At 29.7% G+C, this 72,089-nt stretch overlaps 3 protein-coding genes across 4 annotated transcripts; all 3 read right to left on the bottom strand.

Moving 5' to 3' along the window:
• Positions 1-8,208: 8,208 nt before the first annotated feature.
• On the bottom strand, positions 8,209-11,915 carry LOC110614377 (protein TIC 22, chloroplastic). Of its 2 annotated transcripts, none has more exons than XM_021755896.2 (9): positions 11,463-11,915; positions 11,298-11,360; positions 10,663-10,737; positions 9,998-10,048; positions 9,620-9,679; positions 9,432-9,503; positions 8,920-8,955; positions 8,655-8,836; positions 8,209-8,547 (listed from the first exon to the last, which is right to left on the bottom strand). In XM_021755896.2, exons 1-8 carry the CDS (start codon positions 11,835-11,837, stop codon positions 8,744-8,746), a joined length of 825 nt encoding a protein of 274 aa, XP_021611588.1. In that variant the 5' UTR covers positions 11,838-11,915; the 3' UTR covers positions 8,209-8,547; positions 8,655-8,743. The 2 variants fall into 2 exon arrangements, with proteins under 2 accessions (XP_021611588.1, XP_043812296.1); XM_043956361.1 differs by lacking the exon at positions 8,209-8,547 and adding an exon at positions 9,051-9,234 and having other exon boundaries at positions 8,730-8,836.
• A 43,816-nt stretch (positions 11,916-55,731) lies between these two features.
• LOC110615429 (uncharacterized mitochondrial protein AtMg00810-like) lies at positions 55,732-56,143 on the bottom strand. Its single transcript, XM_021757269.1, has 2 exons — positions 55,991-56,143; positions 55,732-55,905 (listed from the first exon to the last, which is right to left on the bottom strand). The coding sequence occupies exons 1-2, from the start codon at positions 56,141-56,143 to the stop codon at positions 55,732-55,734; spliced, it is 327 nt and encodes a 108-aa protein (XP_021612961.1).
• Positions 56,144-64,664: 8,521 nt separating this feature from the next.
• On the bottom strand, positions 64,665-67,983 carry LOC110615897 (calmodulin-like protein 2). Its single transcript, XM_043956820.1, has 2 exons — positions 67,721-67,983; positions 64,665-64,914 (listed from the first exon to the last, which is right to left on the bottom strand). The coding sequence occupies exons 1-2, from the start codon at positions 67,981-67,983 to the stop codon at positions 64,665-64,667; spliced, it is 513 nt and encodes a 170-aa protein (XP_043812755.1).
• Between the last annotated feature and the right edge of the window lie 4,106 nt (positions 67,984-72,089).

Here is a 72,089-nt window from a genome sequence, read left to right as displayed (position 1 = left end):
TATTGCCTTGAGATCTATGTTTTCATTTGAGTGCATTTAATGTAAAGTCAATTTCCATGAGAATTTTAAATAATTTTAAATTTAAAAGTGAATATCAAATTCACGTTGAATGTAGTAAAAATTGATAATTTAGAATTTTGAGGTGGAATTAGTGCTAAAATGCTAAAAGGGTAGGAATGTAATTTACAAAAATTTATTGATGAGGCAAAGCTTAGGTGTGTAGAATAAGAATCTTAAAATTAGGAGCCAACGAGACCCTCCAACAACTATTTGGTTGCCCCATCAACTTCCTACATGCAATAAACTGTCGCTATTATCTGTTACGACTTTCATTTCTATAATTTATTATTTTATTACCATAATGTCCCAAAATCGCCATGAGTTTAGGTGATATATCAAAACGATTTCGGATCATGTTGTACACGACTGTAAAATTCCAGGATATGATATGGTAAACTATCACGATTTCGAGCTTAGTCAACCTCTTTTGATTATTAGACCGATGACGGTCCCACAAAAATAAGGCAGATTGGCTGTTGGTTTGATGCTTGTTATTGTTAGAATGAGCCAATATAGCAGTCGCACTAAAACTGTTTTAAATAATTTTTAAATTAATTTTTTTAATTAATAAATAAAAACCACATTTATTTAAATAATAAAATATAAATTATTAGTCAGTTTATATATAAATATTAATATTTATACAAAATTACACCAAATGCTTAATGTAAATAAACCACTATCAATTATCAGTACGATTAATTACCAATTTCATTCCACCATTAAACCAAATGTAACATAAACTTCCAGGCTTCCCACATGGATGAATATATTAAACCTAAAGACTTTGTCTTATTCTCCTTCATTTAGTTTATTTGTAATTTTTTTGTGGGGATAAGACATGAGTATGGCGTGTGGGATTGATTTGTCGGAGATGTGACTGCAAAATTAATTTAATTGGGAAACGGATTGTTTATTTTATTGGACGGGATCAACGAAGCCTGATTAAAAAATTAAAATTTTAAAATTTATAAAAATTAAATTAAATTAATTTTAGAAAATCGAATCGAATTAGTTTGATTCGATTCGATTAATTTTAATTTTTAATAAATTTTTTTATTTTTTATATTTTATTTTTAATATTTTAAAATTTAATTAAAATATTTTAATTTTAATATAATTTAATTTCTCTATATTATTAAAAATAATATATTATTATTACTAATCGATTCGGTTTAATCTTTTTATTTTTTTTATTAAAATCGAATCGAATTAAAATAATTAAAAATTTTAAAATTAAAAATTAAATCAAATCAAAATAAATAAAAAATTAAACTAAAATTTTAAATTAATTTAATTTAATTAACTTTTTTAATTTAAACATAATACTGATCACCCAGATACACGTTCCCAAATGCTAAATTTGTCATTCAATCAAAGCAAAAAAATAGCTTAGCTTTTACTTTTGTCTAAATTTATGTAAAAAAAAAATAAATATTTATTTATTAAAATTTGAAAATGTGCTAAATTTAGCCTATGATATTATTTAATTTATTTAATTTTTTTAACAATAATTCATAATAAATTTAAATTAAAAAATAAAATAATATTTTTAACTCACTATATAATTCATATAAATATTTAGCCTTTTAACAAATATTCATCTCAAAATACGTAAAAATAAAATAAGATAAAAACTGGACATGGAAGAGTGAAACCCAACCAACTTGAGATGATCGTTTAGACTTTGTTTTTTTTTTTTTAAATATATTTTAAAAAATATATCTTTCCCATTTTTTGATATTAGAAATATTCAGAAAAATTAATAAAAAATATTTTCTTAATTGAAAAAATTTTAAGTTATTATAAAAAAATACCTCTTTATTATTTGCACTTTGATAATTTTATTAATATTATAATCTTTCTTAAAAATTAAAATATTTTTTAAAAAATAACCTCTATATAAATTTGTGAATACATTTTTCTAAATTAAAATTAAATAATAAAAAATAAAGTATTTTATTAAAAAATATTTTTTCACAAAAGAAATCTTATATACGGTTTTGTGGAATGGCACGGTTTTGTGGAATGGCAATAAGACATTGCTTTTTTGACCCAAATTAAAAAGTCCCTTAAATATGATGATAAATCCAAAAAAATAAATTTAATAAAATATTCAATTTATTTATATTATATCAAGGCTTATCACATTTTTTATACAAATATAAATTATTTTTCAAAAATAAATAGTCTTAAATACTGTTTGTTTTAAAAAAATAACTTATATATAAAAAATATTTTTCAACAAAATAATTTATTTTTTATTATTTAATTTTAATTTTAAAGTAAAACATATTAATAAAATTATACATAAAAATCTTAATAAAATTCTAAAAATGTGAAGAAAAAAAATTACTCTTTGAAAAAATTATTTTCTTTAAAATAGTTTAATTCTTCCTTCAACTGAAAATATTTTTTCAACATTCTAAATACTAAAAAATATAAAAAATACTTTACATAAAATAAAAAAAGCAAGAAAAATAAAAAAATATCATCAGTTAATAAAGAGTAAAAATACTGGGAAATAATTTGATCTTAATAGTTTAAAAACCATGTTAACTCCTAAATTTAATCGCATCACACATTTATAATTTCTGCAAAAAAAAAATTTATTTTAACTGAAAATCAAATTAAATTAAATTAATTTTTATTTCGATTTAATTATTTAATTTAATTATTATTTTTAATTTTTAGTTCAATTAGATTTGTTAATCAAAATTAATGGCAAAAAATGAACCAAACAAATATATGAGAGAACTAAACCGGGCCACCCTCCCCATTTTACCTTTCGGCCTTCACCCTCAAATCTCACAATCATTCCTTACATTTTCCCGTGGAGTCGCCCCGCGTTTTTCACATAAAACACAGATGAATTAAAAAGAGTTCCCATATTAGTCATCAATTACAAACCTTGTTAAGGTGGATCACAGTCCTTTGTCTAATAAAAGAAATATATTAAATAGGCTCTATGAGAAAACAATCTTCTCAAAATTTGAAATAAAATCAAAATATTTACAGATCTAAATTACAGAAGAAAATAAAAAGAAGATAAATATAAACAGTATTTACAGTTTCATTCGAGTATTAGGAATAGAATGTAATATCTTTTGGCCTAAAAAATAACCCATCAAAATTTAAAAAAATTATGAATAATATTTTCAATACTTATTCAGTATTCACTATAGTTTATATTGATAATATCTTAATATTTTCTAAGAAAATATATTAAGCATTTAAATATGTTTATCAAAATTGTTAAAAACAATAGATTAATGGTTTCTACTCGAAAATTAAACTCTTCCAAACAAAAATCAAATTTTTAGGTGATAATATAGAGAATGAGACCGTTATTCCTTTAATAGAGGGATAGAATCCGGCCCGCTAATAAATTTCTTGATGAAATAAAAGAAAAATCTCGGTTGCAAAGATTTTTAAAAAGTCTACTCCTATAAAAATCTAATTCAGAATGCAAAACCTTGATTTCAAAAGTTAAAGAAAAATCCTCCAGAATAGTATGACTAACATATATTGACAGTAATAAAAATTAAAAATAGAGTAAAATCTCTTCCTTGTCTTGCTACCCTAAGCTTAAAATTGTTAAAACTGATGTATCAGAAAAAGGTTATGGATGAATGCTTAAGCAGAAAATCAATAATAAAGAATCATTAGTAAGATTTAATAGTGGTGTTTGGGTTGGGTTTAGGATCAAAAAGTCAAATTCATCTAAGACCGCTTCATCTCCTACTAATCTATCCCAATTTTTCAAAGACTTGTTACAATTTGTGTCAAATGAATAATTAAGGAAACAATTATTCAACGCACTAGGAAATATGAAAGAATCTACCAACTCAAAAATAAAGGTAGAATGCTGAAAATCACGTTTTGACAAAACAAACGATAATGACTCAAAAGATAAGGATAAAATGTCAAAATAATTATTCATGGACATCCAAGACCTTTATAAATTATAAAGTGTACTAAAAGATTTTCTGAGCACTCCACTAAGTGGTCAATAAAAAATTGACGAATAAAAGATTCCTTATATGTGCATAAATAGCTATATAATGTAAAAAGAGTGGCAAGTTTTTCCTTTAGAGTCTTTTTAGAGAGTGTTTTCCATATTTGTGAATTCTTGTAATGTTCTAAGTGTTTGTAGAATGTATGCTTGTACAATTTCTATTATCAATAAAAATTTCAAGTTTATGGCCTAAAAGCAACTCGAAAGAGTAGTATATAAAGTTTGTGCTCAAATAAATGAATTAGATGAGAAAATCTGACAACTCCAAATTGATCTTAAGTCGCAGTTAACTGAACAGGAAAACATTCCAGTTAAAGAATCTTCCAAAAAATTTGACTATTGGATATACTATTCCAAGCCATCACATGACTGTAAGACTTTTATGTGTATATGTCTAATTTTATTAGTGATATTGTGTAAAAATGACTTTTAATAGATTTTACTAGTAAGCGAGAAATATTAGTTTTTAGAAGAGAATTAATAAGTGAAGACTCTGAATTATTTAAAAATCATCTAGAAAATCATAATCAGCATTGTAATTGTAGATAACATCAGATAACTTTAGCTTTGTTTAATATTACTATTAGGTTCCTAGATAGCTGCGCTGGATTCCCCTAATCAGAGTGGTTGGAGAAAGTCTATCCACATAGTCTGGAGCAACCCAAGTAGCGTATCCATTGTTGTTGTAATTGTGAGATCGCTTGAAGGCTTGAAGAGTAAATCATCAAAATTGATCTAGATTAATGGATAGATTATTTGAAAACTTTTTTGGTCTCTAAAAGTAGTAGTTCAAGAGGAAGTACCAGTGAAAAGAATAGATCAAAAAATAAAGAAATATTATTGGTGTCTGATATAGATAATAATTCGAACAATTGGAATTACCATCTATTTCTGCTAATCTTATCTGCAAATTAAACTCCAACTTTGTTCTAAAATCGGATTATATCGAGAAAACGGTGGAACAAGCAACACCTATCCATAAAGAATTCTGGTCATTGAGCTTATTTTCTAAAAAGCTCATAGTAAAACATCAAGAGAAATATCTATTCTTTCATGTGGGAATGGCACAAGTTGCATTAAAACCTGCAATTAAGGTAGGTTTAAATACCTCAGCCATACTTTCTGTAAGGGATAAAAGGCATAATAAGTTTAATGACTCTTTATTTAGAGTCATAAAATCTTCCTTATGTGATGGATCTATTTATTTCTCTTGTTATCCAAACCTTCTGTCTTTGACGGATCCACACATAATGAAGACATACGATATGATATTTGGATCTGAAAACATAATCCTAATTTATAAGATCTATTATAAAACAACGAACATGGTTGTACCTAATTTAAGGAAAGAAATAACTAAGTTAATCACTCCCAAAAGAACTAGTGCCTTATTTGTGACAAATCTGTCTAAAGGAAATCTTATGGTTCCAAAATCCATACAGTGGATCAGGTTATCGCCTAGATCAAACAGTCTAAGATAACTCTCCTAATTTAGGAGAAGAAAATGAAGAATACATAAATCAAATAGAATATATGCTTATAGCATTAGATTCTAATCACATTAATAGGATAACGTATCCTAAACCATCGGCAACAATAGAAATTAAGCCTTATTATCCTAGGCCTTTACTTCACAATATGATGACACAAATTATAACTTCGTCCAAAATGATGGGTCTTCTATTGTTGAATGGAATATAGATGGACTATTTGATTATCAAATTAAAAATGTCCTCCAATACATTACTATGTATGCAACAGCTTCATGAGCAAAAGACAATAATGATCCAATTGTCGCAAAAGCCTTAATTGCAGGCTTTATAGGACAACTCAAAGGAAGGTAGAATTTCTCAATATCAAATGAAGGAAAAATGCAGAACTTTAATACAGTAAAACAAGAAGGTACTACTATAGTGCAAGACTGCATTAACACCCTATTATATACTATAGGGATGCATTTTGTTGGATCAGCTACTATATATATATATGAACCGATCACAAGAGCAATTAATGAATTTGAAATGCCCAGACTTGTCTTATTTTAAATGATTCAAGGATATCTTTTTCACCCTGACCAGAGAAGATGATCATTATGATTTTTAGAAGGAAAAGTTATTGGTTGGACTTCCATCTCTTTTTGCCGAGAGAGTTAGAGATCAAATAAGGGCAAAGCATGAAGGTATGATCCCCTACCTTTGGATCATTACGCATTTCGTCCTGAATTATTTTGATTCTGTGTTAAATCTTTGAATCTTTAATTTTCTCTTCTATAACCTTGAAAGAGACTTCCCGTTCTAAGAAGTTAGATAAACTTATTTTTGTTTTTAATGCGGCTTTTAAGCAATCTATTTCTTTTTACTCTAAGCCAAAATACAAAGTGAAAAAAAAATAACTTTTCTTCTTATCTCAGTACTTAGTACTTATTTCGTCTTCCGATACCTTTTTAATCGGATATAACATATGTTAGAAAGGATTTCTTAAGATAAAAGGATGTGATAATCCTTTTACCATTAGAAACGGAATTTCGAAACAAATACCTTTATTGCAAATGGCAGTATTGTTCAGCTTGTATTTCACTGCCATCTTGCTCTCGTCTGCAGTGTTTAGTTCTTCTTCTGCAACCATACAACTTGATGTTTTTGGGTCTTCTCACTAGCACATGCATCTTGTTTTTTCTCCATATCTGTGGCAATTACCTGTAATACTTATGGTAGTTGTATATTTGTGTAGAGAAATTTCTTTTGTATAGAGTTGATTTGTTATTTTAGATTTTATTTGTGTAATGTTTCTTGATCTGGATTCTTTTGAGCTTTAACTTATTTTACATTTTGATTCATTTTATGAGTAATTTACTGTTAATTGCATTGTTGGGTATATTGGGTTTGATGTTTAAAATTTTACTTGTGTAATATGTCTTGGTATGTATTCTTTGAGTTTTGATTATTTTGCATTTTGATTCATTTTGTGAGTACTTCATTAGTAATTGCCTTGTTGAGTATATTGGCTCTTTCAGATTTCTAGATATAGGAGTGGAATGGATGGGAGAGTTGGGCATATTGGGTTTGATTTTTTTAATGAAATCGATTCTTAATGAACCGAACCGAACTGACATTATTCAATTCAATTCAATTCGGTTATTTTTAACACTTTTGGTTTGGTTCAGTTGGAGCAAAAAGCTTCTTTGATTTTTCGGTTTTTCGATCCCGAACCAACTGAATTCACGCCCTTAGTCCCTCAGTCATTTACCTATCTTTTGATTAACCATTAAATTGGTAAAAATGAACAAACCAAATAGTTAATGACATTAAATGTAAAGGATTAAATTATACGTTTTTAAAATAGTATCTAGTAATTATCCATTAATGAGATAGTGTTCAATTACACTAATTGAACTCGTGACACAATTAGTTCATGTCTAAAGGGAAAAAAATCTTGACAAATTTATGTTATTTACATGTAACGATGTAAATAACATAATTCACAAATAAATAACATAGACTAATAAAAAATTACAAGAATTCCAGTAATTATAGTTTTTATTTTTGGGATAGGTAACAATTCTAGATTTATAGTTTAATAACATCATCAATGCGTATCATATAAATTCTTTACATATTCAACTAATATGGCATACATCCAGTTGGTTTAGACAACCATTAAATTAAAAAACTTTAACCTGAATAAAAACGGCTAATAATAAGTTCGTTGAACCAAATATATTAATGCCCGTGACTCCATGAGTACCCATTGTTTTCAGTTTCACATCAGCTATTCCATGTAGGATATCCTATAAATGACAAGCCAATCATAAATTGACATATGACTTGATATTGCAAGCCAATAGGGAAATGGCATGATATCACGGCTACATTCCATAACTTTACTGTTTTGGGTGTTTTTGGCCTCTTTATATCATGTTTAACATTGTTCAAATTCCCCAATTATTTGATAGACAGACAGAGGTCTTCCAAATAATAATGCCAGTTCCAACATTAACAACTGAATCTAACCTCGATTATAATTGGTGATGGAAAGAAAATTAAAGAATAATGATCAGAATTAATCCCAGTAAAGGCATAGAAGAATCCTACATATACTTCATTTTAGCAAAGTTGCCTATGCAAGGATGATTGACTAGATCAAATGATGCACTCCATTTATGCAAAATGTACAATATAATATAACATTATCTGTTAATAACCTCAGGCAAACTACAAGTATGAAAAGGGATAAACATTTAAAAAAATTGCCATTTCATTGACTGAACCATATGACAATCTCTTGATAATTTCAGAGCGTCAACACCTGATACCACAAAGACATTGCAGCAAGTTTGCATATGTCAAGCATCTAGGGTTAGTTTACTGATCTCTTTCACTGAATTGAATGTTAGTCAAATCTCATATTTCGCTCCTTTTCAAAGTGACAATTTATCTCTTTTTTATTCTCAATGCTACTCCAGACCACACCTGTGAAGGAATTTTCAACTTTGTTGAGACCTCATTTCTAAGTATAGGCCACAGAGAGAAAAAGAGAGGAGAAAAGGAGGCAATTAGCTTAAGTTATAATGGCCAACCTGCTTCATTACGAATCTGGGAAGATGTAACACATTTACTGCTTTTTAATCCTTTTCACATGGTCTGATGGAGTAACAAATCAAATGCATCATACATTAACCGCCTCTTGAATGTGTCGAGAATAGCTTTTACCAGGTGGAATGAAAATTAGATCTTCCCAGCCTGAGTTCTTCTCACTCATCTACATCAGACCAAAGAGCACAATTTCAATTCCCAATTTTCTTAAACGAAATGGACAAGTATTCTTACAATCTGATATGTTACCTCCATTTTCCTCAAAACATCCTCTAAACTTCCCACCTGTTTAAACAAATTGAATCAAGAACTATATATGCAAATTCAAACATGATTTATTAATAATTTGAAAAAAAAAATGAAATCAACTCAATCTTTACCATCACACTAGGAGATTTCAGCAGTTTCATCAAATCATTCTCATTTCAAAATGCAGGAAATAACCGTGCAAGTTGCTAGAGCCAATTTTCTATTAGGTACCCACATGGAGAAAATACAGGTTTATTTTCAGGGGAGTCCGTTCCATAATTTTATTGAAGTGGCAAACTTAATTTCCCATCACATCTGAAAATACTACAGCTTGTTAAAACTTCCATCTCTTTCTAAATATAGCTCGTGTATGATAAATGAAAAGAAAATGCATCTCATTGGCTGTTAGTGAGTGCTCATGGAAGTGTGTGTGCATGTATTTACTCGGCATTTTGAAATCAAACTTTTCTATACGACAAAGCAGAAAAAGAGAGTGGTTGCATATCTGATACCCTAATGTGTTGAGCAAGACCTGGCCCCCTTGATGCCTTTGAAACTTTTGACAGTTCTTTTTCTATATCTTCCTGTATATCAAGAAGAGATAGCCAGGAAACAATGCAGTCATACTTAAATATTAAAAATGATGTACACCAAGAAAATTTTTATAGCAACCATATGGAGCTCAGAGAGTCAAACACACCTTGTAGAAATATATTGGGCAGTAACGCTTGTTTTTCTTCTTCACAACTAGAAGGTCTGACTGCAGACAGATAGTTCATGAGACAACATTAATCTGGCACAACATTACATATTCACACCCACAAAGAGAAAATGTTTAAAAAGCCAAGGAAACCTAGATGGCCCCTGTACCTGAGACATATAGTGGTATTGGAAAATGATTACTGGAAACATATGTAGCTAAGTAAACCAGAATATGCACGTCCCTGACACAAATGAGCATGCAAATGTATGTATGCACATGCATTATGGATTTGGAGGCATTCAATCCTTGAATCAACTCTATGCATGCTTCCAGTTAAAGCGATGGACTATATATGCAACAGAGTTTATGGCATACCTGAAAAACAGGAACTCCATCAAAGCTGCTCCTGGTGTCAGAAGATTTCAGCTGATAAACACAAAAGACTATCACTACTCTAATGTAGTAAAGCTGGTAAAATAATGAGAATATGAATATTTCAGGTTTAACACAACATATACAAATTGCTATTTTACCATCACTTTTTAAATCCTAGCAGAATTGCAAGACATATTCTGGTTAAAATTGCTCTCCCACATAATCTAAATAAGAAGTAAACCCCTCAAGTATTATCCTGTACCTGTTCTCTATCTTCTACACATACTGATGGAAGGCATACAATGGATCCTAATATGGAGCTTCCTTAAACAGAGTTGCTCTCCTAGGGTCTATCAGACCTTATAAAAGAGGCCAAAGCATGACAATCTCAGAAAAAATTGCATAAACAAGAAACTCCAAAAAAAAAAAAAACCAAGAAACTAATAGCAAAGTTTGTACATGTATTCTATTCAGTTTCTAAAATCAAGTTACAATCTGACACAATTTAGTACTTCTAAACCAAATGGGAATGACTTGTGGTAGCAGTGTGTGGCTAGAGGCAATAGATAATGCTGCATTATATTTATGGTCTATTTAAATGGCCAAATTTGAGAAACTAATCTATATTAAAAGGCAATATTTGAGAAACACTCATGAGAACTCACCTCTAATGCATTCCTTATTTGAACTGGATCAGGCAAAAACCGAAATGCAATTCCCTCAACCTTCAACATGTACACCTATAACATTCAAGAACGAAAATAAAATGTATAGTTAAAATGCATGAAGAGGGCAAATAATTTATAACTGAAAGAATTAATAATTGCATAAATTTGGATAAGCAGAATATGACAACATGAGAATGAATAATTGCATAAATTTGGATAAGCAGACCATGACAACATGTACATAAGTCATAATTTATGATAAATTAACAATAGGATACAGACAGCACAGTATCTTAAATTCGTTTCCACCAAATACAGTCACCAATCATCAACCCAAGTCTAATGAAATTTGCACAGCCTGGAAGTAGTCTTCCTATAGTTTTTAATAACAACAGCTAATGAAGAGAATACTTTGAATATACCACAAGCCAATTTACAATCACTCTATGTGCAAAGGAACAAGTAAGAAACATATCAATAGACGTCATTTTACTCTTTCATTATATTTAGGACTCTAGCAAGCAAGTCTCATACTATATCACCATTTAAGCTCAAAATTGCAATGGAAACGTCTATAATCTACACAATGTATCCATGGAAGAGGAAAATTAGATTAAGCTGGAAGTAGTTACCTGATCAAGAGTGATAGGCACAACCTTAGCCTCACTTCGCAATTCTCTTCTTCGGAGCCGAACCTTAACAAATAAAAAGAAAATGACAACAGAGAAAAAATGTAGGAGAAAATCATAATACAATTTATATATATAGAAGTATGCGTACATTCTATAGGTACTGACCTGAGCGAGAAAGGCTTCAGCGTCTTCTTGGCGAAAGCAAAGCAGGCTAATTGACTTAGATCCATCAGGATCGGAGATGAGCACGAATTCATTGTTGGTATTGCTCACTGTGAATACAGAAGTTCCGGCAAGGGTTTTCGCCACGTGTTCTGGGCTCAGAGTGCCGGCAGCTGTAGAGTGCTTCGGCTGCGACACAGAGGCGAAAAGCGGCGCCGGACGAAGTTTCCTGTTATTTGGCCCCGGCGGAAGGTTGGAGGCTAGGGCTCGAGTGGTGTCGCCAAGCCGAGTGGCAAACTCGGCCCGCAGCCGGACGCAGTGCTGGTGGATGAATGTTGAGAGAGATAAAAGAGGGTTTGAGGGATTAGTGGGTTCCATTTTCGACAAGAAGGAAAGAGGAAACGCACCGGACGGAGAGTTCGATTTAAGTTTATGCTTGCGATTGTGGAAATCTTATTACCACAGTCAAATGGGAATACTGTAAGCACAGTCCAATAAATATGAACGTGTCTCGCAATTGAAACTAAAAGCGCGTGTTCATACCGTAGAAGGTAAACTAGAGGAATACCCGTATAAATTTTTTAATTTAATATTTTAATTATAATTATTTTTATATTTTAATTTCATCCCGTTTTAAATAGATTAAATTGTTTTATTAATGTAATAATTATTCAGAATTTTTCATTCATAGTTTATTTACTTGTATGATAGTAATTTAATAATTTTATATGTCAGCGATTAATTTATCTTTCATTTTCAAATATTTAATATTTTTTAAATTAATTATTTATCTCAAAACTTATATATGATTCACATGAGTTTGATACAAATATTCAATATAAAAGTCTTAAATGTATTTTTATATAAAATTAAATTCATAAATTTCTATATATAATAATAAACGCATTATATTTGTAAGGAATTAAAATAAAATAATTGTACTATATATTATACTAATATATATTTTTATTTAGATTTATTCTGAAATTATTGATTTTCTAAATAATAATAATAATAATAATAATTGAATATTGTTTATTTAAACTTTTTTTCTAATTTAATTAATTGGATTAAATTATAAAATTTTCTAATTCAATAAAATTATAAAGTTGAACTATTTTACATTTTAATTTATTAATTTAATAAATTATTTTAGAATTAATTAATAATATTTTTTATAATTACTATTTAAGTATTTTTTTATTTAAAAAAACTCTTTACTTTTTAAATTACGAAAAATTATTCTTTTACGAGATTTTTTTCAAAATTTTTTATATGTGAAAACAAATATTTTTTTTAAACCTAAAAATTTCTAATATATATTGATATATTATTTTTAAATATCAAACATAATCAATCAAAAATTTATGATAAATATAAAAAGTAATACTTTATAATAACAATTTACTAATAATTTTAAAATATTTAATATTATGAATAAATATTAGTAGTAATATTTTAGAAATTAAATTATTTTTTATTAAAATATTAGAAATTAGTCTGTAGGTTTTGTTAAATTTTATGGATTATATTATAAATTATCCTATATTTGAAATGTAAATATTTAATTTAGTAATATTAAATTCATGGTAATATCAACTAGGTTCTCGTTGCCACACCCTATTGATAAATAAGAAACAAGCCCAATCTGTGATTATTCAGAGGCATGATTAAAGGTATAACTTTTGCCATTTGGGCCTCTGTTTGAGATATATTGTTTTTGGCAACACCGCTAAATATAGCTTGGAGGGATTTTTTTTCGTAAAAAAAAAAAAAAATCGGAGGTTTATCCATCAAGAAAAGGATTAAGGTGTTAGTAATGTCATTAACGATGAGTTATTAAAAATTTAATTAAGTATATATAAATTAATTAAATATAATACCCATTACTAAGTAAATATTCAGTAAATAAATAAAAAATTAAAATTTTAAATTGATGATAATAGAACCAAATTAATTTTGTATAGAAATTAATTTGAATCAAATCAATCTGATTTAATTTAATTTAATTTAATTTAATCAGTTGAATTTTTTATTTTTATATTTTATTTTTAATATTTTAAAATTTAATTAAAATATTTTAATTAATTATGATCCCTCAATATTATAAAATTATTATATTATTATAACTATGGATTCAGTTTGATTTTTTAATTTTTTTTAATTAAAATCGATTTGAATTAAAATAATTAAAATTTTTAAAATTAAAATTAAAACAATTTAAAATAATAAAAAAATTAAATTAAAATTTTAAATTAATTTAATTTAATTAATTTTTTTAATTTAAATTAAATACTATTTCGCCCTAATTATTAATAATAAATACTATAAATTTATCCTCAGCGCTAACTTGTGAAACACAACTAAGACAAAAACGACAATAAAAAGCTGCCTTTGTACCTTAATTTGGACTTCAATTTAACTAACCTGATGACAATAATTTCTTCATTGTAACGCATTTTTTTTCAGACAATAAAATTAATTTCATTAATAATCAAGTTGCATAAGGTAAAAAAAAATATTTTCTCCATTTCATAATTTTATTCACTTTATTTTTTTATATATATTAAAAATATATTTATATATATATATTAAAAATATATTTTTTTATTAATTTTTTAATTATATATTTTAAATACATTAAATTTTATTAAATATTAAAAATTATTTTATGAGATTTCTTAAAAATAAAATAAAATTAAAGAAAGCTATAATAGTTTATTTATACATGTTATTATAATCTGCAAAAATGGATAATAAATTTAAAATAATTAATAAAAAATGAATAAAATAATATAAAAAACAGAGTAAATTAATTTAAGGGGAATTAGCAACATGGGATTTGTCTTTTTGCCAAGTTCACATATATATTTTGAGCTTAATCACAAAGATAAACCCGCTTAAATAATAAATAATTAATTAATATAAATTATTTAAAACCAAAAATGGGAAAAAAAATAAAGTTTTAAATAAATATCTTGCGGTTTCATGTGTTGTATCATGAAAAATTAATGGAGGGATTCTTTTTTCATCAGAATATTAGAGATGCTAGTGTCCACTACTTGTTTCAATTTCAGTTTGTTTCAGGAAGAAGCCTCTTATACGTAAGTGCTCTAACTAATTCCACATTACCTTGTGAAAAAAAAAAAGAATCATTGCACGCTAAATTAAATTAAATCGATTTAATTTAAATATTTTTATTTATCTAATTTAATTATAAATTTTTTAAAAAATTTTGATTTTTAGTTCGATTCGTTCTTTAAATTAAAAATCAAAGAAAAATCAAACTAACACGAAATTTTAATGCCTGTGTCGTTTAGATCCCATATGTAAACATCATCTCTTCCACCCTTACCTTCTTTAATTTGTCATTTCTGTGAAACCCATCACTCTTCTTCTTTTTGCCACATTTCATTTGGAATGAACTTCGACCCAAAAATTCTCACTTCCTTACGTAACAACAAATATTAAACTTTCCAGCAAAACTTTTTACAAATATTAATTTTGCTACTATAAAATTTAATACAACAACAATATGAATAATTGTTATTAATAATACATGAAATTGTGGATAATTATTAAATTATTTTTTTGCAGTAATAATTTTTGTTGTCAATAGCTAATTTTTAGCCGAAATCATAATTTTATAGCATTAATAAAAATTATGAATGTTGAAATTTTTTTTTAATAACAGTATTTATTATTGTTAAAAGCTATTTTTTAATAATAATTATAATTTTATTATAAAATATTTTTATATATAATTTTATAATAGTAATATGCTGCAATCTTATATTAATACTATAAATTTATAGCAATAAATTTTATATTTTAAACAGCAAAAATTTTATTGGTAATTTTAATATTTCTTATAGTGTTGGTCATTCTTTTCCTCCTTCCTCTGTGAGTTGGGGTTATAGTGTGGGCCAGTCTTCTCTTCCTTTGACCGTGATTTTGGCCGAGCATTATTCGATTTAAATAAAAAATTTAATCAAATCGAATTAATTTAGAAATTTAATTTGATTTTTATTCTTTTCGATTTGATTTGATTTAATTTTTATTTTTAAAAATTTTAATTATTTCAGTTCGATTCATTTTTTATCAGTAAAAAATTAATAAAAGCGAACCGAATCAATTAGTGATTAATAGTATTTTTTTTTTCATAATATAAATAGATTAGACCATAAACAAAGTTGAAATATTTCAATTGAATTTTAGAATATTAAAATAAAATTAAGGTAAAAAAATAAAAAATTTATTAAAAAGTCTAATCGACCGAACCATACCGAATCAAATCGATTTGATTTAAATTAATTTTTATTCAAAATCAATTTAGTTTTCATAAATATAAATATTTTAATTTATTCAGTACTGTTCGATTTTAAATCAAATCAACTGAATACGCGCATGTATCCTAAATTGATGACAACATGATAAGAAGGGACAAATACTCATGTGATGATTCTTCTTCTTTCTTTTTCTTTTTCTTTCTTTTTCATCTGCTCTTCTGTATGTGAGAATAAATTTGTTTTATTATTGAGTACTTAGGCATATTTTTATTTGATTACTTACATTTTGGTTGTTGTTTTTTCAATTTTAGAATGGAACTAATTCTAATAAATTCTTGAATATAGATTTACCGTTTTTGTTTTTGTTTTTGTTTTTATTGCTAATCTTTGTGATTTGTGAATGTAAATATTGTAATTCCATTTCTATAGTGAACCGAATTGATTGATGGGTAGAAGTTAGTAATTCTATTTTATTTCATAAATTCTGTCCTATGAAAATTTGATATTATGATTTAACTCATGGGTATTGAAATTATTTTTAAAATTTAGATATTTCGAATTTGAATATCAATTAGAGTTAATTATATAAAAAAGAAAAAAATTAATCACTAAATGAGTAAAATAATTGAGAATAAAATTTGAGAGAATTAATTAGTTATAATCTACTAAAATAAAATATTTTGATTCGATTTGATGTAATTTATTAATTATTTGAATTTTGCTAACGTTCATTCTTTGAACACTCCTAATCACATGAAGAATTCTTCCCCACATCAACTTCTACAATAAGCTCTATTACACTGAACATGTATTCAATGCAACGACCACCTTGTTATAGCAATTAGTAGCGAAAGGTTAAATTCAAAATGTAAGAAAAAAAAAAAATCATGTTTGGGGATCATTGAATAATTTTCCAATTTCTCCTCTTCTTGTAAGTGCATACGTGGAAAAGCTTCGGTTTCCATTGTAAATACTTTTCTTCAGCATACATTCCAAGAAGATCTACTACATATTTAATATATTATCAAAGTATCAATGTTATCCCCACAATCTGGATAAGTTGGAATAAATCTACAGTTGAAGAATGAACACTTTTCAATTTGTTGGGATTTTATTTCACCTCATCAAAGCAAATAGCTATCTAGAATCTTTTCGAAACCGACTCAATAGCTCTTCACTCTTTACTTTATATGGATATATCACTGATTAAATTTTAATTTTAATTATTTTGGATTGAAAGTATCAATTATGTGTATCTTTACTCTTTTCTTCATATCGAGCCGACTTAACTAGGGGTGAGCATTCGGTCGGTTCGGTTCAAAACCGAACCGAACCGAAAAAACCAAAAACCGAATTGTAGTATTTTACACAAATCGAACCGAACCGAATAAGAGGAATAACCGAATTGAATCAAATCGATTTGGTTCGATTCGGTCGGTCGGTTCAATTGGTCGAACCGATTGAGAACAACCAAGTTGCTTACGGCGCGGAGAGCCGATGGACTGGAGAGCGACGACCGACGCCGACGATTGCGTGGAGGCCGTGAAAAGGCTCTTCTTGCATGCAACACATCAGAAAGCGAAAAAAATGTCAACTACACAAAGAAGCAAGTACTGGGAGAGAGGATTTGGGTTAGAAGCTAGAGAAATTGAAAAAACCTTGGGAGAAAACTACAAATCCACCAGTGACAGAGACATGTCAACAACACAAAGAAGCAAGTACCAGGAGAGAGGATTTGGGTTAGAAGCTAGAGAAATTGAAAAAACCTTGGGAGAAAACTACAAATCCACCAGTGACAGAGACTCTCTGAGCGCAACACTGAGATGAGGAGGAGTCGGCGTTGCTAACTAAGTCGCGACTCGCGCATCCGCAACGTAGTGAAGATCGATGACCCAAGTTAGCCGCGATGGTTAATCGGTCGATGTCGGGAGGAGAGTGGAGAGAGAGACTAGAGATGTCGGGAGGAGAGTGGAGGTCGGACGGTGGACAGTGGACAGTGGACCTGCTGGAAGTGGTGGAGCTCAATGCTCAGAGAAGAGGCACAGGCATGTGTGATGTGAGGCGGCGTGGAATGGATAGCGTGAACTCTCAGTTTTTAGATTTAGGGCAAATATAAGGGTACACTTCAAAACAACGTAATATATGTGATTTCGGTTCAGTTCGGTCTAATCGAAATTTTTGAATCTAAAATCGAACCGAACCGAACCGAAATCACCGATTTTTTAGAAAATTAAATCCGAACCGAACCGAATTAAAAATAAAACCGAACTAAATTTTTAATTCGGTTCGGTTCGGTCGGTTATTTCGGTTTAAACCGAATAGTGCTCACCCCTAGACTTAACTACTTGATATGTCTAAAATTAAGTCGATGACATATTTATGAGAAATCTAATATCAATAAAATTATAATACAATATTAAATTTAAGTTATGTCTAACTTATTTCAAAAGTTAATTAAGAGAGATGAATGTTTAAAATTCTTATAAATGGCATATTACCTTTATTCTAAAATTGATATGGATTCAAAAATAATAGATTATACTTTTGAATTAAATTATATAGTCAAGCAGCCCTAGTTGTTTGGAACTTACACAAGAGTTCCCAGCTTGCTGAAACAAAATGGGTGCTTTCTTTTCTTTTTTGTCCTTCACTAGTATTATATAAAATTGTACTCATTGTTAGCAAAGGTAGTAGAGATGAGGAATTAAGATTTTAAGCTTGTGTTGGGTAGAATTACTGGCTCCTCCTGTAGTGTAGGAATAGCTTTTGATCAAAATATTATTACTTTAGTAGACCTTTTGTATGTTTCTTTCTCGAGCGTGGATCGTAAGCGTATATATAATCAATAAAAATGAAGTTAATTAGTTCTAATTTAATTAACACAATAAATTAATTTTATTTTTATTCATGTCAAATTGATATTAAATATATTTTTTATTTAATACTTTTACCATCTTTAAAGGATAAAATATGTTTGCTATTTTAAATTATAAGTTAACGTTTAAATAATAATGTATTTATTACCTTAGTAATATATGTCAATTTAATACTATATTGAAAATTTTGAAAATAATTTAATAATAAATATTATTTAGGATTTATTTGGTTGGGAGTAACTTGGAAAGGGAAGTTCGAGTTCCTAAGAAATATGATATCTGATTTTATTTAGTTGTTAATTTCCCGAGAAGTTGGTATGTTTTACTTCCCCTCTATAAGGGAAGTAAATTCCTCTCCCCAACCCCAACCCAAGTAACATCAAGTTATTTTTTTTTATTTTATCATGAAAATTTAAATTGATGATTTTATTTTTCAAATTAAATTAATTTTTTTTTTATTTTTTTAGAGTTAAGAGTCTCTAAAAATTTATAAGAGTAAAGAGATTATCGGGTGTGTTAAGTAATATCTCCTATACTTAATTATAATTGATGATGTATGATAACAAATACTTGACAGAGTAACATATACTCTTTTTTATAAGCTATCATGATTTTATTTTAATTCAAATTAAACCCCAAATTTCTTGTGAGTATAGACTATTAGAGTCATCATTTTATGATTTTGGGATTGCAACCAATTCTTCTCAAGTTGTTTGTCGAATCTGTGAATTCAACATTTCAAGGTTGAATTTACGGTTTTGACTTTGACCGCCAAATTTTTTAGAATTCGATAGTGTTAGCCGATCTATTGGCGCTCAGTGATGACAATTTTTTAAAAGTTTGATTAGATTTGTTTGAATCTTCTCAAAATTCAGTCTAACCCTTTAAACATTTCAGCATCTTAATTAAGAGCCGAGTATTTAATAAAACTTTGTATTAAAATTTTGAATTTATTTATATTGAATTCATGGATACTGAATCTTATTTTTTTTGGATTTTATTTATAAAGAGTATAATAAATCTTAAGAAAAAAATTTTGAAGATACCTTGCAAAAAAAAGTAAAAAAATTTAAGAAAAACTTAACTTTTTGCATTTTAATTGATATATTCTAAACTAAAATTTTAAACTAATATATATTATATTAACTATTTAAATTTATTTATATTTTATTTTTAATTTATAGTTAATTTAAACTTTTAAATTTAACAAAATGCACATTATTATCTTGGTCAACGTTCCAAATTAATATTTTAATATAACTCTATATTTATAAAAAAAATTTCTAAATTTTATCATTTTTTTAATTATATTCTAATTTTTTTAATAAATATATCCTAAAGTGAATATTCTTTTCAATTTGGTTTAATTTTTTAATTTATATATTTTTAAGTCAATAACTTATTTTTTAATACTTTTTTATATTGTTATAAGTAATAAATATTATAATAATATTATCACTAAAAAATTAAAAATTATAATTTTCTTTACTTGAAAGACTAATTATAAATTTACTAAGCCATTTAAGTCTAATTAATAAAAAAAAGTTAAATTTAATTAGAGTAGATATGATAAATATGATTAATAATTTTTTTTAAATAATATCATCATTGCACTTATGAACTATAATAATTTTTAAAAAAATGTTGAAAAATAAATTATCAACTTAAAAATGTATTATTTGAAATTATAAATAAATAAAATCAAATTAAAAAATTAATATGAAAAAAAATTTCAGATATATTTATTAAAAAAATATTTAGGATGATATATACGTTACATTTTGGCGAAATTTTATAGTTCAAAGATATAAATAAATTTAAATAATTAGTAAAAATTATATTGAGTACTTTTTTATTTAAAATATATACGAGAAATGTGTTTTTTTTGCCATTATCTTCAAAAAAAAGAGATGGAGTAAAATTGTGAATTTAATTCCTAGCCAAAATTTAATTAACCAAAAAAATATGTTTAATTTTTTATTTAAATACAGTGGCTGGATTGGAAGGACCCTCTTCTATTTTCCATCAGCATGTAGACGCAAGCAGTTTGGCCCCCATATGACGTCATCTCCAAAATGTTTGCTTTTTGCAACAGACATTAATAATTATTGAAGAATTTCCTTTGCCACTTCCCCAAGATGCATTCGTTTGGAAAATCTCCGTTTTGGTCCATTTTCTTTTCTCGGATTTCAGCGTTACTCTCTTCTCTCTCTATATAAACTCTTCACTACTCTTTGATTTACCACAAAGCAATCAGAACCCAAAATCTCTCATCCCTCCTTAGATATCAGAAATTAATCGCCCAAGACTCAATCCAAACTCCAAATTCTTACCAAAACATGTGTCGCTTCGCTCTCTTCAATGTCAAGTGTAAATGCTGTTCAGTTTCCTTTGAGGAACATCAACTAAAGCTCATCTTTAAGCAGTTTGACAGTGACAAGGACGGACTTCTCAACAAACAAGAGCTTAAAAATGCTTTCAGTTACTTAGGTTCCCGAGCTCCTGAATGGCGAACTCAGAGAGCCTTGTCTTATGCCGATGAAAACGGGGATGGCTACATCGATGATAAGGAGTTGGAAAAGATCATCAATTACGCTTACAGACAAAATTATAAATTTCGTTAAGTATGTATGTTTTGAAATTTGCATGGGAGTTTTTTTTTCTTCTAATTTTCCTCCGTCGTTCTTCTTTCCTGGCGTTGGATGTGTGGTTTAGTTTTCGTAGAATTTTACAAGCTGCAGCTGTCCTGCGAGAGGAGAAACTGAAGGCGTTGTACTTAATTGTTTCCCCTACGAAAGTTGCAGAGTATTTCCTAAATATGTGTACATATATTCGGCAAGAAAAATGAATGATAAATAAATTAAAATTATAACGGTTGGATTAAAATCTATCCAGATATCTGTATTGAATTAAATATAATTATTATTTTGGACTCTCCAACATTGTGGTTCATTAGTATTTCGGATAATTACAGCTGATTTCGCATAGATGATAAGGAGAAACTGAAGGTATTGTATTTAATTGTTTCTCTTACCATTCTCAAATCTATCTAAATATCTTTTAAGTATTATTGGATATAATTGCTATTTAAGACGGTGGACTCTCAAATATTATAATTTGTTAGTGTTTCGGCGACTACAACTCGTTCAACACGAATAATCATTTCCTCCCTATTTAATAATTTTTGTGATAGCTGTATATCGTTCGGTATGGATAGCTTTTTAATGTAAACTAAATTATTTAGTAATTTTCTTACTAATTATATACCATTTTAATTTTGAAAATAGATGATGTGAGACATGATAATTCTTTCATCCCATTATAATTTTATTGCATTGAATTAAGTTTGTTGTGATATATGATTAGAATCATAGTAAACTTATTATGTATCCTTTTATTTTTCTAAGAGGAAATAGATCGGAAGAACCTCTCCATCAGCATACATACACAAGGAATTTGGCTTCTCATATTATGTCATCTCCAAAAATTTTGCTTTTTATAACAAACAACAATAATTATTGAAGAATTTCCTTTACCACTTCCCTATGATGCATTGGTTGGAAAATCTCCATTTTGGTCCATTTTCTTTTCTGGGTTTTCAGCGTTACTCTCTTCTCTCTCAATAAAAACTCTTCACCAATGTTTGGTTTACCACATAGAATCAGAACCCAAAAGGAGAAGGACGAACTTCTTTCCAACCAAGAGCTTAAAAATGCCTTTAATTACTTAGGTTCCCGAGTTCCTGGACTGCGAACTCAACGAGCCTTGTCTCATGCTAATGAAAACGGAGATGGCTAAATCAATGATAAGGAGTTGGAAGAGGTCATCAGCTACGCTCACAGACAAAGTTATAAATTGCATTGAGTTTAAAATTCACATCGCGCAAGGTATTTGAAAATATATCTAATTTTTCATGGAGGAATAGACTTACGTGTGTAATGTAATAAATTACTGATTCAATTTTATAAGAAATTTTAATTAATATTATTTGGTTAAAATGATATAAAAAAATAAGAGATTAAAAATTAAAAAATCTTATTGAAACTTTTAAAAAATTAAAAAGTAAGTTTTAAATAGTTAAGAAAAATGGACTCCAAGACTTAGCCTGGTGGAAAGTACACCCTTGTAACCTTGAAAAGTCTAAAATTCTATTTTTCCAACCCCTATTTCAAAAAAAAAAAAAATTAAGAAAAATATATTTATAATAGAAAAAAATCATAATATATAAAATTATAAAAATATTTAAAAAAAATTAAAATACAAAATTAACATTCTAAACTATATAATTTTTATTTTAAATTTTATAATAAATTTATAATTTTCGTTATATTTTTAAAAATCATGTATTTAGAAATCCTCTTATCAAAAAGTTTTAATGATGCTTTTTGTCTACTCAAGATAAGAAAAAATATTTTATATACGCATAAAGATTGAAAAAGAATATTTTCCAAATTAGAACATTTTATGAGTATAACGCATCTATGTGATGCAGCAGTGGTTACTGTTGATAAATTAAAAATAATAATAATAATAAAACAAAGCTTTACCGCAGCTTTGAATAGCAATAAGGTTTTATATATGTGTAAATTAAAAGTTAATTTATATTATAATACTTAAAATTTAATAAAATTTATAATTTAATTTATTTTTTAAATGATGAATAATTTAGTTTTTAAAATTTTATTTTATTAGTATAATATTTCTTTATTAATTTTACTGTTAATTCTTAACTCTAATTTTTTTAATTTTTAATATATATCAAATTATTTTATAGCAGTTATTTATTAAATATTTTTTCCATATAATCTTTAAACTCTTAATTACTGAATTATTTAATTTTTAATTTATATCAAAATATTTATAACAATTTTATATTAAATATTTTATTTATTAAAATTTTAATTTATATCATGATATTTTACTATAATTTTATCTTAAATATTTTTTCAACTTTATAAAGATAAATAATTTTATACAAATTAAAAATTAATTTTATAAAATTTATATATTTTTTATTAAACACATTATAATCAGTAGATATATGAAATTAAAAAATAAAATATAAATACTTAATTAAATTATTTATATTAATATGGAAAAAAATATAAACAAATATTTTATGGTTTCATTATTGATTTTTTATTTTAAGATTTATGATTCAATTTGTATCAAAATAATTTAAATTTTTATTATTCACATAATAGACAAGATACTATTTTAACACATATTAAATCGTATATTTAAAGTAAATATCAATAAAAAAATTTATTAGAAAAAATTCAAACGTTTATTATTTTTATATTTATATTTTAATCTCAAAATTCTGAATAATAAAATTAATATTTTTATATTTATCTCAATTTTAATAATTTACTTTAATAAATTTTTATAAAAAACTTTTAATTGATGTGTCATGCTACATAATATTATTTTTTTAAAAAATTTATTAAATAAAAAAATTTAAACATTTACATTAATTTATATTTATATTTTACATTTTAAATAATAAAACTAATTTTTTTATTTTATATCAATGATAACATGAAAAATTAAATTAAATTTAAAAAATTAATAATAAATTATAATATAATCTCTAAAGTTTTATTTAGCTAATAAAATAATTTTTAAATATATATTTTTATTTTAATAATGTCTTTTTTATTAATTTTATTATTTACTTTTATTTTTATTTTTTATACATATTATATTTTAATAAAAATTTAAAATTTAAAAAAAATAGTATAAAATATATAATATTTTATTTTATTTAATATTATTAATTTGAAATATAAATTTTTTATCGAATAAGCCCATATATTAATATAAATTACAAGTTTACTTATTATATAAATAATAAAAATATTAAATATCTCAATTAATTTAAAAAAAAGTGATTAACATATTTAAATTTGTAGAGGTAATATTCTATTTTATTTAATATTATTAATATAAAATATAATTTTTTATATATTAAGAATATGGACATAATTTATAATAATGAGAATAAACTTTTAATGAAATATTTTAATATATAATATTTAAATGTAATATTTTATGTAGTAAAAATTTATTTATAATATTTATTTATTTAATATTACATATAATAAATATAAAATGAATGTAATATCAATATAAAATTTAAATTAAAAAGTTATATATTTATTAATATAAAACTATATTATAATTTACTATTAGCTTTTTCAAATTCAATTTAATTCTCTTTATAATTATAATAAATTGAAATAAATATTTAATTTTATTATTTAAAATTTAAAATTTTAGATATAAATAATTTATAATTAACATAAAGTTTAAATTATTTTTATTCCGTAGTTATTTAAGGAATAATCTTCAAGTGGATTAAAAATCTTTAAATTAAAATTAATTAAAGTACATAATTAAAATTAAAATAAATATAAAATAATTAATTTTATTATTTAAAATTTTAAAATATAATATAAATTTAAAAGTGATAAACATATGAAAGAAACGCATAGGAACTTAGTAAAAAAGAGAGGCATAGATTCCATGGAATTTGACGGTTATTTTTCTTCACAAATGTGGATTATATCTTCCAACTTGGTAAAGAAAAAGAGAAGATTATATTCTACAAAGTATTTTTGCTTTGAATGAGCAAATCACGAGCTAATAGGTGCCCTTCTTACAGTACAACATATTATTTTTGAGACACATAACTAATTATTCCATGGTCAGTCAAGATTCTTACCAGACTGCCCACTTATTTGGAACATTCAATTAATTTAATCAGTTTTCAGTTTACAGATGCGAGATGTCCATTCTCTTACACATCTCTTTCTTAGTCGTCTGTGGGTCCCTGTGAATCTAGTCTATTTATGTAATTAAGCCCAAATGTACCCTTGCTAATGGGATTGCTCCTAAAGAGAGACCAAAAACTATAATGAGCCCTTTGCACCAATCTATCTTTCCATTTCTTTTTTTTTTTTTTTCAGATAATTAGAGTTTGAACTGAGACTTCTTAATTATCAGACAAGTTTAATATGAAAAAAATTATTATATATTCTACGTAGTGATTATTAATATAGAAAAATTTTTTAATTTTAAAAAATATATAAAAATTTTAAAATTTTATTAATTATTTTTTCAGTACGAAAGTTTAATATACCTTTATTATTGAGCCCTCAAGCTTGTGGAGGAAGTTTTCTTTTAAAAGGGAGAGAAAAACTCTATAATATATATATACAGCAATGAATCTTTTAATGTTAATTTACCAAAACTATTGCTAAATTTTTCAAAACAGGGATTTTGAAAGAAAGATATATTCTTTCGTTCAGCAGTCAGCAAAGCTGATGGTAAAATGTATCTAAATAAATTTGAGAGATATTAAATTCTACTTTCTAATTTTTAATTTGAAAAAAATATATATATATACATATATTTTATTATTTAATTTTAATTTAAAAAATAAAATATATCAATAAATTTATATATAAAAATATTAATAAAATTATCAAAATATAAAATATTTTCGATTAATTAATTTTTCTAAGCCTACATTAGAAAATATAATAAATATTTTCTTAAAAAATATTTTTTTTATAATAAATAGAGACTTAATTAGGAATAATTCACCCTTTTTCTTTTTGAAGGTTTATTTTTAAATTAATTTTTGTATTCAATCAACCTAGCTAGGAGGGATCAATGATCTCTTTATGCATGAAAAAAAAAAAAAAAACAAAAGAAGAAAGAAATCGAGTGGGATCTTCTCAGAATTATTAGCAAAGATTTCAATCATCATTAAGATAAATATAAATATTCATGCCTTTTATGCTTTTGGACTCAAGAAAATTCTCAGTTAATTAAAATTCAATTTCTCTTTCCATCCTCATTTAACTCCTCTATTAATTAAGATATAAATATTATAGCAAATATTTTATTTTTTTTTTAAATTTAAACTTATTTTTAGGGAATTTAATTATGAGATTAAATAAATTCTAATTGATTAAGAATATAAGAAATTAATTAAGATGTAAATTTGGTTTAACATTTAAGTTTTGAAGAGGTTATTAGCATTGAACTCGTTTGGAATCAATTATTTCAAAAAATTCAATTTAATTAATTTGTAATATAAGAATTTAATTATTTTTAAGGTAAAAAATTTTTAAAAAAAAAATTAAAATCATATATTATTTTATAAGAATTTATTTAATTTTTTTTTTTTGCAAAATAAAATCATTCAAACTTAATAGTGCCGTTAGAATAAGATAAGATGTTATAAACTTAGCAGTGTTGTTTCCTTTCAAGAACGCCGGTCACCTGATTTCAAGCAGGCTGTGGAGACAGGAAAGATCGATTTCTCTCTACAATAGCTAATACTGAAAATAAAAAAATCAAACTGAAGTACAGAGGACTAGATTTAGGCCAACCTATACAACTAGAAAGAAGAAAAGCAAGAAAATTGGAATAAAATCATGTGCAACCATCGAGGTTCAAGAGGAGACGCCTTACCTCGACAGGCTGCAACCAGACCATAAAAGTGATAAAGAAAACATCCAAATTCTTTGGTCATTGGTCAAAGTTTTGAACTAAAATGAGTGCCCCAACCACAAAACTACCTAACTACTTTTTCTTTGTTCTTTGGAAGAAAACATAAACCTCACTCAAACTACAAAAAAAAGAAAAAATTAAAAAAAAAAGATAAGGATGGAAAAGATAAAGTTGTAAATTATTATTCTATACTATATATAAAGTGGGATGGAAGGAATAATAGGATTGCCTAAAATACCTTTTAAGTTTTTAAATTATTTACAATTATATTTAATTATTTAAGTAGATGATAATTTTATTTTTTAAAATTTATTTTTTAAATTTTTATTTTTTAAAATAGACGATAATATTATACTTTATATTAATTTTAATTAATTAAGAAAATTTCAAAAAATATATGAGATATAATAACATCCAATTTTTTAAAATAAGGATATAAATTAGATGATAATTTTATTATTTATATTATATATATAACTATTCTATATATAGTATATAGTAAATTAGTATAAATTATTTAATATTATGCTATAATATAATTATTATAAAATTTTATCATATAATAAAATTAATATAAATATTTACTAAATATTTGCAAAAATATAAAGTTAAATGTTTTTTAAATATCTATGGTGAGGATTTATTTACTAACAATTAATTAATTAATTAATTAATTAATGATATTTGTAGTTTAAATTTCTTATAACAGCATATCATTATTATATCATATAGAATATAATAATTGCCGTAAATTTGATTAGAATCATTGTATGAATAACTACAAATTTAATAGCACACCTCCTTATATTATTTTTTAAAATAAATGATAATATTATATTTTATATTAATTTTAATTAATTAAGGAAAATTTTAAAAACATATATAAAATATAATAACATTAAATTTTTAATATATCTATCATTAAATTTATAGATTTTAATATATATATGCAATTACTTATCAAGTATTTTTTTTTCTCTAATACTAAACTCGCACCATTAGTTTTTCAAGTTCTAAGTACACGTTCAATTTTTCAAATTTCAATTGCCTCGTTAACCTCTCAATTTATTCAGAATAATATTTGTGCTGCTCTCTTAATCTCTAATTTATGTGTATCCTTAATTAATTTAAATTTATATTGGGCTTGATTTTTTATATGGCTATTGGATTTCTCTTATTTTGATTTAATATTTTTATAATTTATAAAGTTTATGTTGTTACATATTTGATTTGATGTATTTATTTAAATAAAATTTAAAAGGTTAAGTAATCTTTGATTTTATAATTTTTATTATTAGATTGGTTTTATTTTATATATATTTAATTTAATTTTTTAGATATTTTATATAATGTTTATATAAACTGTAATTTAATATATATATATATATATATATATATATGATTTTTGAGTTCAAAAAATATATATTTTTTCATATAAACATCTCATGAAAAGATTAAAAAAATAAGTATTTACAGAAATTAAAATTAAATTTTTATGATTGATAATATTTGTTAGCAGGTATTATTAATAATCAGGTAACTGTTTAGTAGTTAAAATTTTCATTTTCAATGATCCGATGAGCTCTTTATTATTCACATGCATTACATCTCAATTTAGATTATTTATATATTATTAATTATGATAAAAATATAATTTTTGATAAATATTTTAATTTTAAATTAAAAATTAAATCATTATGAAAAATATAAATAATTTAATAATATAAAATTATTAAATTTGAATATTAAAGTTAAAAATTAATATTTAATATAAATATTTAATTTTGATTATATACATTAATAAATAAAAATATCATAATTAAAATAATATTATTAAAATAAATTTAATTTTAATAATATTAAATTATGAATTGAAAATTTTAAGTTAAAAAAATATTGTAAGATAATAAACAATAATATAATAAAGTATCGGATAATGATAATTCAATTTTTAATTAAAATATTATTATAATTTTAATTATTTAATAAAATATTTAAATTTACGTGATTAAAATTATATAATGTATATAGATATTGCTTTTAAAATTATTAAAAATCATATTTAAGTTTTAAAATGGATGATAATTCAACTAAATTTATAAAATAAAAAATATAAATTATTAAAGTGATAATATAAAATTATTAGATAATGTTATAAATAATTTGATAATTAAAAAATTAAAATATAAATAATTTGATAATATAAAAATTTTAAATAATATAGTGTTGTTTTAATTATTAATAATATATTTAATTTTAAAGTGAAAAATTATAAAATATTAAAGTGACCAACTTAAAATTGTTAACAATTTTAATTAATAACAAATAAAATTGTAAGTGCTCTTAGAGAAAATTACAAAAATTCATTATATTAATTTTAAAATTTAATATTTTAATATTAAAAAAAATAAAATAATGTAATATTTATTAAAATAATTAACAGTATCAATCAATTTATTAAAAGATAATAATAAAATATTATATAATAAATTTAAATTTTAAATTTTTTATTACGGTTTATACTTAAATTATGATAATTATTTTTTTTATTATAATTTAAATTTATAATATATATAAATAAATAAAATTTATGAATATTATAACGAATTTAAAAAGTTCAAGTTTTTTTAAAAGCTTATTAAAGAGAAGCCTATTTTCAGTTGGCCTATATAAACCCCAGCGGTACCAAATATTCTGACAAACACAAGAAGTCATTGATCATTACAAAACTCCAAAGAGCAAAACATCAACATGTTTCAAAAGACTACCTTGAAGAACGTAGACAGAAGGTGTCCAAAGCCCATGCCAATCTGCATGTCTGATGGACCAAGTGAAGCTCAGATCAAAGATATCTTCAGGCGTTTCGACATTAACGGTGATGGGTATCTCAGCGTAGGAGAGCTCATTAATGCATACAATCTCCTTGGCATGTCCTTCGCTATTTTTCGAGCCTGGAAAGCACTCTGCATTGCTGATGAAAATCGAGATGGATATATCAGTGAGAAAGAGTTTCACAGGCTACTCAAGACCTCTTATAAATAGAACTCAAGCTTACTCAACTAGCTAGAATTTGTATAGTTTCACCGGCCAGGTACTATTAGTATTATAGTCGACTCGGTGTAATTTTGGTCTTTTGTAATGGATAGACATCTTAATTCTAACTTGGATTTGCTCGTTTCTCTTGTTAGTATAATCCTTGTGCTAAGGATTGTAACTCTGTAATATAAACCTTGGGTTCTGCTCACAAACACAGCTAAACAACACAACACAAGCAAAAACCATAAAGAAAAAGCAATTCGACAGAAAATCTTCACTTCAACAAGCTCAACTGCAAGACTCCCAAAAAAAAAAAAAAAAAAAATTCTACATCCTATGCCGGCGGTGAAGAGGGTGATCTACGAATGTGTCTACAAGCGTATTATAAAAAAAGGAGGTCTTTCCCTGCCTGAAGGGGAAGGAGAAGGAGAAGTGCAAGAGGGTGGCAGAATTCAAAGGCCTTATTTTCTCACAAAATTAAAATTTTATATAATTTTATAAAATTTATTTAAATTATTTTCTCGTTCGAAGGAAAGAGAGAGGATGATTAATAGGTGCATTCAAAGGCATTTGACCACCAACATGAGTGGCATTACTGTTCAGATAAAATCAACAAAATGATTCTAAAGCAAGATCTTAAGAATATTTTATCTGATTTTAATCTCTTTCAACATAAGAAAAGAATCAAATTCTCTTACCTTTACTAGAGAGCACGTCCCTTTTATAATTTCCTCATAACATGGCCATCTTGTTATCACGACCATGCTAGATTTCTTGTTCTTCATTTTTTATTTTCTTTAAAGGTAGAAATGGAATTCATTAAGATGGCCATTTTTTTTATATACCATTTAAATTTTAAAATTAGGTATAATTATAATAAAATTTATAATTTTAAATAATTTTATCAATTTTTTAAAAATTTAGATTAAATCGCGAAATAGTAAAAAATTTATATTTTTAGTATAATTCCTTATTATAATTATGAAACTTTAAAGATTAAGTAGCCAATGATAATAAATAAATACCTAATTAAGAATTATTCACCCTTTTTCTTTTCAAGGTTATTTTTTTTAATTAATTTTTGTACTTGATCAACGTTGAAGGGATCAATGATCTCTTTATCCCTTAGAAAAAAAGAGAAAAGAGCAAAAGAACAAAATCAAGTGGGATCTTCCCAGGATTATTGGCAAAGATTTCAATCATCATTAAGATCAATATAATTATTCATATGCCTTTTATGCTTTTGGACGGAACTCAAAAAAAATTCTTGGGTAATTAAAATTCAGTCTATCTTGTCGATTTAACCACTTAATTAATTAAGATATACAATTTAAACCGCCTTACAATTATTAACAAGATTAATATAAAGAAATATATTATTAGAAAATTTATTATTATGAGATTAAATCATTTCTAATTGGTTAAGAATATAGTAAGAAATAATTAAGATATTTAATTTTTAATTGTGTATTTGATTACATTTTTATATTAAAATAGTAATATAAAATAAGCAATGCTATGTTTAAAAGTAAATAAAAATGCACTCACATATTTAATTTTATGATAAATGTATCTGAGTAAATTTGAGAGATTTTAAGTTTTACTTTTCAAAATTCCTTTCAAAAAAAAAAAAAACATTAGTAATTTGGTATATATAATAATGACAGTAAAACACCTTTCTGGCAGTCTCTCTCCCTTCGATCTAATAAAAATAGCAAAGATTTTATGTAATTTTTTATTGTTTAAATTTCTGTTTCTATATATATATATATATGTTCAATTTGGTTAATTTTATTTTCATATGAACTTTTGGAACTGATTAATGTCCTTATAAAGAATTCTATAAAGGGATTTGAAATTAAATTCAAACACCTTTCACTATCACATTCACTCATCCTAAAGCCAAACCACTGAATTTATCTAGTATGGTTTAGTTCATTTGTTTACTGCAATTAGATCAGTTTAGATTTTAAGAGATTTAGTTTTATTTACCAGTCCAATTTGGTTCAATCAATTATGCACTCTTCCTATAGTAGAAAATAATGATAAGGTAAAAGTAATGAACAGACATCTTTCAGCATCGAAAGCCAGCTGCAGTCTTCTTACTTGGATATGCTCATTTTCTTTTATTGGTTTCGTTTGGACAAGCTCAACTGCAAGTAGGGCTGTAAATGAGCCAAGCTATTCGTGAGCTACTCGAGACTCGACTCGATAAAAGCTCGACCGAGTTCGGCTCGTTTTTTAAACGAGCCAAATTCGAGCTCAATTTTAAGGCTCGTCACTTAAACGAGCTGAACTTGAGCTCCATAGTATTCGGCTCGTTAAGGCTCACGAGTTGCCTCGTTTTTAGGCTCGCGAGCAGGCTCGTTGAGAAGGCTCACGAGCAGGCTCGTTAAATAGGCTCGTGAGTAATATTGTTTAAATAAATTGGTGAACCAATTCGTTAAATAAATTTATGAACAAGTTCATATATTATTAAAAAAATAAAAATAACTATAAAGTTATAAAATTTAAACTATTATAAATACTTGAAAATTATAGTATTGAAAATTACAAATAATTAAGATTAATTATTATAATTAATATTCTTTAAAATTAAATTATAAAATTTTTTTGTATATAATTATTATAATAAGATTCCATAAAATTAATGTATAATCACAAATAATTAATATTAATTATTATAATAAGTATTCTTTAAAATTATAGTACTACATTTTAAATTGAGTTGTAAAAATTATATACATTTTAAAATTAAAGTATAATTATAAAATTTTTTTTGTATATAATTAAGCATACAATATAAAAGATGATAATAATTATCAAAGTATATTAATAATAATTAATTAAGGTTATATGGATGTTGAAATTGAAATTCAAGTTAACTAATTGAACAAGCATGAAGATGATTATGAAGATAATTAAATTATATTAGCTTGTTTCAACTGTTGGAAGTTGGAATCAACTTTATTCGTTTGATATTAAACTTTGTGTGTAATCTAATTTTATTATGTTGTTAAATTTATATTTATTTGTGTTATTTTAGTTATAAATTGTGTTACGTAATTTTTTTTATGTACACTCTCTTTTTTTTATATTATTTAAATTAATGATGATTAAAAACCGATTAAAGTGTAATTATTAATTCGAGTTCGAGCCTGAACTTGAGCTCAAACCAAACTTTTTAATTTTGAGCTCGGTCTCGAGCTTTTTTAACGAGTTTCTTAATCGAGCTTTCCGAGTTCGAGCTCGAGTTTTATTAACGAGCTTCTTAATCGAGCTTTTCGAGCTCGAGCTCGAATTAGACTCGTTATTAAATCGAACGAGTCTTTCACGAGTCGAGCTCGAATCGAGCTCGATTATAATATTTAATTCTCGAGCCGAGCTCGAATCAAATATTAGAGCTCGAGTCGAGCTCGAACTCGAGCTCGAGTTTCCAAACTTTTTTAATAAACGAGCTTGAGTTTTACAAAACTCGGTTCGGCTCGACTCGATTACACCCTTAACTGCAAGGCTACAAAAAAAGAGAGAAAGGAGTCTCGGGAGTAGGATGCTTATATTACTAAGAGCTCTCCTTCCCAAAATTCATGAGCACATTCACTTATAAAATTTTTGTTTTTAATGAGGGGATACTCTAAAAATTAATTAGATGCTAATTTATTAAGTGATTCTAAATTTTAATATATCAGAAATAGTATTTCCTAATCTATAAAAACATAAATCCCATGTGAAATATTAAAAGTGATTCTAAATCAAGATCTAATCAATATTTTATATGATTTTAATCGCTTTAACATAAGAAAGAATCGAATTTTTCTATCTTTTTGTAGAGAGAATGGCTTTTTTCTATATTTCTCCATAACATGGCCATCTTATCAAGGCCATATTTATTATTATTATTTTTTTCAAGGTAAAAATAGACCTCACTGAGATGGCCACAATTACATCCTATAGTTAAAAAGCCCAAGTCTAACTAAAACTAGTAGCAAAGTTAGTCTTATTAGAAAGGCTGAAGCTTAAAATTGGGAAACTTACTAGCTCAACTAGACCCTCTAAGCAGAGGATTCAGACACCCTGCATGACTATTGTAGAATAAAATGATTGTATTATAATAATTGATCATAGTGGATCCTATTAGGTCTTATTATAATTAATGGCTAATACATTGGCTAATACATTGCTGTTATTTATACAACAGTTATATAAAATAATTTTTTCTATAGAATAATTTTATTCTGATTTAAATATAAATAATTAATGGTTAATATACCGTTATTATCTGTATAACGGTTATATAAAATAATTTTTTTTTACATAATAATTCCGCTCTGATTTAAATATAAAAAATATGAAAATAATCAAAATGTGGACGTAACTCAATTATGGCTCCATTAAAATGCTACATCTATTTGAGAAAATTATATAATATCACTGCTTTACCGTTATCATAAATTTGTGTGTGTTTTTGAACAATTTAATCTAATTCTTTAAATCTTAATATAATTGTATAGATTTTCAAAATTCATTATGATTGCACCCAATTTCAAAACTCAATTTGAATTTAGCGTATAATTATTTCATATGTCAATTAATCTTTTACTCTTAAAGGATTTTGTATGATACATAGGCCTTTTATTAATAAATAAATAAATATATATAAAATTTTTGTTGAAATTCAAAATATATAAAATTTTAAGAAGGATAAAATGAAATTTTATAAAATAAATTTAAAATATTTTAAAATGTATTAAAAAAATAATAAAAATAATTTTTAAAGTTTTGGCCATTGAATATTAACGGATTGAACTGTAAAAATTCTCCGCTCGATTTTGAGAGAAATTCTTTTTTTTTTTTTTTTTTTAAATTTTTTTTTTTTGTATTCATTTTTTTTTTCCTTTGAATGGAAAGTTTATCGCACGTTTAAGATCTGACGGTTCCTGTTGATTAATATTGGAGGAGAGATGATAGAAAGCTTCGTTTTGGTGGTGAACACTTTGGTTCTCTCTTACCCTTGCTATCTTGTTCCTCCTTGGCTTAGTCACATAGAGGCTAGAATCTAGCGAGTTGCTCTATTTTCCTTGCTCAATTGAGCCATTTTTGAATGGGAGGGTGTGTGGATGGCTCTGTTCTTCATTTTGCCTTAGCCTTTTGGCTCGCCCGATGAGGTCTCCCCTCTCTGATAAACTTCTCCTTCTAGATTGTTGATTTTGATTATGTACACCGTTTGACATGGCTTATTTATGCTTTGGAATGCCAAATTGGAGTGGCTGTTATTCTTCATTTTCTGCTGAAGGCGCCCCAATAGTCAGTGCAATGTGTGCGACGGTGAAAGAGATTCCAGAATTTTCTTCTTGTTGGGTTAGTGAATTAGGGTTTGGTGAGTCTAGATTTGGGCTTGGGGCTGGGCCTTTAGTTTTATTTTCTTACCTTTCTTTATTTATATTGGGCCTTAGCCCAATTATTTTTTAATGATCTTCTATCTTTGATAAAAAAAAAAAAGGGTTCTCCAAATAATTTGACACAGAATATTTAGTTCTTGTATAAATAATATAACAATGATGATTTCTCCACATGAAAATCATTCGTCTTCACTACCTTTATTATAGGAATAATCAAAAGATGGAGTGGGGAAAAAGGAATAAATTGGAATCCAATTGGCTTTCATGCAAAAAGAATCCAATTCTAGACATGAGGAAGTGGTAATACATCTAAATAAAAGAGGTTCAAGGGGCCCGTTAGCCAAAGAAAGGGTGGCCATCAACAATCAAGCATCTCACTCTGTAAAGAAGCTTAAATTATTTATCCACTTTCGGCAAAAATATTTAAGATATGATTCGAATTCTAAGAAAAGTAGGATTTGAAACTTAACAATTTGCCCTACATCTCTTGATTCCATACCTATATGGACTTTTGCTCCTCTTTCATATGACACATGAACTCTGCTATCTTAATTATACCATGAAATTATATAATGATAAAGCAATAATTATATAATATTTATATTTATTTCATATATTTTGTTATAATTATTGAATCAATTTATTGTGTGGTAAATGCATATATGCATGTATAAATATTTTGTTTATATATTATGCTCCGCACTTGCATGAACTATACCCAGGGGCGGAGGGAAGGTACGGCAAGGGACACGTACCGTACCGGCGACCGGAAAATGCTTTGAAGAGGGATGAAAGTGCCGCAGCGGCGCAACCGGTGTCCTACCAAAGGGAAGCTCTGACTCCGCCACTGATTATACCCTTTAGATATGGGAATAAGTGAAAGTTGGCAACTCTAGGGTTTGTATTCTTCATGTTTACATCATGCTTGGAAGATGAAGCCCTCTCTCTAATTCATTGCAGTTTGTGAAATCTCGTCATGATTGTAAAAGCAACTCAACTATGCTATAATTTTCGCTATTGTTTTTTTTTTATAAATATTATTTGTGAAATCCATAAACCTTTAACGTTAATTAGTTTTCGTTCAGTAAAAACCGGTTGGTTAATCAATGGATTAACGAATCGTTCGGATTAAATCAAATTTTTTAAATCAAACCAATTACTTTTAACAACTATTTTTCTATTGTGAGCCATAGAAACCAATTCTCATCAATTTAACCATTAGGCTACCAGGCTGATAGATACTTTCACAAATATCAAAGTACGAGATGTTAACATGAATAATTTTTAACATATAACTATCGGTTATAAGAAAGAAAAATTTTTAAAGTGCAATTTAGAAAAATAATAGTATATAATAATTTATTTTATTATATATTTTTCACTTTATTATCTTTTACAAATACATAAACTTTTAGTTATTTTGTTATAAAATTTTAATATATTATTATTTATTTTTTAGTCATTATGTTTTAATATTAAGTATTTTTTATTATATACAATATTTTTAAAAAATATTTTGAATTTCAAAATTTAAGACAACCTATTTTAATCATTATGATAAGAATTTTCCTTATAAAAATCATTCTAAATTATGATAAGAATTATTTGTTGAATCATCAAATTTTTGGCTCTACATATTTTCACTAGGAAAATTAATTAGAAAATTAACATTTTCGTCATTAATTAATTTACCCTAAAACATCATAATCTATCTTTTATCTAATTCATGCTATCATGATTTTAGGTGCAAATGTCATAATAATGAGGTAGTTGGTATTTTTGCTCTTTGATTAAGAACTTCACACCAAATCAGTAAAATAAACTCCAGAAAGATGAGAAGGCGAAGATCAACAAGTAAAATCAATTCTTTATATTATTAGAAACAAAGAAGATTTACGTTACTGTGATGAAACACTGAAGAACAAGCACAAATTACAAGTGTAATACTATAAGCTAGCTTGAAGCTCACAAGCACCAAGCTCAAGCACACATATATAAAGCTTAACAGGAATTAACAGAACCCTTTAGTTTCTTCAAAGGATATCTACTTAATGTTATAGCCAAATGCTCCAACATATTTAACAAGCTCATCAAGCTCATCCACACCGATGCTGCCGTCTCCGTTAGTATCAGCGTGGTGAAGTGAACGCCGGACCCTCCAGCCAGGGGAGCGAGAACCCAGTTGTTGAAATGCTTTCTTTATCTCTTCTTTGCTAAGGCGACCATCGCCGTTGACGTCGTGTTCTTTGAAGAGGGCCTTCAGCTGTCCTTCCGTAAATGTCAGGTGTCCAGAATTTCCACACTTTACAGAAAGGGGCATCTTTGTGAGAGCACGATGAGGCTCTGATTTAGCTTTGCGTTGTGATTGAAGCTACTGGACTGCAACTTATATAGAGACAGACTCCTTACTTTATTATTATTTTTTTTAATAAAAAAATCTATGTATTTATAGCTTGATCATAAAAAAAATTGCATGTTTTGATAATTTAATTTAAGAAGAATTACTATATATGAAGCGACTAGTCTTCAATTTAAAGGCAGATTTAGACCGAATCTAATTTTTACATCCGATAGAGACTCAGGATAACTTTTCAAAAAAAAAAAAATTTGAAATGTATGATTTTAAAAAATGTGATGAGAGTAATGGGTCTATCACAAAATTCAATATGAAAATTTTATCGTTTTAAAATTAATTTTGCATTTTCATTATTTTTTTAATATTTTAAATATTTTCATAATTTTACATATTAAAATTTTATTTTTATTATAAATAGCCCTATTAAAAATCACTTGTTCAGTCGTTTTCATTGTACACCTTTTAATTTAATTTTTTTCTTATATCATTTTAACTAAACGATATTAATTAAAATTCTTGATGAAATTTAATTAGTCTTTTATTAATTTCTAAACTTTTATAAAATTAGCTTTCTCATACTTTAATTTTAAAATTAAATAAAATTACAACAAATTTTACAAATTTATACTATTAAAAATTGAATTAAATCATCAAAATAGCTAAAAATTTAGCTTTTAATGCTAATATACATTTTTCTTTTCCTTTCTAATCAACCACGGATAACCCTCTTTGTCTCAAGTTCATTCCACTCCATTAAAAAGAAAAAATATGAAAAATTATTCCATTCAAATTGATTATAACAAGTAAAATCTTTGTGTATTTTGTTAATTTAATTTAATTCTCTAAATTTTAATAAACTTGATAAAAATTTCAAATTTTGGTATAATTTTTATTCAAAATTAAAATTGAATTTATGGAATGGGCTACATATCACAATGCATGACATTTATTTCTGATTCTTAGAAAGTGAGTCTTCATTGTCACATTTGAATTTTTTTTTTCAAAAATGAAACTCTTAAATTAACTACTAATTAACAAAGAATCATTTTTATTTTTATAATCAAAATATTTAATTTTAATGTCTTGAGTTTAGTAAAACTAGTTGTTAAGTCTTCTTTATATTTTGAGAACAAGTAAACAATTAAGGGCAATTAAATCTTTGACATTAATGGAAGAGTCTCTAATTGTTTAATGGGCTGTACATCCTACTCTGCGGTCGCGAATTTTTTAAAATTATTATGTAGTTTTTTATATTTTTTTTGAATATATAAATATATAATATTTTTAATATATTCTATTCTAAAATTTATTGAGAAATAAGAAAAATCTAGTATAGTCAAATTCATGAATTACATTAAATTTATTTTTTTATATTTATTCTTTAATCATGTGAATTTCCCATTCTTTAACATAAATTACATATTAAAAATGGAAAGTTCTTTCTTCCTATCTTAGTCTATATGGTGATATAATTACTAACATCTTCTTGGAATCAGATTCTCGGGTAGCAATTTCTTGATCCTAAAACTTGAATGTTCCACATTGGAGACTCCACAAGACTATAAACTCAAGTGCCTCTAACTTATTGGAGCTTCCATGGATTAGCTTTAATTTGATCATGTTTTAAGTGAAGCCAAACTCAGTTGCTGATTCTTTAGTTATACAGGGTCTCAATATATAGATTGAAAGATTTTGTTGCAATTTTCTAATAAGTAGTGTTGTATTGATTGAAGATTCTGATATGTCCTTTTAAAGATTGTGTTGCCTTGGTTCTTGGTTTGGTTGGTAGGTGTAATACCCGGCTCGAGTCCGGCCTCGGAATTCCTGTAGTCTGGTGGAATCTCGGGTGTCGGAACCCTCGAGAAGGGTAATACATATGTTTTCTTATGTATTTTGACTTGTTTTCAGGTTTTAAGTATAAAGGAAAATGAGTTTTTGAAAGAAAAGAGCCAAGGGAGAAAATGGCAAGTTCGGCCGCCGAAGGTGACTTTCGGCCGCCGAACCTTGCATGGTTTCGGATTCACGTTTGGCCGCCGAAGGTGGTCTGGCCAGCCACCTATAAAAGGGCGTCAAGTCGGTGGAAGGATGATATTTTGCTTCCATCTTCAGCCAGAGGTGAGTCCAACACCCACCCTCGTTGACTTTCATGATCTTGCTCAAATCTTGTAAGGTTTTGAAGAGTTTTCATGTGTTTTTGAAGGTTTTGAGAGTTTTGAGCAAAAGAACCAAGTTTTGAAGTTTGGAGAGTTGTGAGGAGATTTCTCCATATCTCCACGTTAGGATCACTTGATCTCTTGTTTGGAAGAGGTAAGTCAAGATCCAGAACCTCTTTGACTGATTTTTGAAGGTTTTATGGGAGTTGTATGGCTAGTATGCATGAATAGGGTTTTGGTTGAGATTTTGCATGATTTTGTGTTTAAACATGTTTAAGTGTTGTTTGATATGTTTCTTGGGGTTATAAGTGAGTTTTAGGCCCTTTTATGCATGTTTTATGGTATGTGCTAGTTGGGAGTAGTTGATATGCATGTTGGGTAAGTTTGGGGGAAAGGTTTGCATGAAACAGAGCTGGGTTCTGCCCAGCGGGCAAAACCAGGTTCGGCCGCCGAAGGAAGGTTCGGCCGCCGAACCCCTTGTGGAGGCAGTTTCGGCTGCCAAAGCTTGCCCCCGAAAGCTAGGCTTTCGGTTTAGAAAGGGACTTTCGGCCGCCGAAAGAGGGAGTTCGGCTGCCGAAAGTGTGTGAGTTTCGTCTCTGGACGAGACCTTTGGCCGCCGAAGGTGCCGCCGAACATGCATGAGTTTCGTCTCTGGAGGGGGGTTTTGGCTGCCGAATCTGCCGCCGAAAGTGCCCTATCCAGCTTTCTTTTGCATGTTTTATGTGATTGTTTGGGGATCTTGTAGAGGGTTTTTGGGGAGTTTCTTAGTTTGGTCCCTCATTTGAGTCCACCTGTGTAGGTATGGACCAGAGGAACTCCAGAGAGCAGCAGTGAGCACTGCTTCAGAACCTGCAGAGTTAGTACAGAGTCAGCCAGAGGTGAGTGGAACTTCTCTTTTCAGAACTAAACGGCTTTGAGCATATGTCATGCATCATAAGATTATAATAGGATGATTGCATTAGTTTCACGAAGATGACGCATTGCATAATACGATGTATATGAGGCTGTGGATAGACCAAGGTGACTTCAATAGCCCAAGCTCTGTTATAAGACCTGGCCGGGCCAGGCAGCCATCTGTAGGTAAGACCTGACTAGATCAGGCAGCAGAGATAGTAAGACCTGGCTGGGCCAGGCAGACAGAGTTGTAAGACCTGGCCGGGCCAGGCAGACTGAGGTTATAAGACCTGGCTAGGCCAGGCATCCTTTCATTGGGATTTTTAGTGGTCATGTCTATCCCTGAGATGATGTGCTGTAATGCATTCCACGAGATCATGTTTTCAAATTATGGTTTATAGTTCTGCTCATTGGGCTTGTATAGCTCATCCCTCTCCCCTATCCCCCAGGTTTGCAGGTTCATAGTCCAGAGGGAGTGCAGTAGGGTATGGAAGAAGAAGAGTTATGTAATAGCTAGTGTGGACATGTACATGTAAAGAGATTGTAGTTGTGTAATAAGATGTATAGACTTGTGCTTGATCAGTTAGAGTAATCCCTTGTTGTAGACACATGATCAGTTTATGTATGTTTCTTTTATTGTTAATGTATATGAGACAACCAGGCTTAACATAATAGAACAGAAATAGTGCATGCACAGGTTAAGCCCTGGAGTCAAGAAAAGTTTTAATGGTTTGACAGAAAATGTATGATCATGTATGGGATTTCACAGGTACACAGACAGTATAGCAGGCTTACTACGGGTCCCGGCGACCTTAAGTCAATCTGGATCCTAGTGCCGGTAGCAGTTCGGTTTCCGGGCTGTTACAGATTGGTATCAGAGCCCTAGGTTCACATGGTCGGACCTATATAGATAGAGTTGGGCTCATAGAGGTTTAGTGGGTCAAGCACAATAGGAGAATATGTCCACTAGGATAGGATGTTAGTCCTGTCTATCTGATGATGTGCAATGCCATGATGCATGTGCATTCTTTTATATGTGTTGCTTATGTGCTCTGTTATGTGTTGTTTTCCAGAGAGTTAAGATGCGAGGAACTCGTCGATCCGCGAGATTGACTGGAGTCCCACTTGAAAGTGAGGGTACAACTGCTCGTCCTCCTGCATTGCCAAGGGCAAGGACTCACAGGTCAAGCAGGGAGGGAACGTCAAGAGACCCTAGAAGGTCTTCTGACGAGAGCAGAAGAGGAATAGGCAGAGGGGGAAGATCAGAAGAAGAGAGAGTTGCTATGGAGGAGGATCAGAGTAGAGATGTACGTATGGGTATAGGAAGGTCAGAAGAAGGTATGGGGGAGTCCCAGGGAGGCGCACAGGCTTCGGGGTTTGGCTATCCACCCTTTCCACAGGGCCCAGGGTATCCGATGGGAGGCACGTCGGATTACTCCAGCTTTGCCCCATATCCACCCTACATGCCATATATGCCCTATCCTTCCTTCTATCCACCATATCACATGTATCCACCCCCACCTTTTCATCCAAGTTCAGCATCGCCTGAATCCAGAGAAACAGTACCTCCACCACCACCACCTGAACCAGCAGCCCCTGTTGTTGAAGCACAACCCAGTTCTTCAGGGGGAAATAAGGTGAAGATGACGGAGTACTTAAAGTTGGATGCTCCTAAATTCAACACGGGAGATGATCCCTTTGAGTATCTCAGTGCAGTCAAAATGATAACAAGTGAGTTGGGAGCAGATGATAGCAGGGCCATTGAGATGGCAGGGTTCACATTAAAATGCAAGAAAGCCAGAGAATGGTTCAAGAACTATGTGGACCCTAGAATAGACAGTATGACATGGGAAGAGTTCGCCAACGAATTTGCTGGGTGGGCTTTCCCTGACAGTTCCAGGGAGCTAAAGGTTGTGGAGTTCGAATAGTTGAGACAGACGGAGGAGATGAGCGTTGATGAGTATACAGATAAGTTCCTGGAATTGTTACCATACGTGGGACAGGCGTATGATACGGATCAGAAGAAGGCAAAGAGATATGCCACGAGGCTTCATCCCAGGTATTTCTCCTTGATTCTCCACGCGGAGAAGGAGAGTTTCCACTCCATTGTGGATGCTGCTAGAAAGATGGAGGCCAGTGCCATAAGTCAGGGAGTAGTCAAGCAACCAAAGGCACAGTTTTCTGGTGCTAAACCAGGTTTCTCCTCACAGAGTACGGCAAGTGTGAGTAAGAAGAGATGGGATAAACTCAGAGGAAAGAGAGGCAAGTTCTGGAATAGGATTAAGACGAGTCTGGGAATGAATAGCGGCTCCAGCTCTGGCACAGATATTCCAGTTTGCAATAGGTGTGGGAGACCGCACAGAGGAGCTTGTTTGTTGGGATCTACAGCCTGCTATAGATGTGGGCAGGAGGGACATTATGCACGAGAATGTCCTCAGGCGACTTTGGTTACACCATCCCAGCAAATGACCTCAGGTAGTATCGTACAGTCAGCAGCTTCAGCCCGACCACCAAGCAGTGGCAGAGGTAGAGGAAGAGGGGCAGCCTCTTCATCAGGGATGGGTTCCCGAGATGCAAGTCCGTCAGCTCCAGCACGGATTTTCACCATGACGCAACAGGAGGCAGACACTTCGAACACAGTGGTGTCAGGTAAGCTCATCATTGGGTGTTCAGAGGTGTATGCTTTGATGGACCCCGGTGCTTCTCACTCTTTCATTTCTTCTAGAGCCGCAGAGAGGTTGGGTCTGATGGTGTCCGAGTTAGAGTGTCCTCTTTGGGTCAGTGGACCCAAATGTGATCCATCTTTGGCAGAGTCAGTCTGTTGGTTCAGTGCGGTGTGCATAGAGAGTAGATACCTTCCAGCTGACCTTGTGGTTCTAGAGTTGACAGATTTTGATGTCATTCTAGGGATGGACTGGTTATCTACGTATAATGCTACCTTGAACTGCAGGGATAAGGTAGTCCTTTTCAGAGACCAGGATGGGTCAGAGTGTGTCTTCAGAGGAGACAGGAGGGGGACACCTAGGGGTTTGATATCAGCCCTTCAGGCTCATAGGTTGTTGCGGAGGGGTTGTCAGGGGTTCCTAGCTCATGTGAGAGAGCTAGACAGTCGGGTTAGGGAACCGTCCTCAGTTCCAGTGGTTAGAGAGTTCCCAGATGTGTTTCCTGAAGAGCTTCCAGGACTACCACCTGATAGGGAAATAGAGTTCGAGATCGAATTGATACCTGGTACCAGACCGATCTCTATTCCTCCCTACAGGATGGCACCAGCAGAGCTGAGAGAGTTGAAAGAGCAGTTACAGGATTTGGTAGACAAGGGTTTCATCCGCCTGAGTACCTCACCTTGGGGTGCTCCAGTAGTGTTTGTCAGGAAGAAGGATGGATCTCTGCGACTTTGTGTCGACTACAGACAGTTGAACAAAGTCACTACCAAGAACAAGTATCCTTTACCCAGGATCGATGATCTATTCGACCAGCTGGCAGGAGCAGGTTATTTTTCTAAGATAGATCTGAGATCCGGATACCACCAGTTGAAGATCAGGGAAGGAGATGTATCCAAGACTGCTTTCAGGACCAGATATGGGCATTATGAGTTCCTAGTGATGCCGTTCGGGTTGACTAATGCCCCTGCAGCATTCATGGATCTCATGAACAGGGTTTTCAGGGAGTACTTGGATCGTTTTGTGATCATCTTTATAGATGATATCTTGGTGTACTCCAGGAATGCAGAGGAGCATGCCCAACATCTGAGGATAGTTTTGCAAACCTTGAGAGAGCATGGCTTGTATGCCAAGTTCTCCAAGTGCGAGTTCTGGCTAAGGAGCATTGCCTTTTTGGGACATGTAGTATCAGAGGAAGGAATAGCAGTAGATCCCAAGAAGGTAGAGGCAGTAGCCAACTGGCCTATACCCACTACAGTGACAGAGATTAAGAGTTTTCTGGGTTTGGCAGGCTACTATCGGAGGTTCGTGCAGGACTTTTCGAAGATAGCTGCTCCTATGACCAGACTAACCAGGAAGAATCAGAAGTTCGTATGGTCAGAGGATTGTGATGAGAGTTTTGAAGAGTTGAAGAGACGGTTGACTTCAGCACCGGTGTTAGCTCTGCCGATCAGTGATGACGATTTCACAGTGTTCTGTGATGCATTCCGAGTGGGATTAGGTTGTGTGTTAATGCAGAATGACAGAGTGATAGCTTATGCTTCTAGACAGCTGAAGAGGCACGAGCTGAACTACCCGACACACGATCTTGAGATGGCAGCTGTTATCTTTGCACTGAAGATGTGGAGGCATTACCTCTATGGGGTAAAGTGTGAGATCTACACAGATCATAAGAGCCTGCAGCACATCTTGAGTCAGAGAGAGTTAAACTTGAGGCAGAGACGGTGGGTAGAATTGCTCAGTGATTACGATTGCAAGATCCAGTATCATCCGGGTAAGGCTAATGTGGTAGCTGATGCCTTAAGCCGGAAGTCACTTGACAGTTTATCCCACATTTCAGTAGAGAGAAGACCGGTGGTGAAGGACTTTTACAGACTCATGGATGAAGGGCTACAGTTGTAGTTATCTGGTACAGGTGCTTTGATTGCACAGCTGAGAGTGACACCAGTGTTTCTAGAGCAAGTGGCTCTGAAACAGTACGAAGACCCTGAGTTAGTGAAGATTGCCAGGACTGTTCAGTCTGGCAACAGTGCAGAGTTCAAATTTGACAGTGAGAGGATTCTTCGTCACGGTAAGAGATTATGTGTACCAGATGATAGCAGTTTGAAGGAAGACATTATGAGGGAAGCTCATAGTGCGAGGTATAGCGTTCACCCTGGAGCCACCAAGATGTATCAAGACCTGAGAAGGGTGTATTGGTGGCCAGCGATGAAGAGGGAAGTGGCACAGTTTGTGTCAGCCTGTGAGACATGTCAAAGGGTGAAGCTAGAACACCAGAAGCCGGCTGGAATGCTTAACCCACTGCCGATTCCAGAGTGGAAATGGGAGCACATAGCTATGGATTTTGTAGTGGGGTTACCGGTGATGTCCAACAGGCTAGACTCCATATGGGTGATTGTGGATAGACTGACTAAATCTGCTCACTTCTGTAATACCCGGCTAGACTCCGGTATCGGAATTCCTACCGTCCGGTGGAACCTCGGATGTCGGAAGCCTCTAGTAGGGTAGAAACATGTTTTCCTAAAATGTTTTAATGTATTTTATGATTTTAAATAAAAAGGAAATGAGTTTTTTTGCATGAAAACAACCTTGGAGGAAAACCCAGGTTCGGCCGCCGAAGCTCAAGTTCGGCCGCCGAACATGCATGTGTTTTGGAGGCACGTTAGGTCCCCGAAAGCATAGGTGAGGGAAGTCCAGGTTCGGCCGCCGAAACCCAAGTTCGGCCGCCGAACATGGCATGCATGCGGAAGCACTTTCGGCCCCTGAACGTGGCCTGGCCAGCCACCTATAAAAGGGACCCTTAGCCGAAATGGACGAGCTTTCTTCCATTTTCGGCCACAGCTAGCTTCCAACCTCCCTTTTCCAAATCTAGTGTTTTTCCTCCAAATCCCCACCATTTTTCTTGAGTTTTAAGCTTGCATTGAAGGTTTTGAACTTTTGAAACAAGTTTTGGAGCTTTGGGAACTCAGGAGCTCATTTTCTTGGATCTCCAAGTTTAGGTCATCTCTCTCTCGATCTTCAAGAGGTAAGAGCTGATCTTAAGCTCCTTATGTGTTTTAAGTAAGTTTTTATGAGTTCTTTGGGTAGAAATGCATGTTAGGTTATATGTTGAGTTTATGGGTTAATATTGATGTTTTGAGCAATGTGTGTTGATTATGTTTATTTGAAGTGTTGTAGTTGGGGTATATGATGGTTTGAGGCTCCTAGGAACTTATTTGCATGTTTTGAATGAGTTATATGCATGTTGGAAGAGTTGGGAGGCAAATGTGCATAAAGGAGCCAAGTTTCTGCCCTTTGGCAGAAACCAGATTCGGCAGCCGAAGGCACTTTCGGCCGCCGAACATGGCTGGGGAGGCAGGCCTTTCGGCTGCCGAAGTTGCCCCCGAAAAGAGACTTTCGTCTCTGTCTGGGACTTTCGGCCGTCGAAGGTGCCGCCGAACCTGCCCTGTTCTGCCTTCCTTTGCATGTTTTTGCATGATTGTTTTGAGGTGTTTTAGGGGGTTTTTGGGGGATATTTTTAGAGTTATGTTCTAGTCGTTTGGTCCCTCATTTGAGTCCACCTGTGTAGGTTCGGACCCGAGGAACCGAGGACCCCAGCAGTGAGTTCAGCTGCTTCTGAGTCAGTAGAGCTTCGGCCAGAGGTGAGTAGAATAAACCTTATGTTTTTTTTAAAGCAAATGAATTATACAGTTGAGCATGTTCATGCATCATGAATGCCATGTGATGAAATAGGTTGTTTGCATTAGAATCCACGAATATGTTGCATTGCATTTATGATGTTGATGTGGATTGGTTATTGGATGATCCTTTAGTCCTCATATGATATGACGATGCTACGACATGAGATGGTATGGAAGTCCAGGTTGTACCCATTCTACGTCCCTGGCACTATGTAAGAGAAAGTCCAGGTTGTACCCATTCTACGTCCCTGGCACATTGGTATGTTATGATATGTTATGTTAAGAGAAAGACCGGTTGTACCCATTCTACGTCCCGACACTTTGGAATGTAGAGGACTATTGGTGACAATACCATCCGAGATGTGATTTGTTGTGATGTGTTGCATTACATGATGGCATGAGATTTAAATGTTGTTTTCTACTATTCTGCTCACTGGGCTCTTGTAGCTCACCCCTTTTCCCTAATCCCCCAGGATTGCAGGTACGGGCTAGACAGAGAAGTCAAGAGGAGTAAAGTCTTATGTTTGTAATAGATAGATAGTGGACATGATAAATTGTATAATGATGTAAAGATAAATGGTTATGTTTTGTATAATGATATTGCGGATAGAAGTTGTGCTTGACCCTATAGATGTTGTAATCCCTTGGTAATACATGATCTTAAGGTCTATTGATGTTTATGTTTAACCAACTCAACTTATGATGTATTGCCCATTGGGGCATTGATGAGATCCCACAGAGGGATCAAGTTTAAGATTATGTCTATGTTTAGTGCATGCACAGGTTGAGTTTGGTGTATGAGGAATGAATGAAGAAAAGTTTTTTTTAAAATTTTTATGTATGATTGTTGATCATGTATGGGATTTAACAGGTTTACAGGTTGCATGTCAGGCTTGCTACGGGTCCCGGCGGCCTTAAGCCGATCTGGATCCTAGCGCCGGTAGCGGTCCGATTTTCGGGTCGTCAACTGGTACTCACTCTCACCAGACTATTCCCTTAAAGTGGGAGGTCAAGGGTTCGAGCAGTGGGGGAGGCGACCTAATTTCCAAAGGGAAATTTGGGCCAAATCCACTTGGGGAAGGATGCACTCGATGCAAGAACCCAAGGGGACAAATCCTGCCAGGAACCCGTGAGGGTGAATGGATGTTAAGAGCTGTTCACGACGCCAGTGGAAAGCCCGAGGTGGCAAAGAGGCCAGGCGAGGGATAGCCCTGGGCCGTGAACGGTAACAGTGCCGGGGATCACGTCCGGGTTGTTGCAACTTCATTCCAGTCAGGAGCAACTATTCTGTGGACACGTTAGCGCAGGTGTATGTAGACGAGATAGTCAAGCTGCATGGAGTTCCAGTGTCGATAGTATCAGATAGAGGACCGCAGTTCACCTCCAGGTTTTGGCGGAGTCTGCAAGCTGCTATGGGTACAAGATTGGATTTCAGCATTGCTTTCCATCCACAGATAGACGGTCAGTCAGAGAGGACCATCCAGACCATAGAAGATATGCTGAGAATGTGTGTGTTAGACTTTGGCGGTTCTTGGAGGCAGCATCTACCTCTGGTGGAGTTTGCCTACAACAACAGCCATCATGCTAGCATAGGGATGGCTCCTTATGAAGCTCTGTATGGGAGGAAGTGCAGAACACCTGTTTGCTAGGAAGAGGTAGGAGAGAAGGCTATTGCAGGGCCAGAGTTAGTTGAGATTACCAGTCAGTTAGTGCCTATCATCAGAGAGAGGATCAGAACAGCTGTAAGCAGACAAAAAAGCTATGCAGACATCCGTAGGAAGCAGATAGAGTTCCAGGAGGGGGATATGGTATTGCTGAAGGTGTCTCCAATGAAGGGAGTGGTTCGCTTTGGAAAGAAGGGTAAATTAGCTCCACGATACATAGGTCCCTTTGAGATCTTGCAGAAGATCGGGCCTGTGTCGTATAAGCTGGATTTACCTGCATCGATGGAACGAATTCACCCAGTATTTTATGTTTCTATGTTGAGAAAGTTTGTGTCGGATCCGAGTAAGGTGCTCAGTGAACCTGATGTAGAGATCCTTGGGGATCTCACTTATGTGGAACAGCCAGTGCGGATCATTGACACCCAGATTCGAAAGCTGAGAAACAAGGAGATACCAATGGTGAAAGTCCTGTGGAACCACCACAACCTAGAAGAGTGCACCTGGGAGACACGGGAGTCGATGCTCCAGCAATATCCATATCTGTTTTAAGGTTAGTTTTTCCCCGTTTCTATGTGTTTATGTGTTTAGTTGTTTGAGGAACATTCAGGGACGAATGTTCTTAAGGGGGGGAGAATGTAATACCCGGCTCGAGTCCGGCCTCGGAATTCCTGTAGTCTGGTGGAATCTCGGGTGTCGGAACCCTCGAGAAGGGTAATACATATGTTTTCTTATGTATTTTGACTTGTTTTCAGGTTTTAAGTATAAAGGAAAATGAGTTTTTGAAAGAAAAGAGCCAAGGGAGAAAATGGCAAGTTCGGCCGCCGAAGGTGACTTTCGGCCGCCGAACCTTGCATGGTTTCGAATTCACGTTTGGCCGCCGAAGGTGGTCTGGCCAGCCACCTATAAAAGGGCGCCAAGTCGGTGGAAGGATGATATTTTGCTTCCATCTTCAGCTAGAGGTGAGTCCAACACCCACCCTCGTTGACTATCATGATCTTGCTCAAATCTTGTAAGGTTTTGAAGAGTTTTCATGTGTTTTTGAAGGTTTTGAGAGTTTTGAGCAAAAGAACCAAGTTTTGAAGTTTGGAGAGTTGTGAGGAGATTTCTCCATATCTCCACGTTAGGATCACTTGATCTCTTGTTTGGAAGAGGTAAGTCAAGATCCAGAACCTCTTTGACTGATTTTTGAAGGTTTTATGGGAGTTGTATGGCTAGTATGCATGAATAGGGTTTTGGTTGAGGTTTTGCATGATTTTGTGTTTAAGCATGTTTAAGTGTTGTTTGATATGTTTCTTGGGGTTATAAGTGAGTTTTAGGCCCTTTTATGCATGTTTTATGGTATGTGCTAGTTGGGAGTAGTTGATATGCATGTTGGGTAAGTTTGGGGGAAAGGTTTGCATGAAACAGAGCTGGGTTCTGCCCAGCGGGCAAAACCAGGTTCGGCTGCCGAACCCCTTGTGGAGGCAGTTTCGGCTGCCAAAGCTTGCCCCCGAAAGCTAGGCTTTCGGTTTAGAAAGGGACTTTCGGCCGCCGAAAGAGGGAGTTCGGCCGCCGAAAGTGTGTGAGTTTCGTCTCTGGACGAGACCTTCGGCCGCCGAAGGTGCCGCCGAACATGCATGAGTTTCGTCTCTGGAGGGGGGTTTCGGCCGCCGAATCTGCCGCCGAAAGTGCCCTGTCCAGCTTTCTTTTGCATGTTTTATGTGATTGTTTGGGGATCTTGTATAGGGTTTTTGGGGAGTTTCTTAGTTTGGTCCCTCATTTGAGTCCACCGGTGTAGGTACGGACCAGAGGAACCCTAGAGAGCAGCAGTGAGCACTGCTTTAGAACCTGTAGAGTTAGTACAGAGTCAGCCAGAGGTGAGTGGAACTTCTCTTTTCAGAACTAAACGGCTTTGAGCATATGTCATGCATCATAAGATTATAATAGGATGATTGCATTAGTTTCACGAAGATGACGCATTGCATAATACGATGTATATGAGGTTGTGGATAGACCAAGGTGACTTCAATAGCCCAAGCTCTGTTATAAGACCTGGCCGGGCCAGGCAGCCATCTGTAGGTAAGACCTGACTAGATCAGGCAGCAGAGATAGTAAGACCTGGCTGGGCCAGGCAGGCAGAGTTGTAAGACCTGGCCGGGCCAGGCAAACTGAGGTTATAAGACCTGGCTAGGCCAGGCATCCTTTCATTGGGATTTTTGGTGGTCATGTCTATCCCTGAGATGATGTGCTGTAATGCATTCCACGAGATCATGTTTTCAAATTATGGTTTATAGTTCTGCTCATTGGGCTTGTATAGTTCATCCCTCTCCCCTATCCCCCAGGTTTGCAGGTTCAGAGTCCAGTGGGAGTGCAGTAGGGTATGGAAGAAGAAGAGTTATGTAATAGCTAGTGTGGACATGAACATGTAAAGAGATTGTAGTTGTGTAATAAGATGTATAGACTTGTGCTTGATCAGTTAGAGTAATCCCTTGTTGTAGACACATGATCAGTTTATGTATGTTTCTTTTATTGTTAATGTATATGAGACAACTAGGCTTAACATAATAGAACAGAAATAATGCATGCACAGGTTAAGCCCTGGAGTCAAGAAAAGTTTTAATGGTTTGACAGAAAATGTATGATCATGTATGGGATTTCACAGGTACACAGACAGTATAGCAGGCTTACTACGGGTCCCGGCGACCTTAAGTCGATCTGGATCCTAGTGCCGGTAGCAGTTCGGTTTCCGGGCTGTTACAGTAGGTTTTCTCTTTTTTTGAAGTTTGAACATATCTAATTCATGGTTTGGGTTTGATTTTGATTGTAATAGGTATTTTGCAAGTTTTTTTTTTTTTTTTTTTTTTATAATTTTCAATGTGACATTTGAAATCCACTTCTTAATATTAAGTTTAAAAGAAGTGTTTTAACCAATATATTTTGACTAAGACCATATAAAAGAAAAGATAGGTTGAAAAACTAACAGTTTTATTGAAATTTTTCAAAGATTGAAAAATGAGTTTCTAATAGTAAGAAGAGACTATTTATAATAGAAATAAAATCCTAATATGCAAAATTATGAAAATATCTAAAATATTTAAAAAAAATAATTAAAATGCAAAATTAATCCCTAATTAATGAAATTTCCATATGAAACTTTGTGACAGGCTTATGGCTCTTATCACACTTTTGAAAGTCATGCATCTCGGAATTCTCTTTTCGAAAAGCTATCATGGGTCTCTATCAGACGTCGGCAGCAAAAGCTAGCCCCTATCTAAGTCTATCGTAAATTCCCTTTCCGAAAAGCCATCATAGGTCTCTATCGGATATCGGCAACAAATATTAAGTCCAGTTTAAGTTTGCCATAAAATTTAAGATTAATTGTTTCATATCAACTAAAATGATATGTAGTGATAATATATAAAGGGTTAGGTTGATAAGGAGAAGTGAGATAGAAGAATAAAACATAAAATAGATATGTAGTGATAATATATAAAGGGTTACGCTGATAGGGAGAAGTGAGATAAGAAGAATAAAACACAAAATAGATATTTGCAACCCAAATTTCTTCAATTGAAACTTCATCTTGGGCATGCCTTTCAACATGGAAATTACTTTTGAGGCAGAAAGTGGAAATCCATTTTTAGTGAAAATATATGAACCTAGCTCTATTAAAAGAATAATATAATTTTTTAATCACCGTACTAAATTAAAATAAAATTAATAAGTGAGTTTAATTTTCATGAATAAAATAAATATTCGCAAATTCAGAATACTTAAAAAATATAATACGGAGATTACCACCTTTAGATCTAATATTACAACAGTAAATCTGGTGAACATCACATTAGTACAAATAAAATTAAAAGCTAGAGTGCACACTCAGCACACAATCCTTTATTTATAATAGTGCAAATTTTGTAACTTACAAGTTCTAGTTAATTTCATACTGAAGCTTATAAGTATATTCCACGAGGTCATCTAATTCGTTCATGTCGATCACTCCATCTTTATTGCCATCAGCATACTTCTTCCCAAGTATTGCTCTGTAGAGAGGAATCGTTGCCCCAAGGTGCTTGAATGCTTTCTTTATCTCGCCGCTGCTGAGAACATTGTCATGATTTTCGTCGAATTGCATGAAAATTTTCCTCAACTGATCTTTCTTAATCTCTACCGACGCAGCTTTGTTAGAAAGCTTTCGTGTCATATTTTCAAAAGGTGGCTGTGTATTGAATTAAGGAAGATACTGTTGGCTTGCATGGGGTACTGAGGGTTTATATAGACTTCTTCAAGCTCCTTTCACACTTCTACTTGCAGGATTCTAACTTATCTTTGTGCAAGGTTACTCTCCTATCACTATCACACAAGAATTCTAACTTTGGTGTAGCATCTCCCTACGTGCACTTATCTCTCACCACACAAAGAATTCTAACTTTGGATTGGCATCTCCCAACATGCACTTGTCGCTTTATAACCCAAAAATACTTATTTAGAGAAAATATTTATGTAAATTGAATCAATATAAACTCATAATTTAAAATAGGAGTAGAATCCGTACAAAATTTTATATACCATTTTTATTATTAAGTCATAGTTTTTCTTTTATTTATTTCACTTAATTACTAATCTATTTATATGTTTAAAATTATATAAAAATAAATTTTAGTAGAGTAGAATATTTATTATTTTATAAAAATTAAATTTCAATAATAAACTATGTGTTAAAATATTATATTATTTTAATAGTATTGGTTTTTTATGGATTTGCATATATTACAATCATAGCAAAAAGAGATTTTTCTACTATAAATATTATTAAAAGTTAACTTATAATAATAAATTATAAATAATTGATGGGTAATGAAGGACATATCTGCAAACACCGGATAATATCATTAAAAATATATTTCAATAAAAAAAGTAGATGAGAATGATTATAATTTAATTATAATAGTTTAATTATTTTTTATAAAAATTTATTTTTTAAATATATATTTATTTTATATTTTTTTACTCTATAATTTTTATTTCTTTTAATTTTTCACATATATTAAAAAAAATATTTTATTTTATTGACTTTTCAATTATATTCATTTTAAAAATTTAATTTTATTAAATATTAAAAAATATTTTAAATATTTATTTAGAAAATAATAATTAATGGTAGATTGATTTAGAAATAACATAAAATTATTTAGAAATAACATAAAATTAAATAAAATTATAATAATTAATTATTTATTATTATAATAAAAAATAATAACTTTGAATAATAATAAAAAATCAATAAAATAATATAATAGAAAATAATATATTTTGTTTATTTTAATTACTTATTTAAATTGAGTGTCCTGAATTTTAAATTTTTGTATTTGTATCTAGACCGATTTAAATAAAAATTGCTTTTTATATAGATATGATATATGTATATTAAGACAATAATTATAAAAATAATTAGAACCACATATTTATTTTTTTATTTAATTAGCTGAAAAATATCTAAAGTTTAGTTTATTTTATATTTTAATCCAAATATTTAATCTTTAAACAAATTAATCTAATATTTATATTTAATTATTATTTTGATTAATTTTCAAAATCAAAATAAGAGAGTTTAAGTATAAATTAATTCTACCTATAAAAATATTATAAATTTAATATATTTAATTTTAAAAATAATAATAATTTAACGGTTAAATATATAGTTTATAATTTCAATAATAGATAGATTTTATTTTGTAATAATAATTATGAAAAATTTATAATAGATATATTATTTTTAATTGTTTTATATATATTATTATTTTAAATTAAATAATATATCTAGTATAAAATATTTATAATTATTATATAAAATAAAATTCAATAATATTGAATGTGTAGTTTGTATATTTAATAATTAAATTATTTATTTTTAATTAATTCTAATTTTAAAATTAATCAAAAGTAAATGCATACATTGTGCGAATTTATTTAAATTTTAAATATTTAAATTAAAATATAAAATCACAAACATTAAAGTTTTTTTAGCCAATGAACCTTTTTCTTTGGATTCACGTAGATAAGAATTGTGATATTATAGAATTTGTTTGGGCTCTAATTTTATATATGATCTTGATTTTCTGATTGTATGTGCCTTATTGGGCAAATGAATTGGACAAATTCAATAGTATTCGTTTTCTAAATTTATTATAATTAAATTGATTTATATGATTCGTAATACTTTTATAAATTTAAAAGTAACGTAGTACTGAAAAAACATGAGTCGGGAGTATATTAGTAAAGATTATATAATATTTATTGTTTTTAGCTATATTAATTATATTTTCTTAATTTATATAAAAAAATAAATAAATTTATTTTTATACGATAAAAGTGTGATAGCTTAGCTCTAATTGGATCGAGAGTATACTAGTAAAGATTATAACATATTTACACATAAAAAAAAATCTATTTAGAAAGTAAAGAAAAATCCTTTTATCAAATCTATAATCATGCAATTTCTAAAATTAAGCAACTAATAAATCTATACATATTTAGTTCCTATATCAACATACCTACTTCCTATAACACTCCCCTATAATTGGAATATAAATATTAATTATTCCTAACTTATTACATATATAGTCGATTCGAGTTCCGATTAGAGTTTTAGTGAAATATCCCTTAATTATTTCCAATTCTGATATGTCCTATTGAAATAATCTTTTGTTGGATTTTTTTACAAACAAAATGACAGTTGATCTCGATATGTTTAGTCCTCTCATGAAATATGGATTAGAGGTAATGTAGATAACTGTTTGATTATCACACCACGCTCAGATTCAGCACTAGAACGAGAGACTATATTTTGCTTCTTACTTCTCCATGAGATCAAGTTACCTTCCATAAAAACACAATATCCAGTGATTGACATCTTATCAACTTTTGAACTTGCCTAATCAACATTAGATAAACATTTAATGTTTGAGTACCCATAGTTACCATAGAAAAGACCACATCTTGGAACCCAAGTAGCAAACAATCTGCTCCAAAGCATCCCAATGAGTAACAGTAGGGAAAGATATAAAGTGATTTACTACATTAACTGAATATGCAATATCAGGACGAGTCACCGTCAAATAATTCAGTTTGTCAACTAATTTTCTATACATTTCAAGATCTGTATGGCTCATTGTCTTTTGTGGTAAATTATAAATTAGGGTCATTAGTGCACTACAAGGCTTAACACCCAATTTTTCTATTTTTATCAACAAATCAAGAATATATTTTCTTTGAGATAAGAAAATATTTTTCTTACACTGCATAACTTTAATACCTAAAAAGTACTATAAGGAGCCCAAACTCTTTTTATGAAACTTCAGTTTGAGAAATTATTTTAGAGATGTAATGCCATCAACATCACTTTCTATGATAATAATATTATCCACATATACTACCAATAGCATTATTCTACTATCAGAATTTCTATAAAATATATTGAGTGATCACACTTATTAATCTATATATCAAACTCTTAAACCATCTCACTAAACTTGCTAAACTATGCTTGAGTACTCTGTTTTAAGCCATAGAGGGATTTTGAAGTTTATAAATCTTGCCTAACTCCAGCAATAAAATCAGGTGATTATTCAATATAAACTTCTTTTTAAATTGATTTTTTTAATTTAAATGGAATATTTTGCTTGTGTTTTATATAAAAAGATAAGAGTTTGGAACTTCTTCTGTCAACACTTTCTCCACATCTCCTAAATTTAGCTTCGCAAGACGATGTGCAACTTCTTTCGCCATCCGACGTACACCATGCCAAGAACACTGCGACAACCGTATAGCTGAAATCAAACAGTCCTGAATAAAATAATTTACTTGACTTAATTTATTGAAATTTTAATTTACTAAACCTACCAAAATTACCCTTTTTTATTAAAAAAACAGCCATCCGATGTGTAGCGCCTTTAGTTTCACTTAATATAATTTATAATTTTATTCTTTATTTTTCTAAATTCTCAAATATATTATAAATTAATAAAGAGTAACAGCTAAATTTTAAATCAAATTTTTTTTATGTTAAATTTGAGACTAGGAGTGTGACATTGGGAGGTTCAATATCGGTGGTGAAAGCCCCTGGTATATGTTAAATTTGAGTCAGAATAATTCACCTTAAAAATTAATTTAAGAGGAAAAGTATTTTAATCTCTTTTAAAGAATATATTATTTGTAATCCAAATTAATATAAAATTCAATAATACGATTAAATTTAATAAAAGAGGTTAATGATAGAATTAGTTTATAATAGTTTTTTTTCTTTTAAAAAATAGAATTATTAAAAGTGATAAAGTTTTTAGAATTTTTTTAAAAAATTATTCCTATTTAACAATAATATTTAGAAATATTCTCCACAATCATTCCTAAATTATAGTCCTTAAAAATTACGTAGACAAATATCTTGCCTTTTTTGGAAAAGAAAATTTAAAAATAGAAGCAGAAATGAAATTACGCTTCTACTGAATTTCATATGTAAAAATTCTCACCTTGCGACTGGTTGTCAAATTTAATTATATGAAATTTTTTTAATTAAGTCAACTATTAAAAAATATAAAATATATTTTTAATTTTATAAACAAAACTTAGGTAACTCAAAATATTAAAAATTACGTTATTGTTTAAATTAAAAAAAAAATTCTACTGTACCCGCTAATTTTCTAGAGTTTTATTTAGAGTGGATATAAAACGGATATATAATCATAGAAAGTGTAAAGTTTTAAAATTTTAGGTTAAGGCTTTAATTTTACGTGTTAGAAAAAAGGTAAATTACACTTTAATCTTAAATTATAATTTAATTTTTAATTTTTTAATATAATTAATCGATTAATTTTTATATTTTTAAAATTAATTATTTAAATTTTTTTATAATTAGTTCATTCAAATTAAAAGTGATATCATCTATTTTTATCGTTAAAAGTATAGAAATATTTTTATTATTTTTTTAAATGGATAAATTATAATTAAATTTTTGAGTTTTAATATAATTAATATATCGATTTTTGTATTTTTAAAAACGTACATTTAAATCACATTTAACTAATTTTTAACACTTTTTATCATTCAATTTCTATTCATTAAAATACTTTAATATTTATAATTTTATTATTCAATTTTGAATTTAGGCCAGTTGTAAATTTTTATAAAAAATATTTTAAGAAAAAATTGTATTTTGGAAAACAATTTGATTATAGGCTAGTTTTGAACTAATATCTATAATGGATGAAAAAATTATAATTTTAAACGGATTAAATATCGAGAAATTTAAAAATTTAGTTTTAGAAATATAAAAATTGATCCATCAGTTATGTTAAAATTTAGGAATCAAAGTGCATTTTACACAAATTACCTATATTGAAAATAATTTAAGTGTTCATGAAGGTGTTTTAAATATTTTAAATATTTATTCTTCTTTTGATTGGTTAACTAATAAAATTATGGATAGAAAAATATCCAATTTGAATGGATTGATTATATAAAAATTTAAGCGTTTGATTTTAGAAATAAGAATCGATTCAGGAATTAAAATATAATTTATCTAAAAAAATACAATAATATATATTTAATTTAAAGGGCATATAAGAGATACTATATATATATATTTCTATCGAAATAGAAAAGAAGCTACAACTTCATAGCTGGTGGCAGTGAACTGAGAAAATTAACAACTGCATACACAACACACAACCCTTTATTTTAAAGAGTAAACCTAGCAGCTGCTTCTAATTTCTACTTAACAGAGTATCCAAGTTTAAAAGCATAACTGATAAGATCATTCAACTCGCTAAGATCCACCATTCCATCTCCATTAGTATCAGCTTTTTTTATCCCACGGATTGCCCTGAACTCAGGAATCATTGCTCCAAGGTAGTTGAAAGCTTTTTTTATCTCATCTTTGCTGAGAAGATTGTCGCGATTCTCGTCGAATTCCATGAAAATTTTTTTCAACTGTTCTTCAGTAAAATTCACTGATCTAGTTGCGCCCCTAGGACCATTGACAACAGTTGAGTGCATAGGACCATTGACAACAGTCATGTTTGCAAGATCAATGGATGTGAATTGAGAAATGTGAGATATCCTTATAGTGTAGCTGAAGGTTTATATAGCCTTCTTCAATCTCTTGTTACATTGCCACATGCATGATTCCAACTTACCTCTATGAGAAGTGTCTTGTGTGTGAAGAGTCATTATATCCCACCACAAAAAGGATTCTAACTTTATAATGACATTTTTTTTACACATCAACTTGTCACTTTTATATTCGAAAGATATTTTTTTAGGGTTCAAAAAATATTTCTACAGACTCAATTTATATTTATTCAGATGAATGTAAAATTCAAGAGTGCACAGAATGATAATATACATATCGACGTTTAGACTTATTATGAATAAAAATGAGTTTAGTTTAATAAGTGAGAATAATAATAGCGTTTAGACTTATTGTACGTGAGAATAATAATAGAGCTGAGTGTATTTTTCGGATGATTTAAGTTTGGAGTTGCAGGAGTTACCCAAAGTAGAATCCTTTCTCTTGAAAATGGACTGAGTATATATACTTGGATCCGTATAGAGTACGCCTATAATAAGCCCTTTTAGAGTGGTAATGACACTTCTATTAGACCTTTTCAAACGGCTTAATAGTGATAGACAATTTTCTCATTTAATACTTAGTCGGTTTAAAAATATTATTCCTATATATATTATGGTAAGGTTATCATCACATGTACATTTAAGGTCTCCAACGGATGCCAAATTAAATAATAGAGATCTGGCCCTTTAAAGATCGGAGTCGAACAACTCGATTCGATTGAAGAAACTTGGGAATCCTTCCTATTTGAGGTCAGGTCAATGTCCAAGTCTCTGTCCAGATTAAAAAGCTTACAGTAATAGATGTGTTTTGATTTTGGAGACTTATGTTATCAATTGCACAATAATTATAAAAAATACTTAGAATCCATATATTTATCGTCCTTCTAAATCAATTTATTTTAAAGTTAATAATTTTATAAAAATTTAATATAATTTTTTTTATTAATGATCTTATTTAAAAAGAAAGAGTTCAATATTTTTTATCCAGAGAAATTTTCATTAAAAAAATAAAAATCATGTAAAATTAGAATTCAAGTGATTTTTTTCTTTTTTACAAAATAAATTGTTTCATGCAAAACATGAATTTTAGATAAAAGAGTGATTTTATAGAATTGTTGGCTCCATCCATTCAGTATAATATCTTGCTTTTCTGATTTTATATGCTTTTGTACTCATAGACAAATCCAATACTAGTCATTTTATAATTAACTTGATTTATATTATTCTTTATAAATTAAATTAATTAAATTATTCTACATATAACATTTATATTTATCTACAATTATAAAAACTTAAAAAATTAATTGTGTTAGTTTATTAATTTGTTATTATAAAATAATTTAATTGACTTAATTGATTCAACTTACCAAAGAATTTTATTTGAAAACATTGATACAACGTGCAATGTCTTATTTTACCTAAAACAATTTTTAATTTAATTTTTTTTTTCTTTCCAATTCTTTTGGATATCATAAATTAAGGACTGAAATTGATTTTTATTTTTAATATATTAATTAGTAGTATTTAAATATACTTGACAATTACAACTAAAGCTATGGACGCAGAATCAAATTCCTTTTTTTTTTTTTTTTTCGAAATCAAATTCCAATTTGGTATGGCACGTTCTATTATTCTTTCTTGTTAGGCCATTTACCAATTAACTAGCAATAGTAATTTCGGGAAATTATTACACATTTAAAATTATCATATACGATAAAATTATGGTAGGTCGGATAAGGTAATAACAAGCTAAAATTTCCTATGGACATATCAATTTTATTAAAAATTAAATAAAAAATATAAAATATGTGGTTTTATTTATTATTTCCTTCACATTTCGTCCAATTTATATCAAAATATTATTTGTAATATTATATTATTAAAAAAAAGATAATTTTTAGACCTAAAAAATATTAATATAAAAATTATATTACAAAATATTAATTTAATATAAATGAAATTACAGACTTTGAAATGAAAATAAAAAATATTACGTTGATATATTTTTTATACTTTATCTTTTAATTAATAATTATATTTTAATTATCACATGTATTAGAAAATTATAGGTATTTGTTAACAATATGATATTACATATATTATTTTGAAACAAATTAAATTATAAAATTTTAAAGTGAAAATAAATAAAATTATAAGGTATTTTTTATATTTTTTTCTAAAAAAAATTGTTAGCATGATATTTCCGATTAAATCTTAAGTTAATAGACTGAAAAAATCTGAAAACAGCATATATCTCAATAGAGAAAAAAAAAAAAAAAGAATGCAAATAACTAAGGTAGACAAAAGGATACCCAAAAATAGTCACAAAGATAAATCAAATGAACAAAACAAGCGAAATACCATACGTGGAAAATCGAAACATGCAGAAGCTCATATCAAAATGGAGTAATGAAATCAGATGATCGACCTAAGCTTGTCTGGCAATACTATCTGCTATAGAGATCACCTCTCTTGGAGAATGATAAAATATGACAGGAGGAAAGGCCTTCATGAACGCAAAAATCAGTTAAATTTTACAAACCATACATGAACTTATCAGTTGTAATAAGAAAATACGGAAATTCTGATTTATAACAATAAAATTCATAAACTTTAAAAATTATAACACAGATATAAATATGATTTACTATTGTCAATTTTTTAAAAATTGTCAGTTCTTTTGCTTACTTTATGAGCTAAAAAATAATATGACATTTTTTCTAAAATTTATATATCTTAGGTGAAATTAGTCCTCAAGAATCTCATTTGGCACAAATTCAGATATTTTTTATATAAAAAAAAGGTAAATTATATCTTTTGTTGTAATATACTGTTATCATGGGAATTACTTTTGAGATGGGTAATGGGAATCCATTTTTAGTGGACATAATAAAGGATATGTACTATATCTTAATTCCATGTCTTCTCAAGGAATTCAAGCACTTCATTATTGTTAATAAATATTTACGGTATCATAATATTTTATATAAAAAAAATTATACATAGTTAAATTTTTATTAATTAAAAATTGGATAAATGGGATTATATTTATTTTCTATCCATATCTTTTTGTTAAAAAAATGGATAGAAACGAATATCCGAAAGGTAAAAAAAAAAATCAATCTCTTTCAGTGGACCGGCATGACTAAATGGAAGGTTACGTAAGAGCCCCAATAGCATTGCGAAGGCACTAATGACGTCAGAATATGTGCTCTCCACTCATCCAGCCACAATGCGGTCTCTGTAGTCACCCAACTGCTCCTACCTTTTTCAGCTGCGCATATATGCATTAATAGTTTGTGTAAGTTTGTGATAACCTTTAAAATACGCTCTCATCTCTAATCTTTAATCAAGACACGTGATTTCTCACGCGGTTTAGATACAAGGAACAATTATAGTATTAAGATGGATATAACAGTTTACTGACCGATTTTAAAGAAATTTAAAATAAAAGAACTTGACTCTGTCATTTTTAAATTATTGCACGAAATATTAAATACATGTACGACATGGTTTTAATCAACTAAATATTAAATAAATAATTATCCACTATTAATAAATTATTTATAAAGTCTATTTTTTTTTTTTTTGAAATAGGGGGTGGGGTAGTCGAACCTTTGACCTCACAAGACTACAAGGATGCACTTTCCACTAGAGTCTATTAAAAGTGTCATTGTCCCTCTAAAAGAATAAATCACAAAAATACATATAGAAATCAAGATATAAATAGCCCTTCTATTCTTAAAAGATAAAAAACGTACTTTATTTCGTCAAAACCTATTAACTCACTCTAGAACGTTAGCATTTTTCAAAAATATACCCAGAACCATTATTATCCTCATTATTAATTAAGGCAAACACCATTAAACATAAAATTTTTAAGAAATTTTAATCCACGAGTCTATATCTTGATTACTCTGAATCTCACAATTATCAATTTATTAGGCTCTCAGCTATATATATTTGATCAATTAAAATATATTATTTAAATTTACATTAAAATTATAGTACTAGATTCACTTATAAAATAATATTACAACTTACTATTACCCTTTGATATATAGATAAAATTTTTTCGAATAGATACATGCTTTTAGTTAATTAATAATATTTATTTAGTTAAATAAATAATAATTTTCATGTCAATATGGAGAAGAACTTGTTTACAAATTAATATTTATATAATTAATGTAAGTAAATGTTAAAATTGCCACTTTTAAACACCTTCATTCCATATGTCCTTACCATTAAAGAATGAACAGAAAATTTTTGTCATATATAATTGATCGTGGTAAACTTTATATAAATTCTACTATTATTGTAAATATAATAGTCGTATAAAATAATTTTTTTAAGAAATGAAATAAATAATAATGAAGGAAACAAAATATAAACATAATATAGCATTATTTTGTGGCTGTAAATTAGCTCCAAAATTAACACTAAAAGTAGGTCTAGAATTAACTGTACAAATCCTTTTAATTAAGTAATAAATCATCTCATTCCAATACTTCCCTACAAATTAGAAGAATGTATCTCTATCGTGCTGGACTTGTCAATCATATTACAAAATACTTTACAAGACACAGCTTATATCAACTAATTAGCTTTCTGATTTGACAAATGGAAATTGCCTTCTTGCACTTTATTCACTTCAAAAACAGATTTTTAGTGGCGGATTTTAGACAACCATCACTAATGATACGGATGAACACAGATGGTGAATAAGCGACAAATTAGAAATTCTCACTCAAAGTTAAGTTTATCAACAAATCCACTCGCTAATGATATGGATGAACACAGATGGTGAATTAGCGACAAATTAGAAATTCTCACTCAAAGTTAACTTTATCAACAAATCCATTTGGTGACTATTCTTCATTATTGCCGCGATGATTACAATTTGTTGCTAAACTATATTTTTGGCAATGGATTAGTTGGATTTTGGCAGTTTGTATCATGAAAATAAAATTGAGAATCAAATAATTTAATTTTCAAAATATAAATATTTAAGTGTTAATAACCACAAAACCTAAAGTTAACAACTGATATTTTGATATGTCCAACATAAAAATTTAATGTATCCAATCACTTAAAACAATATTAATCCATGATAAATAATAATAATAATAATAATAAATTAACGTCACCAATATATTTTGACAGAACTTTTTATCTAATTAAGGCCCTCGTAGCTCTTTGTTTCTGATCAAGGGTGCGAACTTGCTGCCTGGACCAGTGTTGTAGAATATATAAACAAAAACTATAGCTGTGAAGTATATGCAGTTAGAAATTGATTTGGAGACGCAAGTCATTAGAACAGAGTAATTAATATCATTCCAAAGGCAATTGATGCCCAGAAGAGTTAATTTCCCATAATAACATACTATATAGTTCTAGCATATATGCCTTTACACAAGTGATCAGAGATCGCCCCCTAACCTTGGGAGAGAGGAAAAAGTTGGAAAAAAAAAAAAAACAGCCACACGAGGGAAAAACATATAATAGCAAGTAGATATTGCAGGCCATGCATGGCGGCCACAAGCCCTTGAAAGAGATTAATCTCTACATAACAGTGTAGCCAAGTTTAAAAGCATATTTGACAAGCTTATCCAACTCATCGCCAAATTCTATTTGTCCATTTCCATTGGCATCTGCATGGTTGAACCCACGAAGGGTTCTAAATTCAGGGATCCTTGAACCAAGGTATGTGAAAGCTTTCCTTACCTCTTCTTTGCTCAGAACATTGTCGTGATCTTCGTCGAATTGCATAAATATTTCCCTTAACTGATGTTCACTCAAGGTCACTGAAGCTCTTTTAGATTTTGTAGTATGAAAAAGAAACATGGTGCAAAAAGTTCCTTAATTCTCCCTTGTGTAGGATACTTCGAAGCTATGCATGGCTTCTTGGAAGCCATCCTTTATATATACCCATCATTACAACTTTATCAAAAAGTTTTAGTTTTATCTTAAACTTTAAAAACATAACATGACATGTATCTATTATTTTTAGGTGTCACTGATTAAAAAGAACTCACAATGTAAAATAAGATGGCGGGAATGAGGCACTTGACGATTGTAATGGCGGTGTATGATGGATGGTGATGGCGGTGGAAGCTACACTCGTTCGATGCAAAATGAGACTTCAACGAGATTAAAATTTATAAATATGTAAAAATAAGAATTAAGAATTTAATATCGAAATATCGTTTAATTAGGTCAATTCACTAACGGATTATAGGGTCCGTTAGTGAAAATAATACGATATGAATTTATAATAAATTCACTAACGGATTTTTAACGAGCCATACATCGGTTAGTATTTTACTAATGGATCTGTGACGGACCATGCATCGGTTAGTATTTCACTAACAGAAATATTAACGGTTGTGTACCTCCGTTAATATATAATATATTTTCTTAAATTCGTTAATAATATCCATTACTATGATTAATAGATTTCAATCTGTTAGTAATTTAATAAATTTTTGTAGATATATTTTTATCATTAACTTTTAATCCATGTCTTTTACAAAAAGTGTAATTATTTACCATTTACAAAAAGTGTAATTATTTATCATTTAAATTTTATAATAACCGTTTAATCCTTAAATTTTATAAAATATAATTATTTAACACTTAAAAATTTAGAGCGTATATAAATTACATGCCTACAATTTTATAAAAATCAGACGTTAAAAATTAAATATTTATTATGGGTTTTTCGATATTATCTCTAAGAGAAGTGTCTAATGTGCTATATGTTGAAGTCGAAAATCATTTTAAGTATATAAAGGAAGGCATCATTTTGGATAGATATGGAGATATCGAAGATGTGGATTTGATTTTGATTTTCATTTTCATTTTCATTTTCATTTTCATTACGCTTTCTACTGAATTTCATATGTAAAAATTCTCAAAATTCTCAACTTACTTAATTAGACTGGCCTTCAAATTTAATTATATAAAATTTTTTTAATTAAGCCAACTATTAAAAAATATGAAATATATTTTTAATTTTATAAACAAAACTTAGTTAAGTCAAAATATTAAAAATTACATTATTGTTTAAATTAAAAAAAAAATTCTACCATACCCACTAATTTTCTAGAGTTTTATTTAGAGTAGATATAAAACGGATATATAATCATGGAAAGTGTAAAGTTTTAAATTTTTAGGTTTAGACTTTAATTTTACATTTAAAAGAAGATAAATTACACTTTAATTTTTAGTTTTTAATATAATATTAATCGATCGATTTCTTTATTTTTAAAATTAAATATTTAAATTTCTATAGTGCGTGCATATTAAAGGTGCTGCCATCCATTTTGGAAAAGAAAATTTAAAAATGGAAGCAGAAATGAAATTATGCTTCTACTGAATTTCATATGTAAAAATTCTCATCTTGCTTAATTAGACTAGTTGCCAAATTTAATTGCATAAAATTTTTTTAATTAAGTCAATTATGAAAAAATATGAAATATATTTTTAATTTATAGACAAAACTTAGTTAAATGAAAATATTAAAATTTACACTATTATTTAAATTAAAAAAACAATTCTACCATACCCGCTAATTTTCTAGAGTTTTATTTAGAGTAGATATAAGACGGATTTTTTTTAAACAAGCATTGCTAATATATAGTCAAAGTGCAAAGTTTTAAATTTTTAGGTTTAAACTTTAATTTTGAATTTTTGAGTTTTAGTATAATTAATAGATTGATCTTTGTATTTTTAAAAATGTACATTTAAATCTTTTTATAATCAGTTCATTTTTGTCTATTATAATTTAAACATTTTGATTCTACAATAAAAAAATACTTAAATACCATTAATTTTTATTTATAATATCTAATTTAATTAATTTTTAATACTTTTTATTTTTTAATTTATATTCATTAAAATACTTTAATATTTATAATTTTAAAATTTTTTATAAAAAAATTCAATTATTTTTAAATGATATCAAGTAATTTTTAGGTCGATTGTAAATTTTTACAAAAAAGTATTTTAGAAAGAAATTATACGAAACAATTTGATCCTCTACTAATTTTGAATTTATGAAAAAATTATAATTTTAAACGGATTAAATATTGAAAGATTTAAAGATTTAATTTTAAAAATATAAAAGTTACCTGTCAATTACGCTAAAATTTAGATATTAAAGTTAAAATTTAGATATTAAAGTGTAGTTTATACAATATAAATTTATTTACGTATATTAAAAATGATTTAAGTATTTATGAAAGTGTTTTAAATATTTTAAATATTTATTCTCCTATTAACTAGTTTCACTAATGAAACTATGGACCTAAGAATGTTTAATTTAGATGAATTGATTATATAAAAATTTAAGTATTCGATTTTAGAGATAATATGGACCAATATGGTCCATAGAGATTAAAATATAATTTATCTAAAAAATACAATAATATATATTTAATTTAAAATCCCATAAAAGAGATATTATATATATTTATACCGAAATAGAAAACAAGCTGCAACTTCATAGCTGGTGGCAGTGAACTGAGAAAATTAACAACTGCATACACAACACACAACACCCTTTATTTTAAAGAGTAAATCTTGCAGCTGCTTCTAATTTCTACTTAACAGAGTACCCAAGTTTAAAAGCATAACTGATAAGATCATTCAACTCGCTAAGATCCACCATTCCATCTCCATTAGTATCAGCTTTTTTTATCCCACGGCTCGCCCTGAACTCAGGAATCATTGCCCCAAGGTAGTTGAAAGCTTTTTTTATCTCATCTTTGCTGAGAAGATTGTCGCGATTCTCGTCGAATTGCATGAAAATTTTTTTCAACTGTTCTTCAGTAAAATTTACTGATCCAGTTGCGCCCTTAGCAACATTTAACCAACGCATGTTTGCAAGATCAATGGATGTAAATCGAGAAATGTGAGATATCCTTATAGTGTAGCTGAAGGTTTATATAGCCTTCTTCAATCTCTTGTTACATTGCCACATACATGATTCCAACTTACCTCTATGAGAAGTGTCTTGTGTGTGAAGACTCATTATATCCCACCACAAAAGGGATTCTAACTTTAGACTGACATTTTTTGACACATCAACTTGTCACTTTTATATTCAAAAGATATTTCTTTAGAGTTCAAAAGATATTTTTATAGACTCAATTTATATTTATTCCGATGAATGTGAGATTTAAGGGTGTACAGAATGATGATATACATATCGGCGTTTAGACTTATTATGGATAAAAATGAATTCAGCTTAGTAAGTGAGAATAATAATGGAGCTGAGTGTGTGCTTTGGATAATTTAAATTTGGAGTTGTAGGAGTTAAAAGTAGAATTCCTTCTCTCGAAAATAGACAGAGTATATATACTTGGATCCATGCAGAGTTCGCCTATGATAAATCCCTTTAGAGTGACAATATCACTTTCGTTAGATTTTTTCAAACGACTTATCAATGATAGACAATTATTTCATTTAATGCTTAATCGATTTAGACATATTATTCTTATATACGTTACGCTAAGACTATCATCACACATATATTTAAGGTCTCATACGGATGTCAAATTAAAAAAATAGAGAACTAGCCTTTAGAGATCGGAGTCAAAATGTTCAATGAAATTGAAGAAATTTGAGAATTCTTTCCATTCGAGGTCCTTAAAGACCATATCGGTGTGAAGCCTCTATTCGGGTTAAAGAGCTTACGGTAATCCATGTGTTTTTTGATTTTGGAGGGGCTCATATTTTACATGTCATCAAACTCCATGCACAATAATTATAAAAAATGCTTGGAACCCATGTATTAATTATCATCCTTATAGATTAACCTATTTTAAAGTTAATAATTTTATAAGAATTTAACCTATTTTAAAGTTAATAATTTTATAAGAATTTAATGTAATTAATTTTTTTATTAATGATCTAATTTAAAAAAAAAAGAGTTCAATGGTTTTTTATTGTGAGAAATTTTCATTTAAAAAAAATAAAATTAATGTAAAATTAGAATTCATGTGATTTTTTTCTTTTTTACAAAATAAATTGTTTCATGACAAACAAGAATCTTAGATAAAAGAGTGATTTTATAGAATTGTTGGCTCCATCCTCTCAGTATAATATCTTGCTTTTCTGATTTTATATGCTTTTGTGCTCATAGACAAATCCAATACTAGTCATTTTATAATTAACTTGATTTATATTATTCTTTATAAATTAAATTAATTAAATTATTCTACATATAACATTTATATTTATCTACAATTATACAAACTTAAAAAACTAATTGTGTTAGTTTATTAATTTGTTATTATAAAATAATTTAATTGACTTAATTGATTCAATTTATCAAATAATTTTTATTTGAAAACATTGATACAACGTGCAACGTCTTATCTTACCTAATACAATTTTTAATTTAATTTTTTTTTCTTTCCAATTGTTTTGGATATCATGAATTAAGGACTGAACTTGATTTTTATTTTTAATATATTAATTAGTAGTATTTAAATATACTTGACAATTACAACTAAAGCTATGGACACAGAATCAAATTCCTTTTTTTTTTTTGTCGAAATCAAATTCCAATTTGGTATGACACGATCTATTATTCTTTCTTGTTAGGCCATTTACCAATTGACTAGCAATAGTAATTTCGGGAAATTATTACACATTTGAAATTATCATGTATGATAAAATTATGGTAGGTCGGATAAGGTAATAACAAGCTAAAATTTCCCATAGACATATCAATTTTATTAAAAATTAAATAAAAAAATATAAAAAAGTGTTATGTGATTTTATTAATTCTTCACTTTAGATTTTATGGTTCAATTTGTATCAAAACAGTAATATCGTATTGTTAGCTATTTTTTATCAAAGAAAATAGTCCTTAATAATCTGAGATCCAGAAGATAGGGTTTGCAAGGCATTCTCTAAGCTTAAAAGCAAAAAACTCCCCTTGTAAGGAGGGTGTCCCCTTTTTTTATCCTACCCTTCCCTTGGCGTGTTACCACCTTTCTGCCACAGGACCACACTTGCTGTCGTATGGATCCGTACGTACGGATAATGCGGTGACTCTCTCTGTGTCAGGCGGCCATTTAATTCCCTCCGGCGCGTGAGTGGACATGGTTGCGAAGTGACCGGGCCTATTGTCCTTTCTTCTCATGACAGGGTTGGAGAGAAGTGAACTGATCCAGGTGGAGATCCGGTCTCAGGGCCCACTGGGCTGGGCCGGTCTGACTGGAGAGTCTGGATGGACCTTAGTCTTAAGGCTGAGCGGGCTAGTCCTGATTCATTCGAGAGACCGGGGGGCTTCCAAGTGATAGGCTGTCGTTATGGGCCTGGCCCCAGACCGGGGTGGAGAAATCCAGCGGTCATCAATTGCCCCTTTACCTCCTCATCAGTTATTGCCCGACTGATGAGGGGGTAAATACTGAGAATCATTATGACCGCACCATCTAAGTATAGCCTGCCTCAAAACATCTTTTCATCTCTCAACTGTTTCAAATTTCGAATTCCCTCTGTCTTCTCAAAACTTCTGCTCTCTTTAGCTCTCTGTGCGTTCTTGTTAGCTTCGCTTTCCTCTGCTCATCCGCACTAACTGCTTTCCAGGTACGTCTCTTCTTCTACCATGGATCGCTCTAGTCTCCCCGATGTCGTCAACCTAGAATCTAGCATCACTCCATCCAACATTAGGAACTTCATCCCTAGGGAGTACCTAGATACCTCCCTTTTTCACATCCGGGCCCCGTACCAGAATGAGAGGATCGTTCTTCCCGATCCTTCTCCCTCTGGTCTGATCGACCCTTAGAAGGACATGAGCTTAATATTCTTCGTTACGCAGAGGGAATATGGTTTGTCCTTTCCTTTCTCTCCCTTCTTCATTGAGGTCTTCCGGTATTTCGAGATTAACCCTCGGATGTTGACCCCCAATTCCATTCTTTTCATGTCTTCCTTTGAATCTATGTGTCTGAACTGGGGGTTTACACCCACGGTGCGTCTGTTCGTTACCTTCTTTAGGCTAGTCAAGGCGAGCCAAAAGTTTTACTATTTTGCCCCCTGCGGAGGGCTGTCAATTTTTACGGGGTATAAGGACTCCATCAAGGGCTGGGTGGAGGGTTTTGTTGTGGTGGAATTGAAGAAGGAGACTGGATTGGCTTGGGAGTTAGGACTCGACTGGGAGGATGTCTCGTTGGGTTGCAACGACCTACCCCAGTTGAGCCTTACCAAGCAAGTAGGGTTTATTCGACTGACTTCTGTCGAAAAGAAGTATGATGTCGAGAAGTGCTTGTATGCGTTCAACCTTCGGGATATCAAGGACACGGGTACTTTATTTCATTTGCTTGTTTTAATTTGGTTTTGATGATTTTTATTGAGTACCATTCTGACTTGCTCTGATTTTGGATTTTTGCAGCTTCTGAGAATGAAATGGACTAGATCAAGCCTCCCAAGAACCTTGCATTGTCCCGGGAGAGCATGAATGCCGCGTTGGACGCCCTTCTAGCTGGCCAATTGGTGGGAGAGGCTACTCAGAGGGTGGCCGAAGTTATATCTTCCAGGTCGGCTATCCAACCTCCTCCTTTAGTTCCCGCCACTTCTCAGGCTCCCCGGCCAAGTTCTCGAGGTGTCAGGTCGGGGAGGCCCTCTAGCCGCAGCAGGTCGAACTCCGCCTCTCAATCTTCTCATGCCCCCAAGTCCCAACGGGCTCCTACTGAGGGGGCGAAAAAGGCTCTGAAGATTACTATTAGCCCGGTGGGGAGCGCCGAGCAAGTGAAGACGGATACCGCCGTGTCCTCGGTGGTTGTTCCTGAAGAAAGGTCTAGAGCTGTTCCCACTGGACGTAGGGTTCCCGAGGACGGGCTGGAGGTCGTCCCCACCAGTGAGGGTGCTCAGGGAGTCGCTATTGAAGGCACCCCTGCGACTAAGGGCATCCTTGCAGAAAGGGCTGAGTTCAGTCCGGTTGAGGTCGTTCCTCCTACAGAGAGGTCGTCCGCTGCC

The sequence above is a fragment of the Manihot esculenta genome, chromosome 5 (genome assembly GCF_001659605.2).
Source record: "Manihot esculenta cultivar AM560-2 chromosome 5, M.esculenta_v8, whole genome shotgun sequence".
In the NCBI taxonomy this organism is placed as follows: Eukaryota; Viridiplantae; Streptophyta; class Magnoliopsida; order Malpighiales; family Euphorbiaceae; genus Manihot; species Manihot esculenta.
The sequence above is the reverse complement of the archived record's forward strand: the minus strand, read 5'-3'. Positions and strand labels throughout refer to the sequence as shown.

What these genes read in the sequence shown, in the direction of transcription:
- LOC110615897 (XM_043956820.1), bottom strand. Translation starts at nt 67,983, where the DNA reads ATGCGTTGGTTAAATGTTGCTAAGGGCGCAACTGGATCAGTAAATTTT. An exon ending in AGTTATGCTTTTAAACTTGG is followed by an intron (nt 64,915 to 67,720) that starts GTACTCTGTTAA and finishes AAAATCTAAAAG; the next exon opens with AGCTTCAGTGACCTTGAGTG.
- LOC110615429 (XM_021757269.1), bottom strand. Translation starts at nt 56,143, where the DNA reads ATGAGCCATACAGATCTTGAAATGTATAGAAAATTAGTTGACAAACTG. An exon ending in GGGATGCTTTGGAGCAGATT is followed by an intron (nt 55,906 to 55,990) that starts GTTTGCTACTTG and finishes AATGTTGATTAG; the next exon opens with GCAAGTTCAAAAGTTGATAA.
- LOC110614377 (XM_021755896.2), bottom strand. Translation starts at nt 11,837, where the DNA reads ATGGAACCCACTAATCCCTCAAACCCTCTTTTATCTCTCTCAACATTC. An exon ending in GCCCAATATATTTCTACAAG is followed by an intron (nt 9,504 to 9,619) that starts GTGTGTTTGACT and finishes CTTGATATACAG; the next exon opens with GAAGATATAGAAAAAGAACT. An exon ending in ATGTTTTGAGGAAAATGGAG is followed by an intron (nt 8,837 to 8,919) that starts GTAACATATCAG and finishes GGTCTGATGTAG; the next exon opens with ATGAGTGAGAAGAACTCAGG.